The 72,089-nt window shown below is 41.0% G+C and overlaps 1 protein-coding gene across 1 annotated transcript; it reads right to left on the reverse strand.

Moving 5' to 3' along the window:
* Positions 1 to 10,518: 10,518 nt before the first annotated feature.
* On the reverse strand, positions 10,519 to 43,235 carry Slc25a36 (solute carrier family 25 member 36). Its single transcript, XM_040739541.1, has 7 exons — positions 43,009 to 43,235; positions 33,776 to 33,940; positions 30,232 to 30,309; positions 26,293 to 26,393; positions 19,022 to 19,088; positions 16,141 to 16,430; positions 10,519 to 15,518 (listed from the first exon to the last, which is right to left on the reverse strand). The coding sequence occupies exons 1-7, from the start codon at positions 43,047 to 43,049 to the stop codon at positions 15,325 to 15,327; spliced, it is 936 nt and encodes a 311-aa protein (XP_040595475.1). The 5' UTR covers positions 43,050 to 43,235; the 3' UTR covers positions 10,519 to 15,324.
* Positions 43,236 to 72,089: the final 28,854 nt, after the last annotated feature.

Raw genomic sequence — 72,089 nt, forward strand, 5'->3', positions numbered from 1 at the left:
TTCTTTCTTTCTTTTTTTAAAATAGGGTTTCTCTGTGTAGCTCTGGCTGTCCTGGAACTCACTCTGTAGACCAGGCTGGCCTCAAAATCAGAGATCTGCCTGCCTCTACCTCCAAAGTGCTGGGATTAAAGGCATGCACATTCATGCCCAGCTCATCCTCGTCTTTCAACGTGGCCTTAGTCATGGAGAATGTTTGGCAGGTGAACTTATTATACATTGTGGTTTTGCTCCATAAATACCAAATAAATACTCAATTAATTGTCTTAAATAATTTCTCATATATATTTTATTTTCCAATAGGAAAAATGCTTCCCTTACCCAATTCATTGCTTTCCAAAGCCAGTTTAGTCTTGTTTCTCGAAACAACAAGGACTGAGGCTGGAAGGTTCTCTAAGCATGTGAAGATGGTTTGGGGTTTGGAGGAAGCTGAATCCAGCTCTTTCATCTCCCTGGGAACTTGAAGGGTACAGCACATGTGGCCTTTGCTCTCAGCATCTGACCTTCATACAAGTGCTTATCAGGTTGTATTCTCTGAACAGCCCTGTGGTGTTCCACCATCTAGGTTTATATTCGGGAAGACAGAAAATAACTTACTCAAGTTTCCAGAGTAGGTGACAGACTGGTTTTGAAGAACTGTTGGAACTGGAAAATCATGTGATCTAAGATACCGGTGGGTCCTTGGTTGTTTGAATGACGCCCCCCCCCATTTCACATGGGGCAGAGTGTACTGCCTTATCAAGTATAGTAGTTCGTGGGGTACCATAGGCCAGACTTCCAGTCCTTGGTATCTGTCTCATTTCCCAAATAGGCAATGACTCTTCCTCAAGGTCTTTCTAAGCTGGTGCACTGACCAGAGCCCGCTCTTTCCAGAGTGTAGTGTAAGCACAGTTTAGTGATCTTTCACCACATGCATGGCAGAGTGTGGAAGGAAGTCCCAAATGCCAGCTAGCTCTTCCAGGCCATGTCTAACTAAGCAGACACTTGCTGAATGTAAAGGAATAAATAAGGCAGCCAATGACCGCTTCCCACACTTCCACAGGCTGTGAACAGTCTCGATGAGTGACAGATAAGGGAGGGGCTGGAAAGGCTACTGAAGGCCTGGGCTCTTCTCCTTTGTCCCACCTGCTTTAAACCAAAACCCCCAGGAAACGAAGAGGAAATTCCACCGATAAACACAATATTACTTTAAATCCTTGGTTTCCTGACTGACACGGCAAGGTATTGTGCTAATGCTGCTCAACTCAGGGTAAGATCGTATTCTAGGTTAGAGAAAGGGGCTTAGAGGGAGACGGAGACGGTATTGTCTGAGTTGCAATTAGATAAGAATTAAACTGCTTTTATACATACAGTGTCAATATTTTGTAAAGCCTTTTCTCTGGGAGATGGGAAATCTGGGACTACTTGGCTGCTATTTCCAACACTACAATCTCATTCTAGCTAAATTACAACATTCAATCACACACTAATTGATACGCCACACGACTTTGGGGATATTCAACAGTACTAGTGGTGTGGGGTTTTGCTCACTGGTTTGCTTTATGACTCAGGGTCTCCCACTGCAGCACAGGCCACGTTGACACTCACTGTGTCCCCCAGGTGCCCTCAGACTTCTGGCAATCCCTCATAAGTGCTGGGGCTGCAGGCATGAGGCACTACACCTAGCCTAAACAGAATGTTACTACTGGGTAAATGCCTAATGGTAAATAGATTTATTCAAACTACATTTAATTGGCCTTTACTACATAAGGCTATAAAAATTTTCTTATTTCCTTTGTTTCAATGAGTACAACTTATCAGACTCCTGGCATCTGGAGTGCTTTCTATACTTCTAGGGATACTCCTCTGTGCCTGCTGCTGTCCCCAGCTTCTGCAGGCTCCGGGTGCTTGCCGGCAGGGAGAATCTACTAAAAGACCAGATAATGGCTCCATACCTGGCAGCGGGCACTGGCACCCCCTAGAGACCGAGAGCAGGATGCCTTCTCAGCTCTGTTCTGCAGGCCCTTTTGGCTAGGAACTGGTCAGATGTTGGGCTGGATGGCTTTCTCTAAATCATTCTTCGCTCAATTCAGAAACTGAGATACCCCGGTAATTATTTTCTAATTGCTTCAGGAATCACCAGCTCTTTAAATACCTTACAATAAGGCCATTGAGATGACTTAGAGGACAACAGTCCTTGCCTGGTAAGCCCGACAACCTGAGTTTGATCTTCGGGACCCACAGTGGAAAGAGAACTGACAGTTGTCACCTGACCTTCACATATGCATGCCGTGGGACACATGTTCATGCACACATCATATACATGTAGATACACACGTGATAATAATAAGTAAAATTTAAAATAAAAAAATGCCCTGTGGTATCGCTTCCCTCCCATACCATGCCAATGTAAGCATAAGGGACAAATAAGACAGACTATAATTGTGGACCACCCTACGCAAGAATTAGCCTGTGCTCTCAAAAATATTAGTGTCTCAAAAAGATGTGATAACTATGTGAGATTGTGAACCAGACAGGCACAATTGAGTATGTGCTGAACATGGATAGCAGATGTACTGCCTGATACCAGTTTTCCTGAGCTGGACCACTGTATTGCTATTATATGAAACAATGTGCTGATCCCTGCCAAATGATCAAAAGCGAAACAACAAGAAACTTAGAAGGGAAAATCTGAGCAAACATGCATACATGACCTGCACACAGTGTAGTTACTTGGACAAAATGCTGCAGTTTGGTCCTAGTTGCTTTTCTGTTGCTGTAATAAACCTCTCTGACCTAGGGCAACTGGGGGGGGAGGGCTTAGTTTATGCATACAGCTCACCCAGGAAAGTCAGAGCAGGAACTGAAGCAGAGAGCTTGGAGGAACACTGTGAATGAAAGAAAGAAACAAAAGGAAAAGAAGAGACATGACTGCTTCTAGGTACGGTGGAAGAGAGTGTAGCAGGGACATCTGGGAGAGACTGGAGTAGACATGTCCTGACTGAGCTGTATGTCATGTGAGGAGGGTGGCGGAGGGAAGAGGGGACAGAGGGGAACCAGGTCCAGCAGCCAACAGGTCCAAAGAGTAGATTAAAAGGCCAAGTAACCAAAATGGGTCGGGGGCAAGGGACCCCCCCAGTCACGTACACTTGTCCAGATAGTCTGTCTTGCCATTGGCACAAAAGCCATGGAACCAACAGACCACTGACTGAAGCCTCCAAAGCCATGAGGCAACATAAACCTTATTCCATACAAAGTGATTGTCACTCACTGCAAAAGAAAGCCGACCAACACAACAGACTACCACCAAACTGGTGGCGTTTAGGAAGCCAGACTTACTGTCTCTCAGTCATGAAAGCCAGAGGTTTCAGATGGGCCTCACTAGCCTGCATTCTTTTCTGGAAACTCCAGCAGAAAAATCTGGGGTTTTCTTCTTCTTTTTCTCTTTTTTTGCCTTTTTGAGCTTCCAGAATTTGCCTGAATTCTTTGGCTCATGGCCCCCCTCATCTTAAAAACCAGTAAGAGCTGGCTGACTATTTCTTATCCTCTCTCTCCCCTCTTTCTTCTCAGTTACAAAGACACTTGTGATTGAACTGGATTTGCTTTAATAGCCCAGGATAACCTCTCAGCTTAAGGTCTGCTGATAAGGAATCTTAATCCCCATGTCTTGAGATTAGGATGTGGACATCTTCATGGACTCTGTTGCCTAACACACAAGAGTGTGCTGCGTGTGTGCACACACATAGAGTAAATGTATCAAGATGTTAACAAATGAGTTAATAAATGGAGGACATATATTAAGCAACTTTAGTAGGTTGAAATTTTTTTCAAGATGAAAAGTCTCATTTGGAAAAAAGAAATGTCTCCCAGTAATGATGGGTATTTTAAGCCACCACAAATATACAACCTGTTATCTGAAATCCCAAAACTCTTAAAAGTGATTTCCCCCCACCCACCACCATTCTTTATAACCTCACCCCATTGGGAGCACTACTTTTCCATGGCAACCATGTTTCACCACAGAAACGTCTGCTATACCTGCTCATGTGCTGGGTCCCGAGTCAGGTGCCCGGATGTAAACAGGGAGAAAGCCCTGTCTGCCAGAAGCTCTGTGAGCCAACTGTCCAGGGGATGGGAAGGGTGTGACCAGTGAGTGGCAAAAGATGAGGCGCTGGGGAGAAAGGCTCCGGCTCCAAGAAGTGCCCCACCAGGCTGTGCCTCCTATGGGCACCATGGGAAAATGCCACACCAGGCTGTGCCTCCTATGGTCACCATGGGAAAATGCCACACCAGGCTGTGCCTCCTATGGGCACCATGGGAAAATGTTTAGGGGTTTAGAGTTTCCCTGAGCTCAGAAGTCAAGGACAAACTACTATGGATCCAGAACCTTCAGCCCAGCAATGGCGGGGACAGGGCCCAGCAGTTCTTACAGGAGAGCGTGGGAGCAGATCCCTCCTCGACTGCCTCAGCCCCGAGGGAGAGAGAGAGCTTAGGAGGACCCTTGCGATGGAGGACCCAGACTCCTGGATCCCTACAAACTAATGAAAACAAGCGAACAGCTTATTACCTAATATCTAAGTGAAGTCTGGGGGTAGTTTGGTATGCAGTGACAGAAAAAAATTCTTCTCCTGCCCAAGATGACTATCATCAAGAATTTGTTTATCATTCTCTTGGCTTTCTGCACCATACTGCCAGGGACCTTGCTTGCCTAAATACATTGTTGCAGTTTGCAAGTTTGATCTTTCAGCTGTGGGTTACTTTTCTGTTTACCGTTATGATTTACTTTTCCTACTCAAAATCAGGTCCCTGGACTGAGTCAGCCTGGTCTTGGAGTTCATTCATTTTCCCTCATGTGAATTTCTCCATTCTCCTATTCTTGGACGCTGGGAGTGTTTTCACTGTTTTTGCTATGGCAACCAGGCTGCTATGCACATTCTTGTGTGACTCCTGGAACATCTGAGCTATGTTTTCTCTGGGGTCTGTGTCTAGGAGCAGACTGGCCAGCTTATATGCTATTAGCATCAACTGTACAACACATATTTTTCCAGTGTTGATATAGTCTCACTTTAGGCAATTGCAGCACCTAAGACTTTCTTTGTTCCACCTCCATTTGATACGGATTTACTAATTTATGCATTTCTGATTTAAAATCACATTTCATTGCAATTTAACTTGCTGTTTTGTAATTGCCACTAAGATGAACTTTCCCCCCACATTTATTGTGGTTTTATTCTCCTGTAAAATGCCTACTTAGGACTCTTGTCCAGATTTTTATTGGGTTGCCTTTAACTGACTGATTCATAGAAGTTTTTATGTATTGTGATTCTATCCCTTGACAGTTATATGTATTGCAAATATTTCCAGGCTTTGGATTAGATTTTCCTTTTTGTGAAGTACTTTGAGGAAAAGAAGTTCTAAAGTTTAATGGAGACTAAATTACCAGTCATTTCCTGTCTGGTGTGCACTTAAATGTTTCACTCAGAAAAACCTTTTCTCGCACAAGTCTACAAAGACTTTTCTCCTATGATTTCTCACAGTTGTAAAACGTCAGCCTGCCACAAGCAGGTCTAACCCACCTGGGAAGGAGTCTAGGGTACAAGGTGTGTACCAACTGGAGATGAATATCCAGTTTGCTAACTTTTCACATGGAGAATCATTGAGCCAATAGCATTTTGTTGGATGGTCCGTTCAGTTTTTGTCATGCTATTTATGATCTAAATAAGTTTTTTCTTTTCTTCCCCTTTGAAGTGTTTTGTTATGTAGTCCAGGCTGGCTTCAACCGCTCAATCTCCTACCCAAGCCTTCCAAGTGCTGGGACCACCACACCCATCTTCCAGTCAAGATTCTGCTGTATGTATGTCTGTTCTTGGCTCTGCCTGCAGCCACACTGTTTTCTCTGTATCTGTGGTCAAGCCAGATAGTCTTTAATTATCTCCAACTTTGTAATTGCAATGTCACTTGCCTCTCCTCTCTTGACAAGAGCCCGGGTTATTTAGGACTTTTGTTCTACTGGTTATTTTGAATATTTATGTGTTCATGGGTATGTACATTCATGTCTGAGTGCAAGTGGAGGTCAGGGGTCAACCTCAGGTGTCTTTCTTCAGGGAACACCTTGTATTTTGAGACAGGGTCTCTCACTCGTTCACTGGTGGCTAGCCAGTGAGGCTCAGAGATCCATTTCCCTAATGATGGGAAAATATTTTTAAATCAAGGAAAATTGCCGCCTTCTCTAGTTTTCTGAGTAATTGGGAGCCAATACCAGGTTTTGCTGAATGCTTTTACGAGGGTCATATGCATTTTCTTCACTAAACTTTAGATGAGATGTGTTCACTTCTTTTTTCCAGACAGGATTGGCTGTCCTGGAACTCACTCTGTAGACCAGGCTGGTCTTGAACTCACAGAGATCTATCTGCCTCTGCCTCCTGAGTGCTGGAATAAAAGGTGTGCACCATCAATGGCTGGCCAGATGTAAATTTAACAATGAACCTGGAATCCTTGGGATTAACCCAACTTTGTCACGACTATCTTTTTACAAAATGCCATGAGCAGGTTGGTGCCAAAGTGTGCTGTTGCTCTTTGTAAAGGCCCAGGATTTGGTTCTCAGCACCCAAGTCAAACAGTTCACGACCACCTGCAACTTGAGCTCCAGGGGAATATGACAACCTCCTGACTTATGCAGGTATAAGCAGGCATACACACACACACACACACACACACACACACACACACAAAATACTTTTTTTTAATGTCATGAATGCCAGGCATGGTAGATCAGTCTTGTAACCCTACCATTCAGGAGACAGAAGCAGGTGGCTGTAAGTTTGAAACCAGCCTGGTCTACATAAATAGTTCAGGCCAGTCTGAGTTACAGAGAGATCCCATTTAAAAAGAAATCAAAATGGACCTTCATAGAGCTAGAAATAACTTCAGTTTGCTCCAAGTCCATGAGTGAGGTCTGCCTGCAGCTTTTTTCATTACCTTCATATCAAGATATACTAACCCAAAAGATGAGCATGCAGAGGATGGTATTGCTCCCTACCCTCTGGTAAAATGTATATGCTTGGAGTGATCTGGTCCTTACATGGCTAGTAAAACATGATTAAAACCTTCAAGAATGCTTGTATGTGCAAGTATTAGCAGTTTTGGTGATCCTTACAATTTGCCATCTTATTAACATTTCCATGATCATACAATTAAGATGAGCTGCATTTTTCTCATTTTTTTTTTTTGGTAAGAGAAATGTAAAATCTAGTGACTTAGCAGGTTTTATTTTTCTTGAACATTAGAGATAGGTTGTCCAGAAATGCCTAACCAAGGTAGATCTGGTATGTCCAGGCCGAGCTCTGATTTGGAAGGAACACGACCATCCATAGGGCCATCTGCAAGTGAGACCTTCGAAAAACTTAAATTCCTACCCTAGTACTCAAAACAGGTGCAGCAGTAATCTTCCCCATTGAGATGGACTGATCCCTGGGTTCAACAGCATGGGCCTGTTAGATCTGATGTAGCTATTGCTGCCACCTAGTGGCCATTCTCCATTAATGGTGGCTGAAGCTAAGTGCCAAGCATGGTACCATTTCTTGAGACCAGGAAACCGTTGAGAAGCTGGCTTTATACAGTGTCTTGCATTTGAGAAGGTTCAGGAACGTGTTCTAACAGAATCAGACCTGGATTTCATGTGTTTGGTTTTTCTGCTTGTCTCACCAGCACCACCATCTGAGAACTAAGACTGGTCTGCATGTCAAAGGGGGGGGGGTGGCAGGGGAGGAGACACTTTACAGAGAAGCCTGGGAGTTGGGCCTGTGACCTCAGAACTCCTTTATCATGCAATGTAGCACCTAAGCTGGCCTTAGTGGTCATTATAATGGTCTAATGAAGGTATACCTGAAGCTTTGGCCCACAAGTAACACTCAACTATATGAGACAGCAAGGTAGCACACACACCAACGATGAAAGACTGTGTGGTTCTGAATGCCCGGTGACAGACAGCAACACATGGTCTACGGGGCTGAGTCTGTGAATCACTCTCTGGGGCTTGCAACTTTTGGGCTCCGCAAACTTAGAGGCCCAAATCTTCAAAGACAGGGGCACTCCTGCAAACGGCTTATTTGGATTATAAGATGAATTTGCCACATTGGCTCATGTCTAAGGAGGCAAGATGAGTCACTGTTTTTGTCAACGGAGTTGACTGTCATTCACAGAAAGATGAGTTTGTTTCCTAAGGACAACAGGTAGGGATATGATGGTGTCTCAAAGATCCACTTCTTCTCTTGGTCAATTTGGTATAACTGGACAGATACAGAGGACCCACAGGGAATAGTGACCAGATACCAAGTCCCTTCAAAGATGAAAGTTTGGATTTCATTCTGTAATTTCCCTGCAGGAAGTCACACACTGCCCGATGGGCAGGAAGATGTACTGCACTGACCCATTTCAAAGAACTCTAAGCAGTTACAGCTCTTGTTCACCACCCTTCAGGTTTTCTCTACATAGCCCTGGCTGTCCTGGAATTCATTCTCTAGAACAGGCTGGCCTTGAACTCACAGACATTCACCTGCCTCTGCCTCCCCCAGCTGGGAACTGCTACTTAAAAGTGGCTGTTGATGTTACAGTTGTTTTCCACTTTTTATTTGACTGCTTTATCACCTTTATTCCCTTCCTTTTACTTAGGAATTTGATCTTTTTCTAGCTTAAGGTAGCAGCTTACATCATTGAGTCTGTCTCTCCCTTGTTATAACAATTTAAGCTATTCTCTACTCTTTGGGGCATATTTTTTTTCTGAAAATTGATGTTTTTTACTATTGCTTACTTCCAACATTGTTTTCTAACAGAGCTCATAATTTCTTCCTTGATGTGTTATAGTACATCGTTTAATTTCAAGTATTGGGGAGGCGATTCCAGTTATCTTGATATACCTTTCTAAAGGGATTATTTACTTTTTCTTTGTATCAATTAAGATGGTGTTGATATATTCAACCTTTACAATTTCTCCTTTTGTTTTTATTCCTTTTGGATGTTTTGTTGTGTATGTATGTTTGGTTGCTTGTATGTGTACTACATGTGTATGCTGTCTGTGGAAGCATGCAGGGGGGAGCTGGGACTTCTAGAACTGGAGTCATACACTGCTGTAAAACACCTAGAGGGTGCTGGGAATTGAACTCGTCCTCTACACAAGGGCAGCCAGTGCTTGTTAACTGCTGAGCTGTCTCTCCAGGTTGATAAATTTATTCTTAAGATATATTTATATCTTGACACTCACCAGATAAGGTCCCATCCTAATTCACATGACCCAGACTGAGTTCTATGCCCCACTGGATAACACATACCTGGTCACAAGGGGAGTTGGATCCCAGGGGACAAGGCTCTACCTTGACCTGTAAATCAGCAGTCACCTAAACTGCAGAAGTCTGCATAGGTGCCACTCTGCAAAATTCCTGCTAACAAATGAGTGCCGACAGGAATAGGGTTATTGTCCTGTGGTTTTACTTATTCTCTCTCCTCTTTGTTGTGTGCACTCAAATAAATGTGATTTTTTTAAAGAGAGAAACTATTGGGCATGTGCAAACTTATGTCAACTAAATACAACCACACTGGATGATGAATAACTGAAACAAAGAAGGAAATTAAGAAAGAGTGAGTATGAAGACACAGCATGCCCAAACCCATCAAAAATACTGAAGGTGGTTCTGAGAGGGCAGTTTACAGCTATTGGTTTCCACAGAAAGAAATTAGAGACGCCTTGAAAACACAAAAATAAGCCAAACCCCAAATGAAAACAACAATATCAGGGAAGAAATTAATGAAATAGAAACAATAGAATGAAACAAAAAGCTGGTTATTTGAACAGCTAAATGGAGTTGTTAAGCTCCTAGCCAGAACAAAAGAAACAGGAATTACAAAAAAAGAGATGAAAAGGAAGTCATTACAAGAGATACTGATGAAATTTATAACATCATTAGGTCTTAAAAACTTACATTCTGCTGGGCGGTGGTAGTGGCCATGCCTTTAATCCCAGCACTTGGGAAGCGGAGGCAGAGGCAGGCGGATCTCTTGAGTTTGAGGTCAGCCTGGTCTTCAAAAAGAGTTCCAGGATAGCCTCCAAACCTACAGAGAAACTCTGTCTCGAAAAAAACAAAAACAAAAAAACCCCAAACAAACAAATAAAAAAAACTTATATTCCACTGAACTGGAAATGCTGTGAGAAATGGATGAATTTATAGATGTGTATGACCTACAAAAATAACATGAAGATGAGCAATTATGGTAGTAGTAACTTAAGGTCCAGATGGATTCACAGGTGAATTTTATCAGACCTTACAAGCATTAAAACCAGTGCTTCTTCAAATATTCCATGAGATAGAAAAGGAAGAAACATTACCAAATTCTAAAGTGCTACTATTAACTTGATACCAAACCTGAACAAAGATGTGACAACAAAAGAAAATTTCAGATCAATTTCCCTGATGAACATAGATGCAAACATTCTCAGCCAACTATCAGCAAACAGAATTCAAGAATACATTTAGATTAGAAAAGACCACATGCAATTATCAAGCTGGGTTTATTTAGTCCAGATATGCAGAGATGGCTCAATATACATATATCGATACGTGTTATCCCCTTCATGTTAAAAGTCCTAAAGACACTCAATAGAAAGAATACATCTCACCATCATCAAGGCTACACAACAAACCTGTATTTTTGTTAATATGATTTCAAAGGTGTCCATTTTCTAGTCTCTTATTCAATTGCACTAGAGGTCTTAACTTAAAACCTAGCAGCCTTTCTACACACCTGTAAGAAACATACTTAAGGAGGCAATAAAGAAAACAATTGCATCCACAACAGCACCTTGCGAAAAAATTTAACCAAGAAGATGTGCATAATGAAAATGCCTTGAGTTTTACAAGTTGCCTGCCATAGCTCTTGACCCTTAGTAAGACATGAGCACTTCCACCCTTAACATGAGACATGAACTAAATCATATCAGTATCTACTATTATTTTGTCAGTGTGTCTTCAGTGCCAAGAATACCACTAGCAGCACAAACTGTTCAACTTTATACACCAGCTACAAGCCCAAAGATCAATTTGACCTGGCCTCCGTGCCTGTGAAAAAGCGTGTTGTGCTTGCTGCTGATGGGAACTCAGGGAAAACATGACACTAGGAGCACAATTCAGTTAAAACAAGAAGTATTATTTAGTGTGTGTGCTGGAGCAAGAGTGCCACAGTGTGTGAGGAGAAGTCAGAGGACAACTTGCAGGGATTTTTTTTTTTCTTTTGCTTCCCATCATGCGACTCTCAAGGACCTAAGTAAGCCAGGAAGTCAGGCTGGGCAGCAAGTACCTTCACCTGCTCAGCCATCCTGTCTGCCTTTATCACCTATCTACTCTATCCACAAATATGCATGGGCTCACCTGGTTATTCTATGGGCCCTTTGGTTTGGAAAATACTAACTTTCCTGAAATCTACAATTATAACAAAAAGTTAATGCAAAAATGTTACAACCTAGACAGAGTGCATCAATCTAATATCTAATCAGATTCTAATTGTTCAATGCTCTATAAATTGGATGTTTTTATATGTGAAAAGCACTAGACTCAAATATCAACATACTTATCACACCACAAAAAAGTTATTTTTTTAACCAAGCCATGAAGGAGTTACATTACCTGACCTTTTGATATCCATAGATACTATCAGATCTAATGGATAGAGAGTTCACTGTATGAATAAATGAGTCTAATGCCTAACTCTACATATAGTACAATGATTTTATCTTTACCATAACAAAATATTAAGATATATACTTTAAAAACCACATTTTCAAAAGCACTTTTAATTTGTTTGATTTTAATTCAAGTACAAGTCAGCTAGTTAACATAAATACAGAAAAAATGCACATAATCTGCAGCCATGTACAAAAATGCAATAGCAACACTCATGGATGGGCAAAACTCATCAGCTCTTTTAAAAGCTGACTAAACTATGAGTGATTGGTATAATTTAGTTCACATCCACTGGGGTACATTCAGAAAGTTTAACATAACTGAGTAGAACTAGGCTTTTTAGTTTCTAAAATGGGTAGCATAGAAATCAAGGTACAGTTAAGGAGAAACAAAGTTATGGTAGAGAAGGTATGCAAGGGGCAGAAAGCACACTTTATTATATATGGTAAATTCTGTCCTATTTAAATCAGACATAGTTAGATTCTTCGGAATGTTAAAAGTCATGATCAGTGAGGAGAAATGAGTTATGTCCCTATAACACTAGCAGTTTGGACAGAGAGCATGTAAACAGAGAGGTATGAAGAAAGTCCTTAGAGAAAGGGGGCATTGATTCCTCCACCTAAGTTCTTCATATTGAAATCACTATTTTGTGGTGATTTTAAAAAGACACTTTAGTAAATGAACATTTATTCTTTTGAACACCCCAAACTGTGCTCATCCTAACAAGGTTATCACACAGCAGACATCCAGGTTTAGGAGACAAAAGGCTGGGTGGGCTACGCGACCTAACAATGCTGTCATAGCTTCAGAATTACAAGCCAGCTTGAGACCCCTCTAGTCAATCAGGCTGGTTCTAGAGTTGCATATTGAGATTTGGGAAAGGGTGAGCATGGAGAGGGCTGGGGTAGGGAGGTGTCTGTAATGCCAGCACTTAGAAGGCAGAGGCAGGAGAATCTGGAGTTCAAGGTCATTTTGAGCAACAAGAGACACTAACCATAACACAAAACAAAACACAAAGACAGAAATTTGGTAGTAGATATTCCCTGGAAATTTAAAGCACTGTATGGTATCCCATTACAGCTCAGCAATTCACCAACTAGAATATCTTAATTTCAAGCCTTTGAGACACAGCGGCAGAGTCCCTGCTGTGTGAGGTTGGCTTCCAGTAGCTATTGCTTCAGCCTGACTGAACAACTTCAATTTTCTGAAAAGACCACAACAAAAGTATACAACAAGGTCCACACAGCTCTCTAAGACATTTAAAACAATTATTAGATTGAAAACAGTTTTTAAAAACCCAATGTTCAGAGTATACACAGCTTTTTAGACATTACAATTAAGATAATCTTCAATGAAATACTTCAGAGACAAATTATATATAACACATATATGATTTTCTTTTTTGGAATTATCTGTCAATAAAGTAAACTATGGCAGACTGTACTTGGGAAAAACAAAAACAGATTCCATTGCTCCTTTCCAACCCTGCTTTCAGAGTCAATATTAAGACTTTAAACCCTTTTCCTGCAGAACACATACAGACACTATAAAAGCTGAGTACAACACACTGAGGTTAATGTTAAATTTTACTAGCAAAATAAAGAATAATACATGTTCATCCTTGAAGGACACTTATTATGGATTTGCTACAACTACACAAGCTGTTCCTTAGATGCTGGTTTTCTTGTCATTCTTCATCATTTGAGAGCTGTGTAACACAGGAGAACATGTCCTACATTCAACACAACTAAGAGTATGGATCTTCACAGAGCAAGTGGCACTGTATTAGGCAGTATCAATGGCACCTGAAGAGGCAAACACTATAGCCTGAGACCTTCTCTACAGATTGAAGATAAACCCTTAGGTGAGGATTTATTTTTGGTATGTTCCATGCAATGCAATAAATGCCAAAGCTGCAATTCCAAAGGTAACAAACTGAACTTGCCTTTGGTCTCCAAAGAGATTGGAATATTTTAATTCCAATTGAGCACCTCAAGAACATCCAGTTATTGATTACAAGGAAGGTGAGAAATTTAAGAGGGCATTAAGCTTCACTTGGTGACAGCAGAGAAAGCTTCCAATGGCATGTAGCCTTTTCAAAGTATTGTGACATTACACAGTACACAGCACACTTAAAATACTGTAAGATCTCCAAACATCTAAAAATCCAGAATAATGTTATGAATACTGCTTCTGCCTAATACATAACAATGTTAAAAACAAAACAAAAAAACCATGAGTTCTCTCCTAAGTCTATCCCCTTAAAAGGCCACAAAGTGCATTCACATAGCCATTCTGAAGAGAAAGCCCATTGCACAAAATGTAAGGTTAGGGTACACTGATGAGTACCACAGTGGAGTTTAACTGTAGAAGTTTTATATACCAGTATAGCAACATCCATTGGAAAACCTATAGTATTACAGCAAACACCTTTATAATGGCCATATATAATACAACTAAAGTATTATTAAAAGGTGTCTCTGACTCAATAGCAAAATTTAAAAACTATATCCTGTTAACACACAGAACTAAAATTAGCCTGACTTTATGATAAAGCATTCAGGATCTAGGACAGAATAAAATTTGTCCAATGCAGCACACTCATTGACAGACTCTTTGCCAACTAAAACTTGCTGTATCACACAGCTGAGGACCTCTTTTTGTAACGTTCATGTTGTCCTAAATATTTGTATCACTTCAAGAGACCTATAAAGGGCAAAAGTGAAAAATTACCATTTTCTCTACCAACCAAGAATAATCTATACTGACAAGGAAGTAATTTAAAGGCTAAAATTCTTAATGTGGAAAATAAGTAAAATAGACTCAAATGTTAACTTTTCTCCTTTTAAAGTAAATAACATGTGGGTACGAGAATGTGATAACACATTACAGATCTATCCATGCGTTGTGCAATTGGAGAAACCATGGTGATATATTCTAAGTCACTGAGTCAGTATTCACTAGCTTATTTTATTGTACCAACACTAACCACATGCATTTAATATTAATTTGAAGCCCACATTATAATAAATGTTAGCTGTCACCAAAACATTTTAACGCTGCAAATGCATATGATATTTAGGTACTATTTCACTGGTTGTCAAAATACAGTGACTACTGAGGCCAAATAACTTAAAACCAGGCAGGACCCTCTCAGGGAAATGGTATTAAGGATCTACCTACCATTATTTTACAGTATTGCAGAAGATATCAAATTAGATATTTGTAATGGTCAGTACTATCTTTGGATAACTACTTGGAGATGACTTTTTAAGACTGAAAGAATGCTCATGGAAATAACACTATATTCTGAACATCCAAAAACCCAAAAACAAAACAAAACAAAAAAAATACATAGCTGGTGAACAATGGTAGAGAAAATGGCAATTTTGAGAAAGCAATACTTTTCAAAGCATTCTCTTAGAGGTGGCCCAGGGTTTCTTTACCAAAAGCCTAATGTAGTGTGGCACTTTACTTCCTACAACCAAACTTCCAACTCAGGCATAGAGCAGTTATATGTTTCCAAACTACTGTCTTCTGTCCACCAGGCTGGCTTCAAGGTTCCATGGTCCACCGTGATCTTTTGGTCTTCCGCTCTGTAGCGTGGCAGCCCAGGCTGCTATCCGTTGAGTAGGTAGACCACCAATTCATAGGTGGCCATCATAATGGCTGTATTTGGAATCTGTCTCACCAGATGAGTTGTTAGACCACGGTAAAGAGACCCATAACCTTCTTCTTTAACAATCAGAGACAGTGTCTGAAAAAAAGATCTGTATTTTGTTCCTTCTTCACGTAGTCTTGTTCTTACAACTTCTGTTTAGGAAAAAAGAAAAATCACTTTATTGAAACATTACTCTTATCTTTCTCCTCTCCTAACTCTAAACACACACCTGATCTGTCACTCTACAAATGCAGGACAGTGGTTCAATGTATAGTTTACTGAACCAGTCAGACTACATAAACACCAAAGTAATACAGCCTAGATAATATCTGTTGAACGCTGGTTGGTGGCCCATGCCTTTAATCTCAGCACTTGGGAGGCAGAGGCAGGCAGATCTCTGTGAGTTCCAGGCCAGCCTGGTCTACGGAGTGAGCTCCAGGACAGCCTCCAAAACAAGACAGTGAAACCCTGTCTCAAAAAACCAAATCCCCTCCCTCCAAAAAAAGTATCTGTTGAACAGATGAAAGGGCATATATACAAATGATGAATAAATAATATCCATAAATATAGTAAAGATGAACACGGAGTTTTTTTGGTAGGCATGCTTCATGTGCCAACATAAAACTGCTTGGATCCTTGCCATTTGAAGCCTTTTTTATGATGTACCCATGGGCAAATTAAATTTTTACATTTCTTCTTGCTTCTGGTTTCAAAATGATGACATATGCAACACCGTTAAGGACATGCGCTTCTATTGCCCAGCTGCTCTCTTACCATGCGGGTATGCTATGGTTGTGGCACAGGTTTTTGAGGTGGCAGCAGCTAGCATCATTCTCACGAAATCTGAGGCTTCTTTCACAGACTCTTCATCACTTTCCATCATAGAGGCAGTCTTACATTCTAGTAGCTTTTGCTTTATACTTTCATAAATAACAAAATGGATAACTGTCTCTGATATGCCGGCATAGGAGGCAGACATGCCCCTATAAAATCCTCTTAGTCCATCTGTCTGATACACTCTACGAATACATTCAAAAGCACCCATTTGCTTTTCCCCACGATTCCTGAAAGGAAAAAAGGGAAAATGTTACTGACATTAAGTACTGGAATTTTTTTTTTATCAAAGTTAACTGTATGTATGTATGTATGTATGTATGTATGTATGTATGTATGTTAATTCATTAAGAATTTCAAAGTATGCATTTATTAGGTTTCCCATCTGGATATCATGTAATTATCTCATTACATACTACACAGACTCTTCAGCCTCCCGTGTTCCTCAATGGGATTCAGGTGGGAGAACTTCATGCTCAGGTGCTGACTCAAAGTATCAAAACCCAAACCCTTATACTATGACCATTCAATTATAATCATGCTCAATTTTCTTTGCATTTAGTAGCACAAAAACAATGAGGGCCGGGCATGGTGGTATACCCCTTTAATTCCAACACTCTGAGAGGCAGAGGCTGGTGGATCTTTGAGTTCTAGGTCAGCCTCCTTTACATACTGAGTTTCAGGCCAGCCAAAGCTATGTAATACAGACTCTGTCACAAAAATCCAAAACAAAAAACCCAAACAGCCATGAATAAAAACAAATCAACAACCCAGGGAGCTATGAATTATGACACTGCATATTTGTATGCAGTATGACTGAGCTGCTTTCAATTTCATCCAGGTCTACCTGAAAAGTTACCAGATAGATGCAAGCCAGACAACCTATGTAGTGTACTCATTCATAAGTGGACACCAGACATAAGGCAAAAGATACCCAGCCTATAATCCACAACCCCAGAGGAGCTGGAACCCTCTTCCAGAAACAGCAGGAAGCAGATGCAGAAATCCACAACTAACCATTGGGCAGAAGTTCTGGAGTACAATTGAAGTGAGGGAGAAGTGATAATATGAACAAAGGAGTCAAGACCATGATGGGGGAACCCACAGAATCAGCTGACCTGACCTATTGAAAGATTAATGGCTCCAGTCTGACAAATGGAGAACCTGCACAAGATCGAATTAGATTCCCTTGATATAGATAACAATGGTGCGGGACTGGTGCAATATGAGGTCACTGGCAGTGGGTCTAAGATCTAACTCTAACACACAAACTGACTTAGTGGAGCCCATTCTATATGGAGGATAACTTGCTCAGTCTAGCACAGGGGTGTGGTGGGTGGGGAGGGGCCTTGGTCCTGCCTCAATGAGATGATAGGACAGATTTAGCAGACTTCCTAGGGGAGGCCTTACCCTCTCCAAAGAGCAGATGGGAGGTAGGATGTGAGGGAAGTGGGGAGAGTAGGAGAGGAGGGAGGGGGAAGTGGAATTGGAATGTAAAAAATAAGCTAATAAATAATATATTGAAAAAAGTTTCAACCAGATTTTACTCAGCTGTGGACCTTGTGTGCAGCAATATTGACTGGCTAGACAAGATGAACCTACTGGTGCAATATTGACAAGTCTGTTTTAGGGGATAGCCAACTGCTTTCTGATTGGATGTGAGGCTTCTTCCATAGGAAAGACTCACATTTAGTTCTGAAAACTGATGAAAACCCCATTGCTAAGTGGGGAAGCTACTGGTGTTTTGCTAAATTGACATAATATGCCTGTCAAATTGCCTTCTAAATAATTCTGTTCATGTTCACAGACAGATGGTGACATCAGTTTCTTTTTGTAAGGTGAGCAGTGACTCCAGTACCAAGAATAAATGACTGCTGAATGCTCAGCTATAAATGGGACATAACCCCCTCCAAGACTCAGCAAACACAGCCAGAAGGAGGGGTGGACAGAATGTAAGAACAAGAGGAAAGAGAAAGTGGAGAATGCTGATATCCAGTCATGATCCGCCTACAGTTATGTCAGTTGTGATGACCTGCACAGGATGTCCCCAAGACTGGGCTATAGTCAATCAACACTGTTGGGGAAAGAAAGGGGATTCAGGGGATACCACTATTCCCTGAAGATTTAGATGCAGTTAAAGGTTGATGGGCAAGAATTTTAAGGGGCCCAGTTTCCTGTAAATAAATTCTTACCCATGGCTCCTGTAAATAATCCTAAAGAAGCTCACAGTCCCATACACAAAAAGACAAAAGCAGAAGGGGACTAGCTGACAAGTAGGGGTCACTGAGAATGGGGTAGCAGAGTGATGTGTGTGACTATGATAGAAATGTACCGGGGGCTGGAGAGATGGCTCAGAGGTTAAGAGCACGGACTGCTCTACCAGAGGTCCTGAGTCCAATTCCCAGTAACCATATGGTGGCTCACAACCATCTATAATTCAATCTGGTGCCCTCTTCTGGCATGTATATGTAATAAATAACTAAATCTTAAAAAAAAAAAAGAAAGAAATGCACCATGTACACGTGTGGAAATGTCACGATGCCATTCCATTTTCATGTATAAACAGGTTAAAATGAGGTAAGGCAAGTTGGCATTACTGATACAAATCTATATTTAAAAACTGGCTAAATCTATGTTAGCTTATTTTATTTTCAGGAATAAATACACATTAAGCTATGTTGACTCACCTGTGAGTATAACACTTGGGAAGCTGAGGCAAGAAGATTGCCACACATCTGAGTGCAGCCTCTGATCCTGCTGGGCTACGCTAAGACCCTGCCTCCAAACCAAACCAAGCCAAGCCAAAACGATAAAAACATACCTTGCATCAAGCTGTAACCGGGTCTTTATAAGCCAAATGGGGTTTGTTGCAGTGATTGCAGTAAAACCTAAACAAATATATTTAAAATGAATGTCAGTAGAAAGGAACCACACTCTTCACACTAAGGATCTTTACATTGTATGAATTTACAGTAATGATAATGTCTACAAATGTTTAAACTATTAACTGAAGTAAGCTTTACACTTCGAACACCAGTTCATCTACAACAATTCTCAAGTCTGACCTCCCTAGAAGAGTCTCTCAGGAGCAGTCTTATCTCACCTCAAGTGTTGTCCTAACTTACATAAAACAGAGTGCTCTCTACTCTGTAAGCCGAGCTAGCAAATAGAAATTTGTGTATTCAAGAGCTAAAAAGCATGCATTCTAAAACAGCTGTCTGGAGGTAAGTCACATCACCTGCCACACTACATTCAAATGGCACTACTTACTAATATTTAGGTCTGTGGACCAGAAAAGATTTGTAAAGTAAGTATTATCACAGAGCTAAGGTTTCTGTTAGGGTTATAGGTGGGGTCTACTTGTTATCCAATTAAACAATAAAAACTTAAAAGTCCAAAAAGCCAAAAATGGAAATTTCCCTCTGGCTCTTACAAATAGGGAAGAAAGTCAGTAGGGGCGGAAGGCAGCTCTCCTCCACTAACGTTCCAGTATCATCTGGTGACTACTACTGCAAAGCAGCAGTCTGCTGTGGCTCAGTTTCAGACAGTAAATGAGGCTATCTAGAGCAGTGTGTTTCTGGGACCATGCATTATCCTTACTTGGTGTCATCCTACTTTTAGAAAAACAACATAGAAAATGCAATCTTAATGTCAGGAATTTATGAAGATGTTTCATCTATACAAACAGGGCATTTATTTCGCTTTTACATTTAAGATCAATAATACAAACTTTACAGAATTACATTTACTCAACTGGCCTTTAAATTCACTGAAAACTCACACAGAGGAAATAAGGAACTTAGTTATTTTAATACCTTCCATTAAATGCTATCAAGTCAAGTGGTTTGTTTTTAGAAAGATATACTATACTTATTACATTTAATGTGGTCAAAAATGCTGTGATATATTTAATACTACTTTAAAAGCTAGTAGAATCAATCATAAACTTTCCTTGGCTTTTGGAGCTGCTACATAAGTGAAATAACTTTACCCAACTGTTTACAAAGCCAAATCTGGTTTCATAAAGCTCTTTTCCCTTCTGTGATATCACTTACTCAAATGTTACTTGTTTTATTCCCTGTCTAACACTGTAGAAATAGCCACATGTCACATAAAGGGGTGTCCCAATTAAACTTATTTAACAAATGAAGTCTGGTTTATTAACTTTATAATTTTGTGACTAGTACAGTTTTTGCTTTTCTTAAGCACTTTTAATACTACATACATAAAAAGGAATGAGACCAATAACATTGACAGCATTAGCTGGTCATAATATAATTTAAAATGTGGAGCAGATCGTCAAGAAACACCTTTTTTAAATGAGGGGTTCTTCTTATGATTATATTCTTGGTGAAAGAAAGATGACTCTCAGACTTGTTTAAATGTTTGTCTTACATGTTAAGTCTGAGAATGAACTTACACTGTTATTTTCTTCCTTTGAACTACATTTTTCTAACTGAGAAGTTAAAATTATGTATTATCAGAAATCAACACACGTCAAAACACTAAGTGACTCCTTGTTGCTGGGCACTGAAATAAGGGTCTCATAGCTGCTAGGCAAGTGATCTAACTACAAAGCCACATCCCCAACCCTGACTCTTACTAGACAAGAATTGTATCTCCTAAATATTTATGGCAGTTAGGGGTTTCACAGAAAGATGAAGAGTTTCTAAGTGAAATAATGGGGAGCAGCATAAATCCACAATTATCCATTATTCACAATAATTTAAATAATTCCTAGGAAAAATAACTTGTCTTCTTATGAAAATTTAGGAGGCATAAGGGAGAAATCCTTAAGCTAAGAATAAAGCTATCCAATTGCCGTTAAAAATTTTCATTCAACTTTTCTGAAAAGATTATCATCAATTTTAAGTTTAAAATAAAACTTTTAGTTCAAGTTTCTGTCCTTATTCTAAGTCACAAAAATTCTTCACTTTAGGATAGAAACAGTGCATGTAAAAATATTTTAAAATTTTACTCAGAATACAGAACTTTTAAGACTCAAATGGTAACTTTGAAACTTCTCGTAAACAAACGAGGTCAGAAAGCAAACAGCAGCTATTTCTCACTTAACTAAAATTCATTTCCAGATACAGTATGTACCAGGCCAACATGAAGATTTAGGTAAGTGAGAGAATGTTATTTTGTACTTGGTATTGCTGGAAGCTATGCTTACTGTGGATGTTCTGGCTTAACTTTTCTAGGAAATGGCACCAGTTTTCAGTACAGACAACCAGCCAATCAGCAAACTACTACTGGTTTGGATAAACAATCTATCTAGGTATCAGCTACTGGTTTTTAGCTGTTGGTCCTTTTAAAAAATTGCTAACTGGTTCTTGAGTTTCACAGTAATACTTTCTCTTAAACCAAAATTACTTGAAATAGCGAATAGACATTATTAGACTAATTAAATCTGAAAAATATAATCTATTAACCCAAGAAATGAAACAAATGGAATAAAACCAAATTTTACTATTAACAAAATTATGTGGTAAGGCAGTTTGTGGTCGGCCACAACTAAACATGTCTTCTTCCTACATTTACGACAAACACACACAGATACTGGGCATGGTTGGTCAAGGGGTTTAGCAATTACCTATCACTTTTTGGCATTTTTAGTTTTGTTACATTTTGATAAAAGACTAATGTATTCAGAACACCCAATAAAACACGAAAACCAACTGAAGAGTATAATGTTGAAGTCACTTCTAGACTAAGAAATCTATATTGTTCCAGAATCAGCTAAGGCAAAGTGCCAATACAGGCATTTAGTTAGTAGTGTCAGTGTTTTACAAATACAAATCTAAGTTATGAATCAAATAAACTTCACTTGATAATATGTCAATTAAAAACCAACAAATCCCACCTACAGAAACTGCTAAAATTGAGTGGTGTCTGTAGTATTATATTTCAGAATTTATTTCAATTTAATTCTGAAAGTACAATGCATATACAGCCTAAGAGAAAAGTATCAAAACTATTTTTAAAATTTAAAACTATACTAAAACAGCTAAGATCTCATTCACTATAGCCTGCACTTCTTAGAAAGTAGAGACACCAGTCTTTTCAAAGAACGGCAGTAATCAAGTAATTCAAGTATCAATAGACTGGAGTGGAAAAGCACTGTATCTACTACTATGTAACAGATGTAGGACAGCATATTACCAACTACAGCTCTCTCTAATGTATTAATGTACACTGTTGTCATTCTGTGGAGGTCAAGGCTATTATGGCCAAGCTGAAGACCCCAGGCTTACATGGTAACTGAAAGTACCCTATGCTTCCTTCTAGAAGGATAACAAAGGGACCAGAGCTAAATCTTTATGAAATACTCAGCAATGCACACAAATCCATGTCCCACCTTCTACTTATTCCACAGCTATTAAAATCCCAGGGTGTGTTTCTTATACTAGAGGCTGCAAGAGATGCTCAGATCAGTACTCACGAGGTTTAAGTTAGTCCATATTTCTACAGGAAGTGACCTGCGGATGGGGAGCATGAGATGACACGATCTCACTCTTTTCTCGGGAGAAATGTACAGTAAATGCCTAAAATAGACACAGGCTTTTCTGTATCATAACAACAAGCAGTGACCTCATCAGATACACGTGTACAAACTGAATCCCACTGGAAGGATTTAAGAAATATTTACTGTGAGATCTTTTTTTTTTTGAAATTTTTAAGTTAGAAGAATATCAGAATGGGCCTTGTGTTTTATTATAAAATGCATAGAGTACTGACAATCCCACCATCTTCAGCAGATTCAGAGTCCAAATACTTACCCAAAAAGATGATCAACTTTGTCTTAGAGAAAAAATGCTAACCTTGTCAAGGGGCAATCTAATAAAAGTTTAGAAGGGATTCTACATTCCATTTCCTACCACTGTTATCTACCATGAAAAGAGCTGCAAATACTTTTATTTGTTCTTTAATAAAAAGATTATCTAGTGATTTAAAACCAACCAAACAAACAGAAATAAGAGCCCCAAGAGAATATTAAAGTCTGGAACTTTGTATAACTAATAAAGAACACAGTGCTATCAAAAGTACCTGTCACCTTTTGACTCTAGCAGTAATATTGCACATCCATACTTATGGAATATTTTGGATTATTTTGTATTAATTCTTGTGTTCTAAAAAACAGAAAACAGGAAAAATGTTCACAAACAAGCATACAAAGCAGTTGTCCAACCATGCACTTGGCTGAATACTGTAAGGAAAACTTTATAGTTAAGGAGGAAAAAAAACACCTAACCTCACATTTAAATAATGAAATTAAAATCATAGAAAAAAATACCTTGAAAAAAATGTGTTCTTGAAAACAAAAAATCAAAAAATTGTATTCTGTAAGTATATACTACTCACTAGATATATACTGACAACATTAAATGTTATATTTATTGACAAGTTAGAAATTTCACACTAACCATGGATACACAGGAAAAATAGAAATTGATTTCCTTTATACTTATGTCACAAATAAAAAATAAGTGTCAGGTAACTTTTTAAAAATTGGTTATTACTGTAAATAAAGAAGAAACTTAAATAGATTTTGGCAGAATAACAGGTGTCATGGTATTTCAGAAGTCTACTCAAGATTACCTCAACAAAACAGACACAAAACAGAACCTCAATAGCGCCAGTAAATGGTGTCAAAAGTCATGTGTAAGGGGGAAAGGGATAGGTAAAACACAAAACCAATCAGGATTACTTGGATTAAATAGCTTTGTAACCAGAAAATGTTTCAGTAAACAAAAACATACATTTTAGGTGTGGTCACTTAAAACACTGCAAAACCCGACTCTCTTTATTTGCATTTTTAACTAAGTTTAATGTTTAAATTACATGTTTCAGTAGATTCAGACAACCCGCAAAATGAAGCAGAAGAGAAGCTGTGTGTGCTGACTGGTGCGGGAATCCCCAGGCAATAATGGCTAACTGCTTCTTTTAATGTATTTTTGCTACTAAGGTGACAAGGTTAGCATTTTTTAATTCAATTAAAATCTTTTTCACAGAACTTATCTTTAAGTACTTTATACCTCTAAATTCTTTGATGTTAAAAAATACACCCTGAAGAAAATCCAGAGCAATCTGGTGCAGATTATTTTAATAATAAAGGGGTCAAAAAGCTACCTTAATCTGTACTGGACCATTCTGTTTCACCAGCCATGTAGCTACAGACAAAAACCTGCAAAGCTAGATGTTAATGCTAACAAACAGTGCAAGGAAATGCTGAAGGCATAATTTTCAGGACAATGTAACTGCAAACAAATGAAAAAATATTTTCAAATTACACAGTAAGTGTCTGAATATGCATGCTTATCAATTTACTTCAAAACTGAAGAAATTCAAGTTTGGGAAATAGCATTAATGAAGATGTTACACATTTGAGTAAAGTATTTTAAAGACATTTTACTGACTTACTTTGCAACGTGATACAAAAATAACAATTTTGGTAAGCTGTCCTAATAAAATAAGATGTTCTGGTAAGAATTTAGATACTTTGAACCTCTAAATGTGCAATATTGAGTCCATAATAAACACTGTTAACACTGAAATGATTGATTATCTAATCTTTTGATTTCCATTTTTTAAAGTAACATTAACATTTCCTTTCAATTTCCTGGACAAAGAAGCCCCCTCCCCCAACCCCACAAATGCTGAAAATCTAGAACTATATCACTAACCTAATGCAATGGTTACTGGGTTTATAACAAATTGGCCCAACTTTCACCTATACCTAGTCAAACCCATGAGAGGAAAACATGCACAAATAGTACAATTAAAAAATTCTAGTTTGGGTTGGGCGTTGGTGGCGCACTCCTTTAATTTCAGCACTTGGGAGGCAGAGGCAGGTGGATCTCTGAGTTCAGGGCCAGCCTGGTATACAAAGTGAGTTCCAGGACAGGCTCCAAAGCAATACAGAGAAACCCTATCTAGGAAAAAGAAAAAATCTAGTTTGTAACTAGGTAATACTATTACACTAAGAACTAATCTCAAAACCCGATCTATCCAGATCAATCCTGTTATTCCAATGATAAGGTCACAAAAACTTCCAGAAACCAACATTTCCAGACTGGCAAATGATACACTGGCCCTTCCAGCTTCAAAATGTCAATCAATTAGTCATCAATCGAAAATATAAAAAGTCTTGAAAACAATTTGTAAGCTATATGCTAGATTTATTATATAAAAGGTTATCAATCTTCCACAAATCATTATTTCAAACTTACACTTGGTTAAATATATTGTTTAAATTAAACTACTCTAAATAGAAAATGACCAGTAGTTTAAAGCACTTAGTAAGCACACACTGGGAAGTCAATTTATTGATCAACAGCTGATAAAAGTTATAGTTTTCTTTACAAAGTTAAAGAATATGGAAATAAATAGATTAAATAATTCTCAGAAAATTGGAACTAATATTCAAGGCTTTGTCCAACATGCATGGCAGCAAATGATTCCAGAACCAGAATGGCAAACTAATGTCTACCACTTACCCTTAGAAGGTAGTGCAAAGCCCTGTAAGGGTGGTTCTGATACCAAATCATACTCGTCATGAAATTAAGTTCCTGGGGAAAAATTTCTACACAAGCTAAAGTTCAGGTCGAGTATGTAGTCTAGATTAGTCTTACACACACACAAATTATAGTCACTGGGTCATAACAAACATCACAAAAGCTGTAGCATCTGAGCAGAGACATGAATACTTTACCAAGTACAGGCGGCACGTTTCAGACAGAAGCCGAAACATGCAGCAGGAAGGCACTAATGGAAACTGAGGAGAGCAAGTGGCAGCTTTGATTCCAGTGGGATTATGGCTGGACTCTTAAAAGCATGAATGCATTAAATATTAGGTAGTACATAGCAAAATAAATATACCACATACAGTCTGCCACTTAAACTCTTAATTATAAAGATATAACTTATAACAGATTTTACGTATACCAAATATTTTATTTAAATGAACAAAAAATCATTCTTTGTAGATTCTAACTATTAAAAAGCACACTAACCATCTTAATTTGATAAAGTCATTATAAAATATTAACATCTCCATGTTTCACAAGTTTTACTATTAAATATTCATACCTGCCATTGCAGCTGAAATCATGTGTACTTGGGTGGAATCAGGATCAAAAACACCATTCAACTTTTCCTTGCAGTTTGAATAAGCAGCAAAGTATATTGCTCTAAAAATAAAAAAATAAATTAATAAAGCATAAATCTTCATAATTTTAGAATAGAGAAATAAAGTCTCAGTCATATTCAATGTAACATCAGATTTACCCATTTTTCTCCACAAAGAGCACGTTTTGTACTTTAGAAAAGTCAAAACTCCAATGTATAGTTCCTGATAACCATTCTCATGGCTCCCAAGCTGGGCTCAATACTGACAACGTGCGTGATAACATCCTGGTAACTGGAGGCTCTATGCACCAGTGAGGCTGTGTGTTTGCACTTCTGAGCCAGTCTACTTAAAATGAGTTAGGGGAATAATTTTAGAGGTAGAGGTGATCTAACCAGTCTGATGGACAGCTTTGTGATTCTGTAGTATATTCTACACTATAAACATACACAAAATAGGTTTATATGTTCTACTTTTTTAGTACTGAAGATCCCACCCAAGTCTTTATCCCCTTTATTCCTTTTGCCCACAGTATTAAGACAAAGAAATTTTAACAAATGTGATCAGGTTCATCAGGTCACATTATGTTTTTGCAATGTGTGGAAATACTCGTTTAGTCTTTGAAGTACTGAATTGTTGGCTTGTTGAATCAAACAATGCATTATTTCTCAACAATGCTGGTTTACAGACCAGTAACAAGTAGACCAATAACTGATAATGGAGATAGTTTCATTACTCCTTTTCCTTCTGATTGTATTGAGTATTCTGCCTTCATGTAAGTGTACCAGGTGTATGCAGAGCCCATGGAGACCAGAAGACGGTGTCAGATCCTTTGGACTGGAATTATAGATGTTGTGAGCCTCTATTAGGGTATTGGGAACTGAATTCAGGTCCTTTCTAAGCAGCAAATGCTCTTAACCACTAAACCATCATCTCTCCAGCTTCCATGACTGTATTTTTAAAAATTGTGTTTAAGAAAAAAGGGGCCAGGCATGTGGCTTTCATCTGCAATCTTAGCAGACAGCAGGCTAAGGCAAGAGGATCATAAGTACAAGGACAACCTGACCTAAGTGAAAGCCTGTTTCAAAAAAAGGGGGTTGTCCAACAATTTGAAACAAATCATTCTATTTATGAGGAACACAACAACAACAAAAAAACCCTCTTAGGATACACAATTCCAAAATATGAAGAATAAACTCATTTCCAAGAAGGAATCACAGAAGAAATTTTAATGAGAAAATAGGTATGCATATACATAAAGGAAATATAAAAATTAAACATTATAATAAAAAGAATATAATTACACAAAAATAAATACATGTCAAAATCCTAAAAGAAAAATTTTAGCACATTTATTAAGTACTAAAAAGATGGGAACAGAAGCCGGGTGTTGGTGTCGCATGCATTTAATCCCAGTACTCGGGAGGCAGAGGCAGAGGCAGGCAGATCTCTGTGAGTTTGAGGACGGGCTGGACTGACAGCCTCTAAAACAATACAGAGAAACCCTGTCTCGTAAAACCAAAAAAGATGGAACAGAGCCGGGGCCGGGTGTTGGTGTCGCATGCCTTTAATCCCAGCACTTGGGAGGCAGAGGCAGGTGGATCTCTGTTGAGTTCAAGGCCAGCCTGGTCTACAGAGCGGGTTCCAGGCCTCCAAGGCAATACAGAGAAAACCTGTCTCAAAAAAAAAAAAAAAGTGGGCCATATGTGGCTTAAACGCAATGAGTTCACTATATGAAAATAAAAACAAGATCATGATGTGCCTCTTCAGAGGACAAACTACCACGTTGTACTTTTCAATGCATTTAGCTCCCTTTATCCAGAAATCCTACTTAGGTAGTTATTCTAAAATAACGTATCTTTGTGGAATTGCTGTGTATGACTGTAATCCCAGCATCCCAGATGCAGAAGCAGCATTTTGAGTTTGAGGCCAGCCTCGCTATACCATACTACCCTGTCTCAAACAAAAACAAAAACTTCCTTAACTACAAAAGGTAAATGTTTGGGAATGTTTGTAACTGTTGCAAAACAGTTACAATAGGAACTGGACAGAGGACTCAGATGTTAAGAACACTTGCTGTTCTACTATAAGTCCTACATTTGGTTCCCAGCACCCACCCCAACGAGGAGTGCAACTCCAGATCCAGGGAAGCTAACTCCTCTTTTTGGCCTCCACAGGCATCTGTATATATACAGACACACATACTCAAAAAAGATAAAATATCAGTCATGGTGTTTCCAGAAAAGTTGTATTTTTTAGGTACTCAGAGATGGCTCAGTGGTTAAGAGCGTATACCACTCTTGGAGAGGATCTCAGTTGGGTTTCCAGCACTTATGCTAAGAGTCATACAATTGCCTCTAACTTCAGCTCTGAGAGAGCTGGTGCCCTCTTCTGGACTCCAACATACCAACATATGCACACATACAACTTTCAAAAATAAACCTACACATTTTCATTTATTTTCATTGCGTGTCTGTGTGTATGCTTCTGTGTGCAGGTGGAGGTCAGGGAACAACTCTAGGAGTCCATTCTTTCCTTCCACTGTTGGCTCTGAGCGGTGAGCTCAAGTCACCAGGTTTGCATGCAAGTTCCTTTATGCACTGAGCCATCTCACTACCACTACCCACACTGGTCCTGAGTGCAAGACAATGTTGCTCAGCTCCCAATCACAGGTGTAGGCAATCTCTGAATACTTTCTTAAAATGAAAGAAGTGAAATCCAGTAAATAACAAGATGTGAATGGGCTATATGGTTTAAAGTACATAACTAGGTGTCCATATATACATTCTAAATATGAACCCTTTTTTGTATCGCATTCTACAATGGAAGAATCCAGTAGCAGAGGATGATTCCATCTTCTGACTAGGTATACATGGTATACATACATGCACGCAGGAAGAACATTCATACATAATAAACATATTTTTAAAAACCACTTATGTATATAGCCAGGTGAACCTCTATAATTCTAGTACTCCGGTGTCTGAGGCAGGAAGTTGGTAAATGAGGCTAGCCAGGACTACACAGTGAGACTCTCTCAAAACAAAAACATATAATACCCCCCTACACACACATACATCAAAACCTTTATTTTCTTTAAATACTTTTTTTAAAAAAAATGTAAGTTACCACAGTCAAATAAAAGTATAACTTCCACAATTTATCATAAAACATCGATTTATCCTTGATCCCTACACTTAGAGGTGGATCTCTGTGATTTCAAGGCCAACCTGGTTTATATACAGGTAAACCAGGGCTACATTTTGAAACCCAGTCTCAAACAAAAAAATAAGAACAACCCATTCCCATATCAGTTTAGTTTTTGCCCTGGGTAAATACTCAGCCCTTCCCATAAGTATAAAATTCCTCTAGTTCCTACGGTCAAAAGAGAATATAAGCATTTCCTCAGAAGGTAGTGTAATAGACAAGTCATTAGTTATGAGAAAATTCAGATTTTGAAAGCATTACTAGTTTAATAGGTCCTATTCAATCCAACTCAAAGATGTTATTTTAATTTATAGTTTTGAATAAAGCATTCTCCCCTTAAATGTCAGATCCATTCATAGCAATTTAAAATATGAAATGGTCTACGAATAGTTTTAAACTTAGAGCCATTTTATTCCACATTTCATTTTCCAAGTGTGAGCACTAAAAGTTTAAAGCAAACATTACACCTCCCTTACAACATGAAACATTCCTTAGTACAATGAACTTGTTAGTTCCCAAATCAAGCTTTTCTGTGTAGATTCCTTCTAATTAACACCAGAACTCTCAAACAACCTTCCCATGAATAATGAAAGTTGCATTTATAAATTTAACTGTATCTACAAATGATTATATCCAGATTACCTTGAAATAAAGACTGCCATAATTTTACTTAGCCTTTTTGTTTGTTTTTTTACCTGGAGGGGGCCACTCCCACTAAATTGGGGCCTAATCCTCTAAACAATGAGCGAGGACCCTCTTTTTCCAGGATAACTCTGAAAAGAGAAAAACAAATTATTAGAAAATATTCTTCAATTGTCCTTTACTAATATCTTAGAGCAAAGCCAATTTATCTCCTGTTTATAATGTATCTTTCTGATCCATTTTCATTACTCATAAAAACACTGGGGGGCACAGGAAAAAGTACTGAAGAATTCAAATGATTTACTAGGGACAATAAAACTTTGTACATATTCTTTTCTAAAATGCTGGCAAATGGCTCAGTGTAAAGGCACATGTCACTCAGTCTAAGATCTGATTTGGATTCCTGGAACTCACCGAATGTTTGAAGGAAAACTGATCCACACAATTGGTTTTCTCCCCCCTCCATGTATGCTGTGCCAAGGATGTAAGCCATATACACATGCACAAAATAATTTTTTTTTTTTGGTTTTTTACGAGACAGGGTTTCTCTGTTTTGGAGGCTGTCGGTCTAGCCTGGCCTCGAACTCACAGAGATCCGCCTGCCTCTGCCTCCCGAGTGCTGGGATTAAAGGCATGCGCCACCAACGCCCGGCTGACATGCACAAAATTTTTAAAAAATAGTTTTGTTGAGGTATGCAGACTCATGCTTGTACTCCTAACACTGGGAGACTGAGGTAAGAGGACCAGCCTAAATTTGAGTGAGTTTCAAGTCAGACTGGGCTTTGAGTCCCTGTCTCAAAGTGACAGAAAAGATTAAGAAATATGATGGGGGAAGTCCTTCTATGTATATGCTGATGAATAAAGCACTGTTGGCCAATAGGAATGCAAGATAGGTGGGACCAGGAGTCAGGAGGATTCTGGGAAATGTAGTCAAGAGAGGAGAGTTACCATGTAATCCTGGGAGGAGAGAATGCAAAGTCTGGCGTTCTCGGTAAACTAAGACCTTATAGCTTTGGTGGTTCAAGCCTTTAATCGCAGCACTTGGGAGGCAGAAGCAGGCGGACCTCTGTGAATTCGAGGCTAGCCTGGTCTACAGAGATCGAGTTCCAGGATAGGCTCCAAAACAATATTAGTAATTATGGGTTAATAATTAAGTTAGAGCTAGCCATTAAAAAAGCCATAACAAACGGCCAACAGCCGTTAATATAGTGTCTTAGTGTGTTATTTGGGGGCTAAGACAGTGGCGGGACCCAGGCAGCTGTGAAAAAAGTACACATTACAAATATATATATACATATATATGTATATATATATTGTGACACTGACTTGCTTTCTCTTGTGTCAGCAAACTAAATCCCAAGAGCTTCCTGCTTTCAAGGTTTTATCTGGTACTGGGGATCAAATTCATACACAGAAGACAAACCCTCTACCACTGGGCAGCAGTCCAGTCCTTGAAATCTTTACATAATCCTGGAAAATACCCCAAGTGCTGAAGTATGATGTCAATCAACAGCTCCAGTGAGACGCTATGGCAAAATCTATTAACCTAACACCCTCTGGGTTACTAGAATGCTTGGTGAGTTTCCAATCAGTTAACAATTACTATATTAAGAACTTAATATATAAAGAGCTTACGACTAGATAAAAAGAAAGGAAAAGATGTAGTCCCTGACACTGAAAATTTTGCTAAGACTTCTGTGAGTTTAAGGCCAGCCTGATCTACACAGGAAGCCCCAGGACACCCAGGACTACACAGAGAAACCCTATCTTGAAAAAACCAAAAAAGAAAACTTTGCTGAATAGCATATTAAGACAAATAATTTAATAGGTTACAATAAACAAATATTGTTCAGGATATTTATCGCCAAAAGAAAAAGGGAGTGAGTCTAGAGGTGCAGAGGTGAGAAGGGACAGGAATATTTTAATGTAGAAGCCAGATGTGTGACAGATGCCTATAATCCCGCATTTGGGAGGCTGAGGCTGAAGCAGTTCAGGCCAGTCTAATTAGAACTGATTTGGAACAATAAATAAACAAATAAATAAAAAGCAAAGAAAACTTTAGAGCTAAGAAACAGGTAGATCAAGTGCAGATGAATGTAATAGTTAATTAAAGGTATGAGCTCAAGGAAAGACTTTTCTCTGAAGTCTATTGGTGGAGAAAACAACTATGAAAAAGTAATCACCCATTCCAGTTTTAGGGTAAGAAAACAAAAGAGTATTCATCTATTGAGTGCTCTAGTAATTAAATAAATTAATTTACAAACAGAATAAAATAGTGCATGAAAACCGAGGAAATGGTGGTAGTGGTGGTGCATGCCTTTAATCCTATTACCGAGGAGGCAAAAGCAGGTGAATCTGTTTGAGGCCAGCCCAGTCTACATAAAATCCAAGGTCATTCAGAATTATATGATGTTTTGTCTCAAACACCCCTAATAATAAAAAAAAAAATGGAAAGTTCTTACGATGAAGGAAAAGCAAAATTACTGAAAACCAGAACAACTACAACTGTAGCCCCATGGGATCTGATGTTCTCTTCTAGCGTGCTCTTTCTAATTAAAAAACAAAAGAGAAACATTTCCCACATCAATCAGTGCTTTTCTGTAATTACAACATTTTAATTCAATAGTGTTAAAAGTACTTTCATGTACTTAGGTTCATGTTGAAAAAAGTGTGATGCAATCTTTTTGTAGCAAATGTCAATACACTGGATGAGTTCATTTGCTACTACAAAACAAATACTACTAAACTAAGTTCAAACAGTTTCAAGTGAGATAAGGCAGACACACAGGCATTGAGCTCTAATACAAATCTAAGCACATAGAAACTGATCTGAGTAAGTTTTGTTCTGTTTTTCGAGACAGGGTTTCTCTATGTAGCCTTGGATGTCCTGGGACTTGCTCTGTAGACCAGGCTAGCCTCAAACTCAAGAGAGCTGCTTGCTTCTGCCTCCCAAGTGCTGGGATTAAAGGTGTGTGCCACCAGAGCCAGTCTTAAATAAGTTTGAAAGCAACTTAATTAAGCCTAGTAATAAACATGCCAATCTTTTTCCAATCATCAGAAAATGTCAACACACAGAGATTTTAATTTGGGATAACTGTTTCAAGCCGAAGCTGTATATTTTGTAAAAGAAAACAGACTGTCAACAACTAGATGCAGGTACCTGTGCACATATATGAACATTAAAAACACAATAGTAGCACCAACGCTACCTTCATTTCAAAACTAAATAGAACAGCCATCTGGGTATGGTGGCATGGAAGGAGGCCTGTTCTGGATACTGAATTCCAGACCAGTCAGGGCTACACAGTGAGACCTTGCCTGGAAACAAATAAAACAAAAATACCTATAACATCTTTAGAAAAGAAACCCAATGGATAAGTTTAGAAAAAAATATTCTAAATAGATTCAATTTGGAAATATTCCATTAAACATAATCTTTATAATTGTTCTACTCCATTATGGCCTGTTACCACTCATAAGTACGACTCATAGTAACTTATGTCACTTTTAAATGTAGAAGAAAAAACTAAGCATGTTGGAAACACTAAGATAAGCAGCAGCAGCAGCAACAACAAAATCCAGGAATGCTTTGCTCACTTTAGGCAATGCAGAGGTCCAGGGGACATTACTCGGTTGACACTGGCTCCAGCCATGGTGTTCAGCTGAACTTCAGAGACATAAAGTGTCATAGAAGATGACTGTAACCGTGTTTTGACAACTTCCAGTGGACATGTCAGAATAGCTCCCACTGTACCACCACATCTACAAAAAAATCCAAGAAGATCAGAATTTAGGCATCTAATCAGCCAATGAGAACATACATGTGCTTACCCACGGCTCTAATCCAAAGGTGCTGCACAACCTTACTAAAATTTAAAAATCTGAAGACGTTTTTGAACGTTTTACTTACTTGACTGAAAATGAATACTTTTGGTCACTAAAGAGCTGAGAGAACCATGGAAAGCACCCAGACATGCTGTAACTGGTAGACCTACCCTCACATCATATCAGAAGTTTGTGAAAAAATAAATAAAACCAAACAAAAATTAAAACTGAGTTTATTAATTTGCACACAACTGGGTAAAGGAAGATTTCCAGTGATAGCTGTTACTAAAATGATTGACAAACTGAATGAAGGCTTTAAGAGCTGATTAGCACTCCTTGCTCAGGTGTTATTTGTAGCGCTGTTGAAATCTACACCTGTGTTTGAAACATATCCACCTTTCAAATTTCTAACCCTTTAAGATCTCAGAAATAGCCAAGTGTTGGTGGCACACGCCTTTAATCCCAGCACTCGGAGGCAGAGCCAGGTGGATCTCTGTGAGTTCAAGGCCAGCCTGGTCTACAGACCGAGTTCCAGGATAGCCTCCTAAACAATACAGAGAAACCCTGTCTGGAAAAACAAACAAACAAACAAACAAAAAACTCAAATAATTCTGAGCAGTAGGGCAGATACAAATTACGTATGGATAATCATACTCATTTTAATTGCTCCCAACAATCAGAAGGACTTTACTACAAAACATAGTTTCAGTCACTATCTCTTACTTCCAAATGTGCAGGACAGATAGAATTAAGTGAAAAAAATAAACAAAAGCCTTTTAATATAAAGATTGAGCATCAGAGTAACAAAATAAAAACTTTTAACAAAATGTATTATTTAAACTGGTTAGAAAAAAAAGGATTTAACCTAACCAATTATTCTCTTTGAATACAAGAGCAGGAAGGACATAGCACACAGTAGTTTATATCTATAATCCCAGCTCTCAAAAAGTCGAGGGAAGGCTAGGTAGGGACATACCAATAGCTAGATGGGAGAGGGAGAGGGAGGGAGAGAGGGAGAGAAGGAGGGAGGGATGGAGAGAACAGGAGTCTAATTCCCTGATGAGCTAAACAATCAGAGTTCAAGTTTAACAAATGGCACTGGATGCAGATACATTATTGCAATCTTTTCAATTGCAGACAAGAAAGACTTCCATGCCCAGAGTGAACAGAAGATAACACAAAAAGGAGAAAATATCACAAAGACTTCTCAATAACCACAAATTAACCTCTAGAATCCTAAACAAAGCTAAACTATCATGAAGGACAAAGCATACTGACACATGAGAGAGAATGACCTACACTTTATTTTTCTCTATAATGAAGCATTCTACAAACAATAGAAACTGGATATAGGAACAAAATACCCCGCACACACTTTTTTGGGGGGAGGTAAGAAAGTAAGCGCCAAACTTATAGCTAATCATATGAGAACTCAGGACAAAAATCTCTAAAAGGAAGCTAATAAAACTAATGTATTTAACCATAGAAAACAGTGGCCAGGTGTGGGACTTACATCTACAACTCTAGCGCATGGGAAGCCAAGGCAGGATCAGGAGTTCAAAGCTATCCTTTGCTATATAAAACCCTGCCTCAAAATCATGCCAAGGAAACAACAAAAGAATCACATACAAAGTATGAGTGCTCATATAATTAAGGAAAAGTATATAAATGCAATTATACTCAGTGAGAAAGAGAAGATAAGCATAAGAAACAACTTACCCTTGCTCTTACAAGAGGTAACCACTGAGCCAAACAAAAGAAAAAAAGGTAAGCTGACTTAATTTTTACTAAAAACTGTACTATAACTAACCACAATGAAAAGATAGAAATGAAGGAGGAATGGAAAGTGGTACACTAAACTAAATTCCCATTTACCAGAATATCATATAGTGATTTTACAAAATCAATTAGAGCTCAGAGCGTTGGTGGCTCATGCCTTTAATCCCAGCATTTGGGAGGCAAAGGCAGGTGAATCTCTGTGAGTTCGAGGCCAGCCTGGTCTACAGAGAGAGTTCCAGGACAGCCTCCAAAACAAAACAGAGAAACCATGTCTTGAAAAACAAAACAACAAAATCAATTAGAATTGTATAAAAAAAAAAAAAAAATAAAGAGCTGGACACAGACATCCACTCCTAAGTAAGGGTGAAGTGAGCATGGAGAGGAGCTGGTTCCATTATCTTTCAGCAGCTTTTCTTTGCTCTTATCATATGCATCTATTTTCAAAAAAATTGCTTTTGAGACAAGGTCTCTCATAGCCCTGGCTGGCCTGGAAGTCAAAGATCTCTGCCTCTTAAGTGCTCAGCACAGGCTTGTAGTTTCAGCACTTAGGAGGCAGAAACAGAACCAGAAGTCCAAGATAATCCCTGGCTGTATACACACGCTTCTCAGCACTCACTCCCAGTGCATTCAAGCAGGCCCTTAGTATTCCCTCAGGCCAGTGATGTGGCTGCCAATTAATCAGTTAATGTGAGTATTTTACTATTTAAAAGTTACAAAGTAAGGTTATTTCTGTCAAACAATCACTCATTTGCTCTGCCTTCTTCACTGACAATTCCAGGGAAAGAACAGCTGAGTTGGAGACCAAGGAGCATTAAAAATTCATTATAGCATCAAAAATCTCTAGATTATGAGTTTAACTTAATTATAAAATGGCATTTTATCTTTGGTAAATCCAAAGTAACCTCAATTGCTTTTTTTTTAAGTCAAACTACCTGGACCAATGGCTTAGAGGTTATGAGCACTGGTTGCTCTTCCAGAGAACAGGAGTTCAGTACCCAGCACCCACAACGAGGTTCACAACAGTATGTAATACCTGTGGCGATATCTAGTTTGTACTCTTAACAAAGCTTGCCTGGAGATCAGTTAATCATAGAGGTCTGGAGGTCTGTACAGACAGAAAGTTTGATATGGCTGGGTGGAGAGAGGACTATAGGCATGAGGAGGATTTTGTAGAGCTCTAGCAGCTGGCGGCTCTGCTTCTCTCATCTTTCAGTTTTCACCCCCTAATATCTGACTCTACAGGTTTTTATTAATACTAAGTAAAACTCGTGCCAGCTCTAGAAGATCCAATGGCCTCCAGGGGTACCCAACATGCCCAGAGTGTACAGACATACAGACAGGTAAAACACTATACACATAATAATAAAGTTTACAGGCAATTAGTGGGGAGTGGTGCAAACCTCTAATTTAGCACTCTTGAGGCTAAGGCAAGGGGACCAAGAGCTGCAGACCTTCATAACAAAACAGTCACCCAGAAAGAGGAAGGGAGAGAAGAGAGGGAAGAAAGGGAGGAGGAACGAACGAACCAGGGAGGAAAAAGGAACTAAAGGAGTAAACAACCAAGATTACTTAAGAGAAACAAGACAATCATATATTCTATGCATTGATCTAGACTATTCATTGTTAAATTCAACAACTTTATATGACAATTAAAACTTTTCTATTTTGTGTTTGTGTAGTAAGTTTACCCAACTTTGAGGCGTTGCTTTTGTATACTTATGAACATCAACTACTTTAGTACTTTTACCAACCTCTGGAGTAAGTGGGCACGTTAGAGTAAGTTAAGCACAGTGTAACCACGACTGTTTAAAAGCACAGAATATGAAAAAATTCTGCAAACAGATCTTGTAAGAAAGCGGGAGTTAAAGTGTTCTCCCACACAAGTTCACCACAGGCACAAGAATTACAAGTGGAGGGTGAGGGGATGAGGAAGGCAAAGGAGAAGCTTTCACTAACTAGCAGTGAAGTACCAAGCAGATCCATTCCAACCACGCTGCTAAGACCCATGAGTCTGCCAGGTATGCAGACACAAACGGTCATATATAGTCTTAAACCGCTGCACCACTAGAACCAGTTCCGCTGTCCACAAAGAACTTTTACTAACCAAATTGGGGTGGAGTAGGGGCATAGGAACCTAAGAACCTTCGAGATTCTGTTGAAGGAAGGGGAGGAATATAGAACAGATTCCAAGACTGACTGTCAGACATAGCTTACCTTCAGTTTCAGATTCTGAGCATGCCTGGGCAAGGACATTTGTTGGATAGGCAAGGAAATTCCTAACTGCAAAGTATTTCCTAGGTCCACAAATCTGGGTATGTGCACATTTTAAAAGGTGCTTGGGAATTCATCTTTCCTATCTTTACACAAACCTATTTCCTCAGACAAATGCACTTTATCTTTATAAAAACAAAATGAGGCCCGGCTTTGGTGGTGCACACCTTTCATCCCAGTACTCAGGAGGCAGAGTTCGAGGTCAACCAGGTCTATGGAGCAAGTTCCAGGACAGGCTCCAAAGCAATATAGAGAAACCCTGTCTCAAACAAACAACAACAAAAAGCAGAATTAACAGGTTGATCCATTTTTCTGTCTCCAAGTAATTCACCATTTCATGAGAAACAACACTAAAAGCATCTCTAAAATCCTGTCAACCTTGTTAAAGAATTCTTACCAACTTTTTATTTTGTAGCTTATTTTGTTAACCAATACTACACACTGAGCACAGTGACAGATTACCATGAAAAACTAAATAAACTGTTGAAAATAAAGGGGTATTTAAGGTATGTGTGCTGTTTCTGGTGCAGGAAAAAAATAATAGACTATTCTTACTTTGAATGCTAGAGCAAAATAAAGTCAGAAAAATGCTGGCCAACTGGTTAGATAAACAGAAGTGTGGAAAGACACTAACACATAGATCAAGATACAGTTGTATAGTATCAGACTAAGGACTAAAAACATCATGAAAACAAAATATGCAGAAGGAATGTGATATTTTGAAAAAGTAAATTTCCCTCATAAACTATAATTTAAATCAAATTTCAAAGTTGTCCATTTGTTTTCTTCCTGTCTCTTTACTGTTCCAATCACAATTTTTAACTCCTTGTTCTGTAAACACCTAATCAAAACCACAAAAGGTCTCCAATCAGATCAGATCCAGTGGCAAAGAACTCTTAAACATAATTATGACAGCAACACTACAAAGCTCACCTTCTCTTCCTTGCTGCAGCATACTGGCTTCATTCTGTTTCAGAACACATTTTCTGGTTCTTCTAGTTTCTTTTCTTTTCTGAGACAGGATCTCATTATATAGACTAGACTGACCTCAAACTCAGATCTACCTGCCTCTGCCTCCTGAGTGCTGGGACCAAGGACATGTGTCACTAAGCTTATCTGGCTCTTCTACTCTTAAGTCCTCATACTTGGGCAGCAGACCCTCCCTAGCCCCTTTCGTGAACATTTTCTTAAGTGAAACTGGTAAAAACCCAAAAACCCCTGCTCCTAGATGCAGACTATCTTTACACAGCTTTGCCTTTAGACTACCAGCACAAATGCCAATGCATTTGTGAAAGGCAAACAATGTCAGACCATTTTTGTGAATATGACTTAGAACCTCAGACCATCAGAAGGGTCCTTGGGAATCCAAAGGAGTTGCTACTGCCCCGCCCCCCCCATCGATGTGCTACACTAATCCACTACAGGGAAACCGTTTAACAAAATACTGTCAGAATAAGCAACTTCCCTTAGTTTTCTAATCCATTAGAATGAAATTCTCACAGGGGAATATATCTCAATGTTTAAGACTCCTCCACCCCCCATCCCAGAATTCATAGGTTTGAATTCTACCCCCTAAATGGTACAGCACCGAGAAAAGGGCTCTGGGCTTTGGGGAAGTGGCTAGATACTGAGACAGAGCTTTATTTCATGAAGAGTGCTGCTAGCTAGACCCTTCTACCATTTGAGGACAGAATGAGAATGCAGTCTGAGGAAGCAGGCCCTCACCAAGCAGGCATGCAATTTGCCATCACCATCACCAGAACTTTCAAGGCAAATAAATGGAGCAAATAAATGTTAGCTTTTTAGATGCCATCTGATTTATGGTATTTTGTTATAGCAGCCCAAAAGATGGAACTGCGGACATGGTTCAATTTCAGCACTTACATGGCGGCTCAAAACCATGTATTTCTCCAATTCCAGAAAATCTGATATCTTTTGATTGGCCTGCGTGGGTTCCTGTACACATGTGGTGCACATACATATACCCAAATATGCATACATTAATTTTAAGGTTTATTTTACTTCATGTGTGTGTATGTGTGCCTGTTAGATCTCCTAGAACTGGGGTTGTGAATCACCATATGAGTACTAAGAATCAAACCAAAATTGGGTCCTCTCTAAGAATAACAAAGGTTCTTAACCACTGAGCCATCTTTCAAGTCACTCTTAAATCAATTCTCTCTCTCTCACACACACACACACACACACCTCAAAACAAAAACCCCACAGGAAAAACAGAAGACAGAGGAAATAGAAATAGTAAAAAATTATGGACACAGCATAATAAAAATAAGCATTATTAAATAAGTATTCTACTTCTGGCCTGATCTTAAAAGGAGCCAAGTGAAATAATTTCACAACAACAACAACAAAAAAATCACAATATTACTCACTAAATGATGTAATAAATTATAAAATAACTTGATAAAATTGTCTTTATACTACTTTATGTCTATATACAGACACACAGCATCTGAAGTATATCGAAAACTAAACCTTACTTAACATTCTCTTTTTTTGCAAGCTACCATGTCTCTGTAACTCAATTAACCCAACGAAGGACCTTACAAATTCTGAATATTAACTCTGGCAAAAGCATAATGAGATCAAAGGGTGCCTTAAAGAAAGCACGAGTCATGCACGTGAGTGTGTCATTTAGAACCAAGGTCCAGGGCTAGCCTGTTTCAAATGTTCCTATTTAACAATACAGCCCCTAGTAAAAATCTTCTGGGATCCTGATGTGCACACTTGAGTATATTATCAGGAAAGGAACTCAAAGGCTCCCATGTTAAGAAAACCCTTGCCTAAGAATAAATGTCGCAGGGCGGTGGCAGTGCACGCCTTTAATCCCAGGGCTGGGGAGGCAGAGGCAGGCGGATCTCTGTGAGTTCAAGGCCAGGCTGGACCCACAGCCTCCAAAACAATACAGAGAAACCCTGTCTCGTAAAAACCAAAAAGAATAAATGTCACTCTGAAAGGCTATTCTTGGTTCTTTTAAGCTATGCTGAGTGTAATCCAAAGAACACCATGTGAAGAAGCCCAGACATAGTCTACAAAGACACGCCTCTTCTGTATAGTAAAATAGAGTTTACAATTCCTAGTGTACATACAATCACGACAAACAAACCTTGCATTTATGGAGAACACACTAAATTACTGCCAAAACAAGCAAATTTGATATATAAATTAGACATCTGCAATTAACATTTCCAACATAGCCTGCTTTGAAATGATACATGTTTATTACATACAACACTGCCAGAACAGGATTTAAGTACTGGAGAATAGTCAAAATAACCTTTGCTTTCACCCATCACTGATGTTTCTGTGAAGAGTGTATGTTAAATCACTTTGGCAATCACTATATACAAATATGAAATTGAGATGAAATGCAAAAGAAGGGAATTTACAAGGCAAAACCCTGAATCTGGTTTCATTTAACATTCTACTGCGCACATACTAGACTCCTTTGGAAAGGAGGGAACAAACTGGTATTTTTGGATCCCATAAAAATCCTCCATTCTAGCTCTCAACACCAAAAAACTAAACAGAATGGCCTAGATTCATAAGTATTAATAAACACAAAGTGATGATCCTAGACAAACTGCAAAAGTAACGCATATGTGCTAACATTTATTTCATATACAAGGGCACTCTACCTTTAACAAAAATTGCAAAACATGAAAGTAGAACACAAGAGTTTTGTCTATTAAAATATCTATGGTTTTTTAACTTGCAGGTGTAACTAGAAGATCTATTACAAGTAGAAATCCAATAACTTCAGGACAATACATTTTACTTTCCCTTACCTCCCCCCACCCCGAAAACAGAGTTTAATAAAATGTTTTAAAGGCCTGGGGATGGAGCCCTGTCCTGTGGAGAACCTGCCTAGCATGTGCAAAGTTCAGTTACTGCAGAGATTTAATTAGCCCTTTTCTGGCAGCAAACATTTCAGAAACATGAAAAAGCAAACTGGTTTTCACAAAATTAGCAATTGTTTTAATGCCAGAGTGGTGGATGGTTCAAAATTGGTGAATTAACAAGTACTGGAATAAATATGTGTCAACTAAGGAAAGTATTGTCATTGTTAGCAATAGAATCCCCATATATTAACTCAAAGAAAACAACCGGGAAGAGAAATGTATTCTTTGAAATGTATTCCTTCGATATTCTTAAAGTGACTGATCCAAAATCAAGCCCTTGGGGTTTGAAAATGCTACTTTATTCTGCTATATAGACTAGAAAGTTAATTCACCGTAGCTGTTTTTATGACAACGTTATAATCATAAGAAGTCCTAACGTTCTATTTATCTAAATAATTGGGAAGGAACATATCGAATGGAGGAACAAAGTTGGCTCAGCAAAATGGCTGTGGCATCAGCAAACCAGACTTCAGGCTCCATCCTAATCCTGTGCACATATATAGTTAAATATTCATCTAAGTACACGATTTCTCTCAACCCACCCCTTCTCCAAAGCGGCGAGTGCACAGAGGGCTGGTTGGTTTTCCTCAAAATAATTAACAAGAGAAAAAGACTTCACAGCCATTACGGCTTTGCACCATCTCCCGCAGCCGAGACAAGCTAGGGAAAACAAAAAATTTCCAGGGCTGGAAATAACCTCCAGGTACCGCGGGTGAGAGAGCACAACAACGCCTTCCCCGACGGCTGCGACAACCGCCAGCAGCAAGCGCGCAGCGGCGGCCGGAAACAAGGTCGCCCGCGAACGTGGGCGACGTGAGGCCCAGGCGCGCGGGTCCAGGAGGCCGAGGCGGCTCCCATTTTGTCGCCAGGCCGAGTCTCCTACGCGAGGCCGGTGTCCATGCGCCTCGGCTGCCGCGCAGGACCGACAAGCTAGGCCGCGACTCACGCTCAGCCCCCGCCCAGGCCCGGCGTGGCCTCCGTGGGCCCGCGGTTCCGCCCGCAGCCTCCACCCCGCGCGCCCCACCGACCTACCCCCCAGCAAACAGATGCACCAGCGTGTCCCTCTGGCTCATCCTCTCTTCTGCATGTCCTCCGGGCGCACAGGCGGGACGCGAAGCCAGCAGCCCGCCACAGTCAAAGGCGTGGGCCGAGAGGGGACGCCGGGGGAGCGGGCGGAGCCGCAGCTGCAGGAAGGCCACGGGCTAACGCTCCCGGCGGCGTGCCCGGTTCAGCGACCTCCGCCAGACTGCGCAGCCCGAGTCCCGAGGAGTCGGACGGCCCTACATAAACAGAAGCTCCGATTGGCCGAGGCAGCGTGACGTCACGAGACCCACACGCCCCTTTCACGTGATCGCACTGGGGGCTCCTCAATGAAGAGCCGCGGGGCAGGACGGGAGCGCGTGCCGGAGGGTAGTGGGTCGACCTCGCCCTCGCACCTGATCCGCTAACCCGGAAGGCTGGCCAGCCGTCGCCACTTACCTGCGCAGACCGGCTGGGACAGTCTTGAGTTAAGAGCCCAGCGGGCCAAGGCCACAGCTGATCCACTCCGCAAATTTGTGGATTTAGGGCGCTGAGCCATTCTGCTTCCTGTGTTTGCCTTGGAAATCGCTGCTTGCTTGGAAAGGCTTGTGCATTGATACTCGCGTGCATTCTCACAGACTGCACAGTACCAGACCTGATCATTAAACATTAGTGTTAAGTTGGGATCTGTAGGGGGCTGGCGAGGTAAATCACCGAAACTCTTTGTCAGGAGAGGGGTGCAAGGCCTCTCTGTGAAGCTAACCCTCGTAGGTCTGGGGCTCGCTTTGAAATTCAGGCTGGCCTCCAACTCACGCCTTAGACTCCGAAGTGATGGGATTAAAGGCGTTCCAGGTTCTGCGGAACATTCCTGTGATGGAATGCTGACAGAATTCCTGACAGGAATAAGATAGTCATGTGGGGTGAAAAAAAAATCTTCAAAGTGTCTCGAGTGAAGGGCAAGTAGATTAATCTGAAGGTTTGCTACAGGAATAAGATAACTACTTATTTTATTGATCAACACATGTTTCTTTTTTCTTTCATTCTTTTTGTTTGTTTTGTTTTTTTGGTTTTTCGAGACAGGGTTTCTCTGTGGCTTTGGAGGCTGTTCTGGAACTAGCTCTTGCAGACCAGGATGGTCTCGAATTTATAGAGATCTGCCTGCCTCTCTGCCTCTGGGATTAAAGGCGTGCCACTACCGCCTCTCTCTCTCTCTCTCTCTCTCTCTCTCTCTCTCTCTCTCTCTCTCTCTCTCTCTCTCTCTCTCTCTGTCTCTCTCTCTCTCTGTCTCTGTCTCTGTCTCTCTCTCTGTCTCTCTCTCTCTCTCTCTGTCTCTCTCTCTCTCTGTCTCTCTGTCTCTGTCTCTGTCTCTGTCTCTCTCTCTCTCTCTCTCTCTCTCTCTCTCTCTCTCTCTCTCTCTCTCTCTCTCTCTCTCTCTCTCTCTCTTTATTTTGTATACAGTATTCTGCCTGCACGTATGCCTGCAGGCCAGAAGAGAGCACCAGATCTCCTTACAGATGGTTGTGAGCCGCCATGTGGTTCTGGCTACAAAACATACAGACTGCAAGTGTTCACGCCACGGTAGGGGACTGGGTGGGTAAAAATATTTAAAGAACTTCAACAGTGCTGAGTAAGTGCCGTGATGTTGTGTTGCTTATTATTATTATTGGGGGAGGGGCACATGCAGTCAAAGAGCTTTGCCCAAGGTTACCTAGTTCGTTCTAGAAGAGCTCGGATTTGAATCCAGGAGAGACCGACTTCAGAGCCTTAGTTGTTAAAATAATAGCTGTTTGCTAGAGCAGAAAAGAAGAGAAAAGGGCAGAACTAGAAGAGCAGAGTCAAAGCGCGGCAACCCTGGCCAAATGCCAAAAATTCTGGCATGACATCCAATGGATATTTCTTTCTATTGTATGGCAATTTTGTTGAGACACAATTCCCATAACAATGGTTGTTAAAACGTGTGATTTGCCGGGCGGTGGTGGCACTAGCCTTTAATCCCAGCACTCTGGAGGCAGAGGCACGGGGATCTCTGTGAGTTCGAGACCAGCTTGGTCTACAAGAGCTGGTTCTGGGACAGCCTCCAAAACCACAGAGAAACCCTGTCTTGGAAAAAAAAAACCCAACCAACCAACCAAACAACAACAGAAAATGTGGTTTGGTGGGTTGTAGTATATTTTTCCTGGCTGTGCAACCCTCACCTGCCTAATTCGGGAATGCTTCCTCACCCCAATACATATTTGTTAGTGGTCACTCCCATTCTGCTCTCCTCCTGTTCACTTCCAACCACTGATGTATTTTCTACCCCTCTGGTTTTGCCCATGCTGCACATTACATATAATCAGATAATACAATGTGTGGCCTTGGTGAATTGAGGCGTGCTGCATGATGGGTGCCTCCTTCCCTTGCTTAGCTGGTATCCCTTGCTTGGCTCTATCACAGTATGACTTACGGTCAGTGGATGGCCACTTGGGCTGTTTCCACGCTCAGGCTAGTCCCAGTGCTGCAGCTGTAGACACCTTCTACCTTGGGCGTGTTTCTGTACAGTAACAGTTGTTCTGAAATCAGTGGCAAGCCCGGTGTTGCCCTCTCCTTTTCTGTCTCTCTTAGAGGCCACTGTAGAAGCAGACTCCGACCCTGCATGGTCTGGCTAAATCTAGGCGCCGCCCGCTGGGGCCCAGCTCCCGGTGGGTGCTTTCCCATTAGTCACTCTGTGATGTTTATGACATTAATGACTTACTGTGTACGCTGGTCATAAGCATTTAGACGGAGGTAGATAAGATACTTTACTTGCAAAGATGGAGTTTCCCTATGGTGAATCAAGTGTTTCCTTTTGGGAAATATGATGTCTCCAGGCCCCAAAGCATATCCAAGATCCCCTGAAAATCTTCAGGTTTTTTTTAATTTAATAACTTTTTTCACACAATCTATTTTGATCATATTCTTTTGCCCCCCCCAAATTCTTGTGTTCTCTAGAACCACTCATCATATAACAATCTGAAGAACAGAATTGGTAGAATGAATCTCTACATATATATTTGTGATGGCTATTCTTAGTTGTCAACTTGACTATATCTGCAATGAACTATAATATGAAATAGAGATCACACTTGTGATTAGGATCTTGAGGCAAGAAGACAACATGCCTTTGATCCAGCTCTTGAGCCTGAATGATACACAACTTGAAACCAGACATTGAGGCTGGAAGGCACACTTAATCTTTTCTGCTGGAAGCCTATGTAAGGACAAGGGAAGAAGGAAGGGGGTGTGCTCTTTCTTTGCCTGCTTGCCTTGCCTTGTGAGCACATCCATTCCCGCACTGGTGTTGGTGTCTACTTTGGGATTCCAGCATCTACAGAGGACCAGCTGAGACACCCAACCTCATGGGACTGAGACAACTCTAAATTCTAGGACTTTCTCTTCACAGCTACTCATTGTTGAACTCAGCCCTATTTTCACCCTTTACTCTTTTGGGGGACCCAGCATCCAGTTCGTAACTAAGTACACAGAGAGGCTTATTCTTTGTTATGAATGCCTGGTGTTAGCTTGGCTTATTTCTAGCTAGATTTTCTTAAATTTTCTCATCTACCTTTTGCCTCTGGGCTTTTACCTTTCTCTATTTCTGTGTATCTTTCTTTCCTTCTTATTCTGTGTCTGGCTGTGTGGCTGATCCCTGATAGTCTCTCTTTCTCCTTTTGTTCCCCTATGATTTCTCCTCCTATTTATTCTTTCTGCCTGCCAGCCCTGCCTATCCTTTCTCCTGCCTAGCTATTGGCTGTTCAGCTCTTTATTAGACCAATTGGGTGTTTTAGACAGGCAAAATAACATAGCTTCACAGAGTTAAACAAATGCAACATAAAAGAATGTAACACATCTTTGCATCATTAAACAAATGTCCCATAGCATAAAGAAATGTAACACATCTTCAACTAATATTCCATAACAGTCCTCCAAATCTTTGTTTTAAACAGAGACAAACAAACAAACAAAAAGTTAATGCAGTCAAAAGAACAGTCCAGATCACTGTCTCCACACCCACACCTTCCCAGCTAGATAGACCCTAGCTCCACAGCTGGACCCTCCTTCCAACTTCAGAGGACTTCCACCGAGAAGGCCCAGGTCATACCAACCAGAATGGGTGAGTGACCTGGGTAGCAGCATAACTGTACTCCTCCCTGGATTCTGTCCACTGAGACCCTTTCACAGGCCAATGCCATTCCAGCTCATCCCCAGCCCTGCTGCTGCTGGGCCCTCACCCCCAATCCCAGCAGGCTTCTGCCACTGAGGCACAGAACACAGCAGTCAGAACTGGCCCAGGCTACAAGCCAGAACAGAATTCCAGGAGAATCCATAGGCCCAGACACTGTCCACACCAGTTGGAAGAACAGGCACTGTAGGCCCACAGAAGTTCACACCATTCAAAAGAACATCCCCAGCAGCTCTACTGGAGGCCATGCTGGTTCTGGGTGTCTGAAAAGAAAACTCAAACTTTATTGGAGGCCATGCTGGATCTAGAGACCCAAGAAGACTTTGGCTTTACTAGAGGCCAGACTGGAGCAAGGGACTCAAGGCCTCTAAAATCCTAGGGGAGATACTATGCTGGACCTGAAGATGCACCAGTCACCAGAACCCTTGTCACTTAGGCCAGAAGACGAGAGAGGAAACAGAAACCAAGAAACAAAACACCCATCCCTCAAAGACAACATAGAAATCAACACCTAGACCTATAATCAACCCAAATCCAGTGCCTAGATGCCAGTGTGAGAACACGTCAATAATAGAAAAGGCAATATGGCATGACCAGAGCCCAGCTATTCTACAACAGGAAAACCTGAACAACCCAACACAACTGAAATGCAAGAGAGTGACCTTAAAAATGACTTTATGAAGATGATAGAGGTCCTTAAAGAAGAAATGAAAAAAATCCCTTAAAGACATGAAGGAAAACACAACAAAAAATGGAAGAAATCAATAAATCTCTTTTTAAAAAATTTTTTTTTGGTTTTTCAAGACAGGGTTTCTCTGTATTGTTTTGTAGCCTGTCCTGGAACTCCCTCTGTAGACCAGACTGGCCTTGAACTCACAGAGATCTGCCTGCCTCTGCCTCCCTAGTGCAAGGCGTGCACCACCAACACCTGGGTCAATAAATCTCTTAAATGCTAATAAAACCAAGAAAAAAACCAAAACAGCTGACAGAAATAAATAAGCAGTCCAGATCGAACACAAGGAAAGAATTTGAACAGTATTTATATTAAAACAAAAAAAGGGGTAAAGGCCGGGCGTTGGTGGCGCACGCTTTTAATCCCAGCACTCGGGAGGCAGAGGCAGGCGGATCTCTGCGAGTTCAAGACCAGCCTGGTCTACAAGAGCTAGTTCCAGGACAGTCTCCAAAGCCGCAGAGAAACCCTGTCTCGAAAAAAAACAAACAAACAAACAAAAAAAAAGGCGTAAAATTGGGTGTTGGTGGCACACGCCTTTAATCCTAGAGGCAGAAGCAAGCGGATCTCTGTAAGTTCGAGACCAGTTCATGAAAATACTTTTAATGCCATTAGTCACCAAGGCTGAAAGATCAAAATCAAAATGATACTACCTCTACCCATAGGATGACTGAACAAACTGTCAAGAAAACCCAAATAATAAGTGTTGGCCAGGAGTGAAGAAGTTAGAACTCTTGTTCACTGCTGGGAGGGATACCAAATGCTGTGAGGGACTTCATGGTGCTTCCTTGAAATGTCAAGCAGAATTTCCATAGCCTCCAGCAGTTCCACTCCTGGGCATACACCTCAAGATGTGAAAGCAGGCACTCAGAGAGATGACTGCATGCTCATACCAGCATCATCCAGTGTAGCTGACGGGGCTTCCCCAACACAAGTACACTAAATGGGTGAACCTCATTCCATATGCACACAAGAAGAATGCTGCTCTTCTTTAAAGGGAGGAACTGTGACACGTGCTGCTGCACGGAGAAACTTGAAGACATAAAAAGGCAGATGTTTTATGTTTTCACTAATATGAAGCACCTAGTATATAGTCACGTCACAGAAAAAGAAAGTAGGAAAGTGATCACCGAGGGTAAGGGAAGAGAGGGGACAAGAGTGGGCAGCTGTTGTTTGATGCATACAGAATTTCAGCTTAAGATAGAAAAGTTTGAGTCGTTGATAGTGAAGATGGTCATACAATAATGTGAATGTACACGATTTTCTTCTCTGGCTCTGTCTCCTCTCTCTCTCTCTCTCTCTCTCTCTCTCTCTCTCTCTCTCTCTCTCTCTCTCTGTGTGTGTGTAATGCTGGGTATTAAACCCATGGTCGTTCATAGGCTAGCCAAGGTCTGTACCATAGAATTACATGCTGAGCTCTTGAATTTTTCAGACAGAGTCTTACTAAGTATATTAGGCTCACCTTGGACTTGCTACATGCATCATAGTCTGGCCTGAAACTTAAAATTCCCCTCCCTTACCTTTTTTAGTGCTGCATTTCAGGCATGCACCAGCACATCTAGCTCACATATGTGCTTAACACCAATAAATTGTATGTTCCATAGTGGTTGATGTGTAAAATTTTATGTTATAGATTTTTAAACCACAATAAAAGTATGTAGGCAGTGCACATGTTCATAAATATATACTACTAGGAAAGTTACAAGGAAAAATATCAGGTGTGACTGACGCCTTGTATCAGGAGTAGCCTTAGTAATCTAACATTTCAGCATATGTGCGTGCATGGTCAAGATGGTATCCAGGTGTGGTGGCACTCTCCTTTAATCTCAGCACTGGGGAGACAGAGGCAGTAAGATTTCTGGGAGTTTGGTATACATGGTGAGTTCCAGGTCAACCAGAGTTATATAATGAGGCTGTGTCTCAATATATACGTGTATACATACATACATACATACATACATACATACATACATACAGGCTGGAGAGATAACTTAGTGATTAAGAGCACTTGCTTGCTTTCTCAGCGCCGATATGGCTGGCAAACAACTCCTGTTATTTCAGATCCAGGGTATCTGTCACCCTCTTCTGGTCTTCTCAGGCACTGCATACACATGGTGTACGTACAAACAGGCAGGCACACACATACACATAAAATAACAAAATATGTCTTAAAAAATAAAAAATTTAAAACTCCAAAAAAGAGGGCAGGTGAGACAGTTCAGCAGGTAAAGGTGTTTGCCATCAAGCCTGACAACATGAGTTTGATCCCTGAAGCTCAAATAGTGGAAGGAAAGAGCTCTCTCCTACAAATTGTCCTCTGAGTTCTACACACATCCCGTGGAAAGTGTGTGCCCCGACTTTGTTAGGGTTTCTGTTGCTGTGATAAAACACTATGTCCAAAAGCAAATTGGGAGGAAAGGGTTTATTTGGCTTGTATTTCCACATCATAGTCCATCATTGAAGGAAGTCAAGACAGGTACTCAAACAGGGCAGGAACCTGGATTCAGGACCTTTTGCAGAGGCCATGGAAGGGTGTTGTTTATTGACTTGCTCCCCATGGCTTATTCAGTCTGCTTTATTGTCTTGGTTGGGGTTTCAATTGCTGTGAAGAGATACCATGACCATGTCAACTCTTATAAAGGAAAAAAATATTTGATTGGGGTGGCTTATATTTTCAGAGGTTTAGTCCATTGTCATCATGGTGCAGCGTGGTGGTGTGCAGGCAGACATGTGATGGAACAGGAGCTGAGAGTTCTACATCTTAATAGTCAGGCAACAGGAAGTGGTCTGAGACCTTGGGTGGTATCTTGCTTGAGCATAGGAGACCTCAAAGGCTCCCCCCCACAGTGACACACTTCCTCCAACAAGGCCATACCTCCTAACAATGTCACTCCTTTGGGGACCATTTTCTTTTAAACCACCACATTCCACTCCCTTGCCCACAAAGGCTTGTAGCCCTATCATAATGCAAAAGTGTATTCTGTCCAATTATAAAAGTCCCCATAGTCAATAACAGTCTCAAATTTAAGAGTCTAAAGTTCAAAGTCTCTTTGAGATCCATGCAATCTCTTAATTATAATCCCCTCTAAAATAAAAAAAAACCCAGATCACATACTTCCAACATATACTGGCACAGGCTACACATTACCATTCCAAAATTAGGGAAGGGAGCATAGTGAGGAAATACTAGACAAAAGCGATACCAAACACCATCTGGGCAAACGCCAAACTCTTCTTCTCCACGTGTGATGATGTCAAAATGCTCTTCAGACTTGCAACTTCTTTCAACTTTCTTAACTGCAACATGCTTCTTTCTCTCGAGCTGGTTTCACTCCCTGTTAGTAGCTCTCCTCAGCAGATATCCATGGCTCTGGCATCCCTAACATCTTGGGGTCTTTAAGGAAATCTAGGCTTCAAGTTCACAGCTTCACACAAATGGCCTATCTAGGCCTGCATTCAGGGACACCCTGGCACATGTCTGGCCTTGGCTATTTTCCTCAGTTGTGGAGGCAAATTCCATAGCTACTTTCTTCTATTCTTAATTCCAAAACCATGTGGCTGAAGCTGCCAAGTTCTGCTGCTTGCCGGGGCTGGAACATGGCCCCTTTGTTCAATTACATCTTCACCAACTTATGTTTTTCATGATTTCCTTCACTGCCTAAGCTTGACTTTTCTGGAACTTGCTCTGTAAACCAGGCTGGCCACAAACTCAGAGATCCATCAGCCTCTGCTTTCTGAGTACTGGAATTACAGGTGTGTACCACCACACCTTTTTTTTTTTTTTTTTTTTTTTTTTTTTTGGTTTTTACGAGACAGGGTTTCTCTGTATTGTTTTGGAGGCTGTTGGTCCAGCCCAGCCTCGAACTCACAGAGTTCCGCCTGCCTCTGCCTCCCAAGTGCTGGGATTAAAGGCGTGCGCCACCACCGTCCGGCTCACCACACCTTTAATTTAATTAATTTCCTTTAATTTAGCTGGGTAGGATCTTGTACTGAGGTCATCACTCCCTTTATTCCATTTCTTAATCTGTTTATCTTCTTGAACATAGAAATTAGCTCCATTCCATTTCCTAGTGCCTTTCTCCTTAAATTTTACATTTTGAAATTTACCCTGCTCAGCTTGTTCCTTTTCATTATAAATCTTCATTAGAGTTACCACTAATAACCATACAACAAGGTCTATACTAGGCTATTTTGAGATTTTCTTTACCAATGAAGTTAATAAAAAACTGTTCACTTTAGCTTTAGGCAGACTCTTCAAACAAGGGCAAAAAGAAGCCACAGTCTTCACCAACATCTTTCTTAATTTTAAATTTATTTTAAGATTACATTTTTTCTCTCTCTTCAGTCATACCATACAATTCTCTCCAGGTTGGGACTAGAGGGGTGCTGAGGTGGATTTCAGGTGATCAGGTATTGATAAAAGTATTGATATCAGCCACTCACAGCAGGGAATGCTGGTACAGGAGATCTGATTGTAATTCACCATACTTATTACTAATAGTTTATAGTGTTTCATTGATTTGTTATTTTTCAAACATTTTCTATTTGTGTGTGTGTGTGTGTGTGTGTGTGTGTGTGTGTGTGCCCTACATGTGTGGATGTCCTCAGAGGCCAGAATAGGACATCAAATTCCCTAGAGCTGTAGTTACAAGTTGTTGTGAGTTGCATGATGTGGGTACTGGAAACCCAACTCCAGTCCTCTGGAAGAGCAGCAAACATTAATCATTGAGCTATCTCTCCATCCCACCCATTCCATCCCATTTTCTGGTTCCATTTAATTAATTAATTGTTTTTTATTTATTTTGGGGGGGTATTTAATGTATATGAATATGTTGCCTGCATGTTTGTGCACCATGTGTGTGCCTGGTTCCCAAAGAAGCTAGAAGAGGGTGACTGGTCCCCTGGAACTGAACTTGAAGATATTTGTGAACTGTCATGTGGGTTCTGGGAATCGAACCTGTGTCCTCTAGAAGAGCAGGAAGTCCTCTCTGTTTTTGTTTTGATACTATTTAAGAGTTTTTAAAAATAAAAGGTATTGTTGTGTCTATTGGGAATCTTTCAGGTGTTTTTATTTGCTTGTTCTTTTTTTTTTCTTCTGTTTTTCCCTCCTGTAGTAGCCAAAGATAAATGCAAACTAGATTCCCCTGTGAGCGACTTCTTTTCCTCCCTATATCCCTTTCACTTTCCCACACTGCATTCTACTTTATCTACTCCTAGTCCAATCTCCTTGTCTGATTCTCTGTTTTATGTTTTCATAAGCCTTTAAGAACTTTATCTTATCCCTGACAAAGTACCTACCGTGATGCTGGTGGATTCTCTTTCTCTCTGTAGTTGGGTCCCCAATGGACTTTTCCAGTGAAAGAGTGGAATGCTGGGAATGCCCTTAAACTGTCTTCAATGGTTTCTCAGTACCAGCTTACCTTTCAGCTCCCAAAACCAAAATTATGTTTAGTGTTTTCTTTCTCTTACAATACCTGGCACAATGTCAGCCCTGAGTCAGTCACCTCTGTCAAGGGTTATTGCTTAGAGGCTTGGCTTCTGGTTTGGCAGTGGTGCTATGAGAAGCAGTGTGGACAAATTCTTGGTAAACAATGCTTGGCAGAGTGTGATGGTATCCATATTTTTCAGGAAGCTGCTTCCCTCTAGGGCTGGGTTTTAGAAAAATGAGTTCAGCAGATTTTCATTTTCTTTAGCCTCCACCCCAGGCCATCACCTTTTAGCAGACTTACTAGTTGGGCAAATAGGTAGGTGATGGAGAATTATCTTGTATTTGGGGTTAGGATAAAGGATTAATGCCTTTTCACCATAGGTGAGATGGAAAAATCTCACAAATCAGGCAAATTAGGTAGAGTCCACAGAAGATTATTTCGTCAGTAACAACTGTGAGACACAGTTAATACTAGTCTGTTTTGACATCTCCTCTGCTGATGTCATTAATCTAAAACTCTTTAATTTAGCCTCAGGCAGATTTTTGGAAAAGATCAGAAAGCAGTCATATTCTCTGACAAAATATCACACAAATGGTCTCTTGGCCCTTTACTAATATTCTCCTCTGAAACTTCTTGAGCTGGGCCATCATAGTCAACATTGTTCTCAGCACCACTGTCTTCTCTGCTCCTACTAGTATGGCCCACTAAGCCCCACTTAAAGAATTCAACTGTTTTCCTTATCCAAAGTCTGAAAGTCCACATTTTGTCAAGAAGTATAGTCAGACCTGTTACAGCAATATCCCACTCAAGGTACCAGTTTCTGTCTTACTCAGTGTCCTATTGCTGTAAAGAGACCATGATCATGGCAATTCTCATAAAGGAAACCATTTAGTTGGGGCTTGCTTACAATTCAGATATTTAGTCCATTATCACCATGACAGGGAGCATGGCAGCATGTAGGCAGACATGGCACTGAGGGTAGCTAAGAGTTCTACATCCTGATCAGCAGGAAGCAGGAAGAGAGACACTGGGTCTGGCTTGAGCTTTTGAAGACTCAAAGCCCACTCCCACTGATGTGCTTCATCTAACAAGGCCACACCTCCTACTAGTGCCACTTTCTGTGAGCCTATGGGGGCCATTGCCATTCAAACCTTGACAAATGCCATATTAATACTAGTTAAAGCTGTCTTGGATAGTTTAAATGAAATGAAATAGACTTCATAGCAAATAATATCAACAAGATACTCTTGAAAGAAAGTCATTTCATTGTGGTTCAGTTCAGTCAGCAAAAAAAAAAGGTTGGGCTATATAGGAGAAATATACAAATTTAAAATTATAGTCAGATAATTAGCACTCTTATTTGAATAATTGATAGAACAAGTAGGCAGAAATTGGTGAGCATATATGAGCTTTGAATAATACTATCAATCACTTGTCCTGACATTTATAGCACCTTTTTTTCAAGTATCAAGTTGGAAAAACTCATTAATAGCTAAGATTTTTCTTTCCCCTTTTTTTCTTTCTACATGATCCCACTCTTTATCTTTTTTTCTCTTTTTTAAAATTTAAATTAGAAACAAGCTTGTTTTACATGTCAGTTCCAGTTCCCTCTCCCATCCCTCCTCCCCTGCTCCCACCAACCCCCATCCCATCCCCTTTCTGCTCCCCAGGGAGGGTGAGGTCTTCCATGGGGGATCTTCGAAGTCATCTAGGCTGAGACAGTATCCCTCTATGTGAAGTGGACTACCAAAGTCCATTCATGTACTAGGAATAGATACTGATTCACTACCAGAGGCCCCATAGATTAACCAGACCGCCAAACTGACATCCACATTCAGGAGGTCTGGAACACTCCTATGCTGGCTTCCTAGCTATCAGTCTGGGGTCCATGAGCTCCCCCTTGTTCAGGTCAGCTGTTTCTATGGGTTTCTCCAGCTTGGTTTTGACCCCTTTGCTCATCACTCCTCCATTTTTGCAACTGGATTCCAGAGTACAGCTCAGTGTTTAGCTGTGGGTGTCTGCTTCTACTTCCATCAGCTACTGGATGAAGGCTCTAGGATGTCATATAAGGCAGTCATCAATCTCATTATCAGAGAAGGGCATTTAAGGTAGTCTCTTGACTATTGCTTAGATTATTAGTTGGGGTCAACCTTGTAGCTCTCTGGACATTTCCCTAGTGCCATATTTCTCTTTAAACCTATAATGACTCCCTCTATTATGGTATCTCTTTTCTTGTCCTCCTTTATTCTTCCCCTGACTCAATTTTCCTGTTCCTACTCCCTCGTGTTCTCCTCTCCCCTCCACTTCTCCCCTTCTCTTTCTCCTAACTCCGTCACCCCTCCCCTCATGCTCCAAAATAGCTCAGGAGATCTTGTCTCTTTCCCCTTCTCCAGGAGACCATGCATGTCACTTTTATGGTCCTCCTTATTTCCTAGCTTCTCTGATGGTGTGGATTGTGGGCTGGTAATCCTTTGCTCTATGTCTAAAATCCATATATGAGTGACTACATATCATGTTTGTCTTTTTGTGACTGGGTTACCTCACTCAGGATGGTTTCTTCTAGTGCCATCCGTTTGCCTAAGAACTCAAGATTCCATTGTTTTTTCCCCGCTGAGTAATACCAAATTTTCTCCATCCATTCTTCAGTTGAGGGGCATCCAGGTTCTGGCTATTACAAATAATGCTGCTATGAACATGGTTGAACAGATGCCCTTGTTGTATGAATGTGCATCTTTTGGGTATATGCCTGAGAGTGGAATTGCTGGATCTTGTGGTAGACTGATTCCCATGTTCCTGAGGAACTGCCATTCTGATTTCCAAAGTGGTTATAGCACCTTTTTACTTTGTTGTGTTGTTATTATTTTTTAAAATCCCCTTTCATTTATTTTATTTGTGGGTAGGGCAGGGGGAGTAAATTTCCATGCCACTGTATGCATATAGAGGTCAGTGGACAACTTGTAGGGGCCATTTCTTTCTTTTCATCATGTGAGTTCTGGGAATTGAACTTTTATTTGCTAATTCTGTTGTTATCATTTTGAAAGCATTTCTCTTATAACCCAGGCTGGTTTTGAATTTACTTTGTAGCTGAGACTGGCTTTGAACTCCTTCTACCCCTACCTCCAAAGTGCTAAGATGACAGGTGTATTCTTACATAGCCAGAAGAACTCATTTTTTTATTTTAGCAACAGAATTCATATTCTTTTTTCCATATATTTTTTATTTAAGTTTTTACACATGTCACTTTCAGTTCCCTCTCCCTCCTCTCCTCCCCCAACCCCGAATCCTCCCAACCCATCAATCCCACTCCACCCCTTCTCCGCTCCCCAGGGAGGGCAAGGGCCTCCATGAGGGATTTTCAGGGTCTGTCACATCATCCCAGGAAGGGTCCAGGTTCTTCCTCATGTGTCCAGGCTGAGAGGGCATCCCTCCACATGGTATGGGTTACCAGAGTCCTTCTGTATGCCAGGAATAAATACTGCTCCAATCTCCCAGGTCCCACAGATTGCCAAGGCCTCCTCTCTGTCACCCAGGTTCGGTGGGAGGGTGTTTTTTTACCCTTGGAACATTTACCACGTGGAACATGGAACATTCACCATACAGATCATATCAGAGCTATAAAACACTAGGTTTAAGAGGACTGGGGTCACAGACTATGTTCTCTGAGCACATAGAAATTCAAATTGGAAATTAGTCTTTCTAGTTGAACTATAGGATTGTTTCAGGCTTGAGTGAATCTACAGCTGATAAAATTTGTTTCCTATAAATTGTCTGTACAACTCTACTTTGAGGTGTGCAAACAGGTCATGTCAAAGACATAAAGTTACCGGGTATGTACTTGTAAGGATTGGGTAACTGAAGAATCTCATACCAGCCAAACTGTGGATGTGGCTGAGAAACTGCAGAATCTCCTTGAGTCAAAGTCTGAAACAAAACTTGTGTACACAGGTATGCAACTAATTCATTTAGTTAATCTTTATCAGCAAGTATGAGTTGTACTTTCCCCCTGACTTGTAAGACAGAAGAATGAGTGGAATGAGCCAGAAGAAAGTTCAAGTTACTGACTCTGGCACTCAGCCTTTCCCATTGAAGTGCCCACTTGCCTCTCCCCCTTCCCCTCCCACCCTTCCTGTAAATACAGGTTACTCCAGGTCAGTGGAACTACTGGGCAGTGCCCACTGTCACACAGCTGTTTCATTTCTCTGGGCTTGCGGACATTCCTCTGGAACAACTCCTCCCCACTGTGCTTGCACAGTTCTCTGACCTCTACAGACCATGCTCCATGGGTAGCCTCAACTCAGGCACCCTGACACATAGCAGGCAGCCCGTTTCTCCAGGCTTGCAGCATCTTATATTTGTAGCCTCTTGTGTACTTGCCAATGTGGACATTCAATGCGTATTTTCCAGTTGTCCTCCCTGTGTTCTCCCTAGTTAAGGTGGCAGGTTAAGATAGCCATCTCTTAGTAAGGTTGGATTCTAGTGGAAAACCTATACGAAGGTCACCAGACTAGACACATACCATGAAAAAAAACCAAACAAACTGAAGAAGGGTGTTACTTAGATTGCGTGGGTAGGGACATCCTCTGTGAGGACATGCCATTTGTTCTGAGAATTGAGAATGAAAGGGAAGCAACCGTGTGAAGGTGTGGGTTGAGGTGGTAGTTTGTTAGCGCTGCCCAGATGAAGTGCCACAGACTAGGGGCTTCAACATAGAACTTCAGTCAAAATGTCCGCAGGTTTAGTTTTTTCCTGAGGTCTCTCCTTGGCTTGCAGATAGGTGCCTTCTAACTGTGACCCCACATAGTTGTTCCTGAGTGTGTCTGTGACAAGATATCTCCTCTGATAAATTACTTTGCATTAGATGCCACGTGCATAATTTAATTTTTATCTTAACTACCTCTATAAAGTCCCTATCTGCAAAAGAAGTCACATTCCTCAGATTCCTGCAGGGATTGGAGGTTAGTACTTCAACATGAGAATTTTTTTTATAATTTTTTATTTAATTTAGAAACAAGTTGGCTTCAATCCCAGCTGCCTCTCCCTTGCCTCTTCCCCTGCCTCTCCACCAGCCCCCCAGTCCCCACCCAGTCCCCACACCATTCCCCAGGGAGGGTGAGGTCCTCCCTGGGGGATCTCCAGAGTCTGTCATTTCATCCAGGGCAGGACCTAGGCTCTCCCTCATGTGTCCAGGCTGAGAGATCATCCCTCCATGTGGAATGGGCTCCAAAAGTTCATTTGCACACCATGGTAAATATTGATCCAGTACCCAAGGCCCCAGAGATTGCCGAGGCGTCCTCACTGACACTGCATTCATGGAGTCTGGACAGTCCCCTGTTGGTCTCTTAGCCATCAGTCTGGGGCCCAAGAGCTCCCCCTTGTCAGGTCAACTGTCTCTGTGGGTTTCTCCAGCACGGTCTTGATCCCTTTGCTCATCACTCCTCCCTCTCTGTCACTGGGTTCCAGGAGTTCATTTCAGTGTTTAGCTGTGGGTATCTGCCTCTGCTTCCATCAGTCGCTGGATGAAGGTTTGGCAGTGAAATTAGGCTGGCACTCCCCTGATCCACATCTAAAATCCATATGTGAGTGAGTACATACCATGTTTGTCTTTTTGTGACTGGGTTACCTCACTCAGGATGGTTTCTTCTAGTGCCATCCATTTGCCTGCAAATTTCAAGATTCCATTTTTTTCCTGATGAATAGTACTCCATTATGTAAATGTACCACATATTCTCTACCCACTCTTCAGTTTTGGGGGCATCTAGGTTGCTTCCAGGATCTGGCTGTTACAAATAATGCTGCGATGAACATAGTGGAACAGATATCCTTGTTGTATGAATGGGCATCTTTTGGGTATATGCCTAAGAGTGGAGTTGCTGGGTCTTGTGGTAGACTGAGTCCCATTTTCCTGAGGAATCTCCATACTGATTTCTAAAGTGGCTGTACAAGTTGATACTCCTACAAGCAGTGGAGGAGTGTTCCTCTTTCTCCACATCCTCTCAAGCATAAACTGTCATTGGTGTTTTTGATTTTAGCTATTCTGACAGGAGTAAGATGATATCTCAGCGTTGTTTTTATTTGCATTTCCTTAATGGCTAAGGATGTTGAGCACTTTCTTAAGTGTCTCTCAGCCATTTTAGACTTCTCTATTGAGAATTCTCTATTTAGTTCTTTACCCCACTTTTTAATTGGATCCTTTGGTGTTTTGGAGACTTGCTTCTTGAGTTCTTTGTAAATTTTGGAGACCAGCCCTCTGTCAAATGTGGGGTTAGTGAATATCTTTTCCCATTCTGTGGGCTGCCTTTTTGTCTTTCTGACTGTGTCCTTTGCCTTACAGGATCTTCTCAGTTTCAGGAGGTCCTATTTATTAATTGTCGACCTCAGTGTCTGTGCTACTGGTGTTATGTTCAGGAAGCAATCTCCTGTACCAATTCATTCAAGGGGGCTTCCCACTTTCTCTTCTAACAGGTTCAGTGTGGCTGGATTTATGTTGAGGTTTTGATCCATTTGGACTTAAGTTTTGTGCATGGCAATAGACATGGATCTATCTGCAGTCTTTTTTTTCGAGACAGGGTTTCTCTGTATTGTTTTGGAGACTGTCATGGAACTTGCTCGGTAGACTAGGCTGGTCTCGAGCTCACAGAGATCTGCCTGCCTCTGCCTCCCAAGTGCTGGGATTAAAGGCATGTGCCACCAACGCCCGGCCTATCTGCAGTTTTCTACATGTCAGCCTCCAGTTATGTCACCACCATTTGTTGAAGGTGCTTTCTTTCTTCCATTGTATAATTTTAGCTTCCTTGCCAAATATTAGATGTTCGTACGTGTATGAGTTAATGTCGGGGTGTTCAATTAAATTCTGTTGGTCTTCCTGTCTATTTTTGTGTCAATACCAGGCTGTTTCCAGGAATATTGCTCTACAATAGAGCTTGAAGTCAGGTATGCTGATGCCTCCAGATGTTGCATTGTTGAACAGGGTTGTTTTGGCTATCCTGGGTCTTTTGTTTCTCCATATAAAGTTGAGAAGTGTTCTTTCAACATCTGTGAAGAAATGTGCTGGAATTTTGATGGGAATTGCATTGAATCTGTAGATTGCTTTTGGCAAGATTGCCATTTTTACTACATTGATCCTTCCTATCCAAGAGCATGGGAGATCCTTCCATTTTCTGGTGTCTTCTTTATTTTCTTTCTTTAAAGACTCAAAGTTTTTGCAATATAGATCTTCCACTTGTTTGGTTATTGTAACTCCAAGGTATTTTATGTTGTTTGTGCAATTGTAAAGGGTGATGTTTCTCTGGTTTCTTTCTCCGCTCCTTTATTGTCTATATATAGTAGGGTACTGATTTTTTTTAGTTGATCTTGTATCCTGCCGCTTTGCTGAAGGTATTTACCAACTGTAGAAGTTCCCTGGTAGAGTTTTTTGGGTCACTTATGTAAACTATCATATCATCTGCAAATAGTGAAAGTTTGACCTCTTCCTTTCCGATTTGTATCCCCTTGATCTTCTTTTGTTATCGTATTGCTCTAGCTAGAACTTCAAGGACAATATTGAAGAGGTATGGAGAGAGGGGACAGCCTTGTCTTGTTCCTTTTTAGGAATTTCCTTGAGTTTCTCTCCATTTAGTTTGATGTTGGCTATTGGTTTCCTGTATATAGCTTTTATTATGCTTAGGTATGTTCCTGTTATCCCGAATCTTTCCAAGACCTTTATCACGAAGGGGTGCTGAATTTTGTCAAAGGCTTTTTCAGCATCTAGTGAGATGATAGTGTGATTTTTGTTTCTTAGCTTGTTTATATAGTAGATTACATTGATGGATTTTCATATGTTGAACCATCCCTGCATTCCTGGGATGAAATCTTCTTGATCATGGTGGATGATTTTTCTGTTGTGTTTTTGGATCTTATTTGCCAGTATTTTATTGAGTATTTTTGCATCAATGTTCATGAGGGATATTGGTCTGAAGTTCTCTTTCTTTGTGTGGTTTGGGTATCAATGTTTTTGAAGCCTCATAAAAAGAGTTTGGCAAAGACCCTTCTGCTTCTATTGCGTGGAATACTTTGAGAAGAATTGTTATAAGCTGGTCTTTGAATTTCTGGTAGAATTCTGCACTGAGGCCATCTGGACCTGGGCTTTTTTTGGTTGGGAGACTTTTGATGACTGCTTCTATTTCCTTAGGTGTTGTAGGTCTATTTAAATTGTTTATCTGTTCTTGATTTACTTTTGGCAAGTGATAGTTATCCAGAAAATTGACCATTTCCTTTAAATTTTCGGATTTTGTGGAGTATAGGAGTTCAAAATATGATCTGATGATTCTCTGGATTCTCTCACTGTTGTTATGTCTGATTTTATTAATTTGCATGTTCACACTCTGCCATTTGGTAAGTTTGGATAAAGGTTTGTCTATTTTGTTGATTTCCTCATAGAACCAACTTTGTGTTACATTGTTTCTTTGTATTGTTTTCCTAGTTTCTACTTCATTGATTTCAGCCCACAATTTGACTACTTCCTGGTCCTCAATTTGATTATTTCCTGGTGTCTACTCCTCCAGGGTGAGTTTGCTTCCTTTTGTTCTAGAGCTTTCAGTGTGCTGTTAATTTTCTAGTGTGACTATTCTCCAGTTTCTTCTTGTGGGGACTTAGTGCTATGAACTTTCCTCTTAGCACTGCTTTCAAAGTGTCCCATAACTTTAGGTATGTTGTTTCTTCATTCTCATTGAATTCTAGGAAGACTTAATTTCTTTTTTATTTCTTCTTTGACCCAGGAATTGTGCAAATGCACATTATTTAATTTCCATGAGTTTGTAGGGTTTCTGCAATTTGTGTGTTGTTGAATTCTAACTTTAGAGCATGGTGGTCTGATAGGATACATGGAGTTATTCCAATTTTTTTGTACTTGTTGAGGTTTGCTATGTTGCCAAGTATGTGATTGATTTTGAAAAGGTTCCATGTGGCACTGAGAGAAAGTATTTTTTTTTGTGTTTGGATGGAATGTTCTATAGATGTCTGTTAGACCCAATTGAGTCATAGCCTCTATTAGTTTCTTTGTTTCTTTGTTAAGTTTCTGTCTGGTAGTCCTGTCAAGTGCTGAGAGTGGGGTGTTGAAGTATCCCACTATAAGTGTGTGAGGTTTTATATGTGATTTGAGTTTTAGTAATGTTTCTTTTATGAACATATATGCCTTTGTATTTGGGTCATAGATGTTCAGAATTGAAACTTCATCCTGGTAGATTTCTCCTGTGATGAGTATGAAATGACCCCCTTCATCTCTCTCTCTCTCTCTCTTTTTTTGAGACAGGGTTTCTCTGTATTGTTTAGGAGCCTGTCCTGGAACTCGCTCTTGTAGACCAGGCTGTCCTCTAACTCACAGAGATCCACCTGCCTCTGCCTCCGAGTGCTGGGATTAAAGGCAAGTGCCACCAACGCCTGGCCACTTCATCTCTATTGATTGATTTTAGTTTAAAGTCTAATTTGTTAGATATTAGGATTGCTACCTTTGCTTGTTTCTTGAGTCCATTTGATTGGAAAATCTTTTGCCAACCTTTAACTCTGAGGTAATGTCTGTCTCTGAGGCTGAAGTGTGTTTCTTGTATGCAGCAGAAGGATGGATTCTGTCTTCGAATCCATTCTGTTAGCCCGTGTCTTTTTATGGGAGAGTTAAGACCATTAATATTGAGGGATATTAATGACCACTGATTGCTCATTCTTGTTTGTTTTGGAATGGTTGTTGTTGGTGAAATTGTATGTGGATTTCTACCCCTTTTTTTCTTTGGCTGTTGGTAAAGTGGGATTATCTATTGCCTATGTTTTTCTGGTTGTAGTTAATGTCCTTAGGTTGGAGTTTTCCTTCCAGAACTTTCTGTAGGGCTGGGTTAGTGGATGTATGTTGTTTAAGTCTGGTTTTGTCATGAAATATCTTGTTTTCTCCATCTATAGTGATTGAAAGCTTTGCTGGGTGTAGTAGTCTGGGCTGGCATCTGTGGTTTCTTAGTTTTGGTAGATAGAATATCTATCCAGGACCTTCTGGATTTCAGAGTTTCCATGGAGAAGTCAGGTGTAATTCTGATAGGTTAGCCTTTATATGTTACTTGGCCTTTTTTCTTAGCTGCTCTTAATATTTTTTCTTTATTCTGTATGTTTGGGGTCTTGATTATAATGTGTCGAGGGGACTTTTTTGTGGTTCACTCTATTTGGTGTTCTGTAAGCTTCTTGTACCTTCATTGGCATGTCTTTCTTTAGGTTGGGAAAGTTTTCTTCTATGATTTTGTTGAATATGTTTTCTGCCCCTTTGAGTTGGGTTTCTTCACCTTCTTCTATACCTATTATTCTTAAGTTTGGTCTTTTTATGCTGTTCCATATTTCCTGGATATTTTGTGTTAGGAATTTGTTGGACTTAAGATTTTCTTTGGTCGATGAATCTATTTCTCCTAGTGTGTCTTCAACACCTGAGATTCTCTCTTCCATCTCTTGTATTCTGTTGGATATGCTTGCATCTGCAGTACCTGACCGTTTACCCAGCTTTTCTATTTCCAGCATCCCTTCAGACTGTGTTTTCTTTTTTAATTGTTTCTATTTGAGTCCTTGCATTGTTTGAAATTTTCTTGCAATTTTTGCTTTGTCTTTTCCTCCATTTCTTGCATTTTTTGGATTTTTTGGTTTGGTTTTTCTTCTAACTCTTTAAGTGATTTTCCCAAATCATCTTTGAGGGCCTCTGAGTTTTTTTTAAAGGTCATTCTCTTCTCCTTCATTTGCGTTGGAATGTTCTAGTCTTGGTGGTGTAGAGTCTTTAGACTCTGGCAGTGACATATTTGTTTTTCTGTTGCTGTGTGTGTTTTTATATTGTTTCCTTCCCATCCCTTCTTCCAGTGGATGCAGAAGGAGCCTCTTCTCTCCTGGTGAGTACGGGACCAGGGTTCGCTTCCAGTGGGTGTAGGCAAGTTCAATGCTTTGGTAGCTCTCCTCTTCCTGGTCCTGTGGGTGGAGAAATGGACTAGGATGCTGGGGTGCTTTGACTCCTGCCTGGGTGGAAGCCACAGTGGCAACCCCAAGCACAGGCAGGTGTCCCAGAAATATTGAGATTTTTTATTTATTTAATTTTTTTTTCTTTTTTTGGTTTTTCGAGACAGGGCTTCTCTGTATTGTTTTGGAGGCTGTCCTGGAACTCGCTCTATAGACCAGGGTGGCCTTAAACTCACAGAGATCTGTCTGCCTCTGCCTCCCGAGTGCTGGGTTTAAAGGCGTGCACCACCAATGCCTGGCTGGAGAATTTTTATTTTTTTTATGGAGGGTATAATTCACAGTGAGAGGTCAAGTACATTGGATGGTGGTGGCGCACAGCTTTAATCCCCGAGTAAGTTTACTGAACAGAGGCAGACACTGGGGCCAAGGCAGAGAAGGGCAAGGCAGGGCCAGCTCACGCTGTAGGTCACTGCAAGGATTTTAAGTGACATGGGAAATAGCTGGGGGCTTTACATCAGGTGCCTGAGGGCCTAGCATTCACATTCCAAAAATCATTCTGGTAATGTGCAAGTTAGATACATGGAGGACAGGAAAGCGGGTAGGAGATCTGTCAGGAGACTACAGCCAGTGTCTGCTTAGACAGTGATCTCAGGGGAAGGAACATTTGCTGTTGGGTGATGGGGGCGAGAGTGAGAGAGGACTGAGTGGATGGAATAGGGAAGAAAATACACAGCACCTCTTATAGAAATATTGTTTAACTTGAATTAATTCATCACTATAGAGATGCTAGCCTATGAAGCTTCATGGCCAGGACACGAGCACTTTAGTCGGTCTTGGATGACTTGACCAGTATTGGCTTCCATTAATCAAATCTCTACAGTTGCAGGAGTGTGCCAGGCACTGACTGTAAGTAGGATACTTTGTGTCATCCTGACAATCTCAGATGCCACCACCACTGTAAAGAGGCACTGTAGGCTCCTGTAACCCGAGCCCATGACAGCTCAGTGCTCTGTGCTGTCTCTTGCCCTAGGCATTATTTCTTAAGGCTGCAGGCCATATTAAGATGGAGTTGCTAAAAAGAGCCATTTATGTGTGCAGTGCATTAATTTGTTCTCTATGTAGATTAATCATGAATTCTGGCAGACATCAAGTCTGGCCAGCACTAAGTAATGTTAATTTGTGTCATTTTCTGACTCATTGCTAGATGCGTCATCTATTACACCACTGGCCCATTTTCCACATTGGATTCTACGTCATGAACCTCTTTTTCTGTTCCACCAGAATGTCCCAACATCCCTAGGACTCTGCTTAGTTCTGTCCTTTGCCCTTCCTACTAAAGCTGCAAACTATTACTATTATTATTGCTATTATTACTATTATTATTTTGTGAGAAGGAAAAGAAGATGATGAGAAAGAGAGAAAGGAAGGAAGGAAGGAAGGAAGGGGTGTGGGAACACCAGACCTTGAGCAGAGACCCACTTCCCCTTCTGCCTGGGAGTAGGCAGCTGTAAGACAATGTTTAGTAAAAACATGTTTACTAAAAACGATACAATAAGTTCCTGGCCACTTCCCCTTCTGCCTGGGAGTAGGCAGCTGTAAGACAATGTTTAGTAAAAACATGTTTACTAAAAATGATACAATAAGTTCCTGGGAAAGGCCTTCCCACGGAAACCGCCCTGACCTCGACCTTGTCCAGAGACTAACCGCACCTTCAAAAACCCACACACATCCACCTCTGGGGTCAGAGCAGAACCAGCCAGGGTAGAGGAGAGAGCAGAAGCTTCTCTGGTGGGAACTTTTCTTAGGAAGTTTTTCTTGAACCTTTTTGGAGCCTGTTTAAAGTTTTCTTTATATCATTGAACGAGTCTCTGTGTTTTCAATACCCGACACCCTCCGCACGTTCTCGGACACAGGCCGCGCAGCAGACGTGACAATTGGAGGTCCCACCGAGATCGTGAAAGTGAGGTAAGTGGACGGGGTTAAGAAACTATGGGGAATAGTTCCGGGAAGCTAGAATCATTGCAGTATCAACTAAAAAAGTTACTTAAAGAACATGGGACTGCAGTCAAGTCTAAAACCCTAGAAGGCTTTCTAAAATCGATCGAACGAGCCAGTCCATGGTTCATTACTGGGGGAAGCTTAAATATTCCAGATTGGGAGGAGGTTCGCCGTGATCTTCATAGACTTTTACGAAAAGAGGGATCTGAGTCCTTGCCCCCTACGACATTCTCCTTATGGAGATTAGTGAGGGGAGCACTTTTGACAGATAAGGTTCGTCACCGCCAGGTAGTTCAGGACACAAAAGAGGCTTTTTAGAGTTACAAGAGACTGAGACTCAAGCCTCCTTGAGTTCAGGGGCAGAGAGTGATGATGAAGAGACCGTGATTGAAACTAGAGGCTCCATTGTTAGTGAGGATGAGGAGGAGTCTCTTAGTAACAACAAAAAAACGGGTAGACATCTCCGTGCGCGACCCAAAAGAAGGACTCCGGTCAGAATCGGTTATATCCTTCTCTATCAGACCTAGAAAATGGAAGTAGCTCAGACTCAGACTCGTCACAGTCTGAAAAGGAACGGTTACTTGCTGAGATCGCGGCCCTTAAAAAGAACTAAAAAAGATTCTAATTAAGGAAAGACAGGACAGGGAGAGAAACCCTTCCCCATACTCTGAAAAAAGGGACTCCTCCTATGAGATAACCCAGTCCTTCTCGGACCTGGAGGGAAGACCCAGAGGAGGGGTCCAATGCTGCCCGGTGGTGGCCCCAGTAATGGAAGTTCCAGATCCGAACAATTCTCGACAGGTCATTCGGCGCCATGACCCTTTAAGTTTCAAAGATATAAAACAACTGAAAGAGGCAACTTTAAATTATGGAGCACAGGCTCCCTTTACACTTTCCTTAATGGAATCTTTTGCGTCTCTTAATTTGACACCTGGCGATTGGCAGCAGCTTTGCAGAGCAGCTCTGTCGGGGGGAGATTATTTGATTTGGAGAGGTGAGTTTCAGGAAAGATGCAGCCAGACAGCTCAAAGGAATGCACAGGCCGGACAGCCCCAGAGAAATGTGGAGATGCTTACCGGGAGTGGTCAATACACCACCATTCAGCAACAAATGCAATATGACATCGCAGTCTATGCCCAAGTGGCAGCAGCCGCCCAAGGGGCTTGGAAAGCATTGCCTTCCAAGGAAGGAGGGGATCATCTGTCCAAAATCCTTCAAGGACCTTCTGAACCTTTTCAAGACTTCGTAGACCGTCTCAGTCAGGTAGCAGAAAGAATATTTGGGGGCATTGGGCCTGCGATGCCAGTCATCAAGCAGATGGCATTTGAAAACGCAAATAAATATTGTAAGGAAGCCCTTCGCCCCTATCGCAATAAAAGTCTAAATGACTATATCCGGATCTGTAGGGACATTGATGGGAACTTCATCCAGGGCCAAGTGTTAGCTGCTGCTATTCGGCCCCAAGTGGGGAAAGAAAGACCTACTCTGGGAAGGAGAAAAACATGTTTTAGCTGCGGTAGGGAGGGACACTTCCGTAGAGAGTGCCCTCAAAATAGTACTACGGGTCTCAAGAGACCTGGTTTATGCCCCGTTGTCGAAGGGGATATCATTGGGCCAATAACTGCTACTCTAAAACTGACAGGGAGGGAAATTTCCTTTCTGCTAATAATAATCAGGGAAACGGGAGGAGGGTCCCGCCCCAGGGCCCCAAAACCAATGTGTACGGGGCAATGACCCCTGCTCTGGGCAGTGGCAGGACTCATTTTCTCCCCCAGAGCAACCCCTTCATATCTCAGACCTCCTTAGAGCCACCTCGGGAGTGCAGGACTGGACCTCGCTCCCTCTGCCCGGGCAATCCTAACACCGGAAATGGGGATCCAGGCCCTCCCTACTGGGGTGCATGGGCCATTGCCCCCAGGCACGGTTGGACTACTCTTGGGACGGTCCAGTACTATTCTTCGAGGCATCCAGGTACACCCCGGTGTTATAGACCAGGATAGTGAGGGGAGATTAAAATAATGACATCAGTGGGCAGTGGGGTTGTTGCCATCCCTGCAGGAGAACGGATTGCTCAGATACTCCTTCTCCCTACAGCTCCTTGTGAGGCTAGAAAAATTAAAGAGAAAAGGGGCAACCAAGGTTTTGGAAGTACCGGCCCGGCAGCATTTTGGGTAGCCACTATGGAGAACCGCCCCCAGCTTACATTAAAGATAGAAGGCAAGTCCTTTAGGGGCGTCTTAGATTCTGGGGCAGATTTCTCTGTCCTCTCAGATAAATTCTGGCCCCCCGCCTGGCCGAAAGAGGAAGGGACAGTGACCCTCCAGGGAATAGGACAGGCTGTGCCCCAAAAAAGCCTCAGAATCCTAAAGTGGCAAGACTCTGAGGGCCACACAGGGCTTTTCCAGCCATATGTTTTGCCTGGCCTCCCTATTAACCTCTGGGGACGGGACCTCATGCAAGAAATGGGAGTGGTCCTCACCACTCAGGCACCCAAGTCCAAAAGCAGGGGCCCCCAGATGATGCAAGGGAGGGGCTGGAGCCCGGGGAGGGAACTAGGTAAACTAGAACAGGGAGAGGTTTGCCCTGTGGCATCCCTCCCTTTGGAGACCAGGGCCCCAGGGGATAGGAAGGGTTTTGGCCATTTTTGATGAGGGTCACTGTTGCGCCGCCAGCCCCCATACCCATCACATGGCTATCAGATGATCCGGTATGGGTGGAACAGTGGCCCTTACCAGCGGAGAAACTAAGGGCGGCTCACCAGCTAGTTCAAGAACAATTGGAGGCAGGTCATTTGGTTCCTTCCACGTCCCCTTGGAATACCCCTATATTTGTAATAAAAAAATCTTCAGGGAAATGGAGGTTACTACAAGACTTGAGGGCCGTGAATGCGACCATGCAGCCTATGGGGGCTCTGCAGCCTGGCTTGCCCGTGCCTGTGGCCATTCCTAAAGACTGGCATTTGATTGTCATTGACTTGAAGGATTGCTTCTTTTCTATTCCCTTGCATTCTCAAGATAGTCCTCGGTTTGCGTTTAGCCTTCCTGCGATTAACTTTAGGGAGCCTGCCCTTCGCTTCCAATGGGTGGTGCTCCCCCAAGGGATGGCTAATAGTCCAACTATATGCCAGATTTATGTAGCTGCCTGTTTAGATCCCCTCAGACGTAAGTTCCCTGATCTTTACATTATCCACTACATGGATGATATTCTTTTGGCCGCGGCCGAAGAAAGACAATGTTACATAGCCTTTGCAGAGCTACAGGAACTTCTGGAGGCCCGCGGATTTATTTTGGCTCCTGAAAAGATCCAAAAGAGACCCCCTTATACTTATTTGGGTCATCAAATTCAACAAACTGGCCTCCGGCCACAAAGACTCCAAATTGATTGTTCAAATTTAAAAACACTTCATGATTGGCAGAGATTCTTGGGAGAGGTGCAATGGTTTCGCCCTTCTCTTTCTATTAAAACAGGGGCCCTTAAAGCGCTTTATGATATTCTTCCTGGAGATCCTGCTCCAACTTCCCCTAGACAGATTACCCCAGAGGCCAGGGAAGCCCTACAATTGTTGTTAAGAAGTATAGAGCAAGCCCACCTTCGGCGTATAGATTATGGGCAGCCCCTTGTTCTGGTTGTACTTTCATCTAGCTTTTCGCCCACTGCCGTGTTTTGGCAGACTGGTCCTATTTATTGGATACATTTGTCAGCCTCCCCTAAGAAGGTAGTGACCCCTTACTATGATCTCATTTTACAATTGTTGTGGAAGGCACACAAGTTTAGCATTCAAACCTTTGGAAAGAGTCCTGATAAAATTATCCTTCCTTATGGTAAGGAGGAGGTGGAACATCTACAGATCTTCCATGATGGGTGGACCCTGTTTATTACATCTACAGGCGCACAGTTTGATAACCAATATCCCAACAGCCCCTTGATGTCTTTTTTCAAACAACACCCTGTGATCTTTCCCAAGATTTTAAAGGAGAACCCTCTAGTTGGAGCTCGCTCAGTCTTTACAGACGGCTCCTCCAAGGGTTTCGCGGTGGTGGTTTCTTCTCAGGTGCAGAAGAGGGTACCCATAGGGCAGATGTCAGCACAAGCTGCCGAGTTGTTTGCATGCTTGATGGCTTTCCAAATGTTTGAGGGAGAGCCCTTTAATTTATATACTGATAGTGTTTATGTTGCCAACATTGTTAGACCTTTAGAAACTTCTCCATATGTTCTTCCAACCTCCCAGGTTCGTTCCTTATTAGTTCAGCTCCAACATCTTATTTGGCAGCGCATCCACCCTGCTTATGTGGGATTTATTCGTGCACATACTAACCTTCCAGGACCCCTTGCCCAGGGCAATGAAATTGCTGACTCCTTGACCCGCCCTAGGGTCTTATTTACTCAGGAGCAGCTGGCCCACCAGCTCCATGAGAGGTATCATCTAAATGCCCGCTCCATTAAATTTCACACTGGGTGCCCCTTATCCATAGCTACACAGATTACCTCTCAGTGCCCTGATTGTGCCCCTTATCATAATTCTCCCAATGAGGGGGTAAATCCCCGGGGCCTCAGGGCCAACCATCTCTGGCAAATGGATGTCACTCACCTGCCGCAGGCAGGGAAATTAAAATATATGCATGTCTCTGTGGATACGTATTCTAAACTGATTTTTGCCTCTCTCCACTCAGGAGAGAAGATTAAAGATGTTATTTCTCATTGCCTGCAGGCCTTTGCCTACATGGGCGTACCCGATGCCCTAAAAACGGACAATGGCCCTGCCTATGCCAGCAATCGCTTTGCTGCCTTTTGCAGGGAACATCACATTGTCCATTCTTTTGGTATTCCTCACAACCCCACGGGACAGGCTATTGTGGAGCGCACCCATGCCACTCTCAAACAGTATTTTAAGAAAATAAAAAAGGGGGAGTATGTTACCTCCCCCAATATTCAGTTATCCACCATACTTTACATTTTAAATTTTTTGACCATAGACCATAATAATTTGTCTGCTATGGAGAGACATTGGAACAAACCCTCCCAGTCCTTGGGATGGGTCAGATGGAAGGATTTGATTACAGGAAAATGGCAGCCACCCACTCCCCTACTAGCTAGGGTCCGAGGGGCTGTTTGTGTTTTCCCTCCAGGAAGTGAGAAGCCCATTTGGGTCCCCGAACGGTGCATCAGGCATGTCGACCCCAATACTACTCCGGATACTAGGAATGCTCACCATGATAAAGATCCAACCATTGCTGAACACTCAGGTAAGTGAAATATGGGCGTTGGTGAGGATTCCCCCCATGTTAATGCCAGTTAGTCATTCCAGCTCCCTGTTCATCAATTTTTATAACACCAATAATACATTGGGAGCGGCTGCTGCCAATGAGATTAAAAAGTCAGAAACTAGACATTCTGAGTTTCCCTCTCCTAAGCCTGATACCAGGGTCAGGAAGTAGGGGAATCCAAGAGATTCCCAGCGGCATACGCTTTTAATCCCAACACACCTTTATGCAAGTCCCAGGACAGCCTCCAAACAATACAGAGAAACCCTGACTCAAAAAAAAAATTGGTACTGGTATTAATTAAAGAAAAAGACAAAGACAAAGGTATATGGAATGGAAAATTTTGTTTACATTTAAGTTCTATTTTGTGAGTCATCTCTAAAAACTTTTGGCCAAAAGCCTGGCCTCTCTACCTTGCATCTACAGAGTTACAAGGAGTAGGTACGGCTGTACCCCATGACTGTAGCTCAAATGGAGGAATGATAAAAACATATAGGACTTTTTAACCTTTTTAGTTCAAGGATTGG

Source organism: Mesocricetus auratus, unplaced genomic scaffold (assembly GCF_017639785.1).
Source record: "Mesocricetus auratus isolate SY011 unplaced genomic scaffold, BCM_Maur_2.0 Super-Scaffold_100691, whole genome shotgun sequence".
In the NCBI taxonomy this organism is placed as follows: Eukaryota; Metazoa; Chordata; class Mammalia; order Rodentia; family Cricetidae; genus Mesocricetus; species Mesocricetus auratus.

Bases quoted from the DNA above. Each gene is read 5' to 3' on its own strand.
- Slc25a36 (XM_040739541.1), bottom strand. From the start codon at position 43,049: ATGAGCCAGAGGGACACGCTGGTGCATCTGTTTGCTGGGGG. The intron at 33,941-43,008 runs GTAGGTCGGTGG...ATTTTTTTGTAG, and splicing joins GTGCATCTGTTTGCTGGGGG to ATGTGGTGGTACAGTGGGAG. The intron at 26,394-30,231 runs GTAAAAAAACAA...TTTTATTTTTAG, and splicing joins GTGGGAGTGGCCCCCTCCAG to AGCAATATACTTTGCTGCTT.